Genomic DNA, 72,089 nt, shown 5'->3' with positions numbered 1-72,089 from the left:
CAAGCCCCACGGGGAAAAGACCAAATCCCGAAGTGCAGCAAACACTTTTAAGCCATCTAACCGGGGCGGTCGATGTCTTGAATAAACAGATCCATACAGTAGAGGAATCCATTGTGAGTTCCACATCTGGGACAAGCAATGTACTACCTTCTAATGAAAACTCAGCACACTTAACCCAGGGGGAGGAAGATGACATCCTAGTAAATGGATGCATACAAGAGGGTGAGGATGAAATACAGATTATTGGGTGTAATTCATCCACCCAACCTCACAAAAAAAACCAGAGGAAATCAAAATCTAGATCAACAGAAATACAGAAAGTCCAAAAGGAACCGGCCCCAGTGATAGTCCATCGACCTCCTGAAATAGTTAAAAAAAACACAGAGAAATCAACCTAGTAAAAAATACAACCAGAACCTTCACTAAATCACACCAAACATAAAAGTACTAGTGAAGGGGATAGTAACGCCCACTCGCAATCTGAAATGCAGAAATTAACAGCACTAGTGGAGAGACTAGATTCTTATATAAGACTAAGGTTAGATCAGCCTAATACAAGAGTGACCAGCATAGAAAATATCCTTTCGGCCAAATCAAACATAACAAATCCTTTTCCAATCCTAGACAAAAATGTAAGCACTGCTCCAAACGCCCAGGGGACGACCCAATGGAAGACTAGGAACAAATCAGTCGGTCCTTGCAGTAACTATTCCATCGACCGCTAAAGCTCAGGTTAGCGGAAGTATGTCAAATCCGTTAACACATGTCCATGTGGACCTAAACTCCCCTGGAGATGAAAGAAAGGGATACAAATTACCAACTTCCCAACAGCAGTACCCTAGTCGACCATCTAATGTTCCCCCTCTTCTCAATGAACACAGGGATACAGATTCACACTTACACCTTCTCCCAGAAGCCACCCCTTATGTTATTATCCTTGGAAACGTTCCTCCCCTTTATCATCCCAAAGGAGGAATCTTGGGCAGCCCTAAGGAACAAATCGTTGCACTGGTTGGGTAACAGAACAGCGCTACACACTCATTTATTTAAGGATTTTAGAATGAGTAGATGAGTCAAATGGGTGAGGGAGAGGGAGAAAGGCTTAATGGGTGACTGTGTGGTTATTACATTTAGAACCCCCCACCTTGTAAAGGAAATATTGAACTTGGAAAGAAATCATTTTCCAACCATGGCGGGGATAACATTACTCCCACTAGGTTACTTCTACCCCCCACAAAGTGTGAAGTATAATCCCGCCCACTCACGAAACTGCTATACCCTGCAGAGACCATACCTGGTAATTCCAATTTATAACAGATTCAGTGCTTTGTCAGGGTTGGATGACAATGAATGACTGAGACCAATGACAACAGCTAATCCAGCGATAAACATAAGGAACATAATTTTGCCACATAATACATTATCTATTAGGGTTATTCCAGTTCCCTCACCCCAAGTTATTCCCAGGGTGCATGTCCTAAGTAAACCAACAACGAAAGGAGTGGTGCTGAATCCGTGTGGGGAGATTAAAATAGATCAAATTGCCCTAGTCCCTATACCAAAGCTAGATCAAATCAGCACGGAGTTTAAACCCCCCCCTAATGTAAAGACCAAAAGTCCAGTTTTGAACGCAATTTTCTGGAACGTGGCTGGGCTGCAAAGTAAAAATTGATAATAACCATTGGAGATCACAAGCAATATCTCATAATATTATTGGTCTGCAGGAAACGTGGCTCTGCACTCCAGTTCACCTGATAGGCTATAAAACCTACTTTTCAAAGGCAGTTCCATCACCTGCTGGTAGAGCTAAGGGAGGTTTAATAACATACATATCGAACACCCTCCCAGCGGATAATATAGAAGCAATATGCCTGGAAGATAACTATCAGGTACTTGTAATAGTCTGGAATAAGGCGTCCATTTTTATTTTTGTTAATTTTTTATAATTATTTGAACCCATCTGATTTAATGGATGTTTTAAGTAGAATCTTGATTTTAATACAGGAATTATGTGTGAAGTACATTAACAAGTCGGTCACACTACTGTGGGGCGGTGATTTCAACTTGTCACTATGTAAAGGAAACGGCACCAAAAACTGCGGAATACAGGACGAGGGAGACAACAATGTAACACACTTTGTTCACACGATCATAGGAGACAGGATGAATGAATTAATAGTCGCTTTGGACTTGGGATTTGCAAACGAGCTAGTTACCCCTCCAGTCCCTTTTAATACAACATTTAACGGGAGAGGCACAAATACAATAATCGACTATATATTGACTTCCAATACTACTACATCAAAAATATGTAAATTTGAAACTATTGGGAATGCAACCAGCGATCACTGTCCCATAAGCGTCTCAATAAACATCCCTATTGTAGGGGCTGTGAAAGCTTACTGGACCAATCTGGAACAGCATTCATTGCAGCTAGACAGACTTAACGGGTTTTCATTAAAGCGGGTTAAAGTAGATCAAGATCTAGTAATGGGCACTGTAATAAAGACAGCTCTATCTTCTGTGTACACTTGCCTTGACCCTACTGCCTCCCCCGAGCAAACTCTGTCTAGCTATGGCATTATAACCAAAACAATCAGCGATGAATTATTTTGTAGGATGAAACGGAAGGGCCCCTCTAGCAAGGGCTGGTTTAATACTGAATGCACAAAATCATATACACAATTAAAATTAGCCCTAAACAAGGTAATAAGGGATACAAATGAAATTGTGGAACTAAGAAAATCTTATAGACTAGCCTTAAGAAATCGTATACTCCAGATAAAAGAAACTCTATGGAAGCAATTACATGACAGTTGCCTGAGGAAAGATAGTACTGTGTTCTGGAGAATAGTAAAAACCCCATTTTTATGTGATGATACTAACTCCCCGAAATTAGAGGTGGCGGTAGACGCCAATAACTGGGTAGAGCACTTCTCTATCATTTTTAAGAAGGAAAACAGTGACATCAAAATGGGAACACCAGAAGGCAAGCAAAAAAGTAGCTATCTCATCCCCCTAAACTTCACGCTAAGTGAAGTTATCTCAGCTCTAAAACTATCAAAGTCCGGTAAAGCACCAGGACCCGACGGGGTCCCGGTCGACTTTTTCAAACATAGTTTAGACTTATGGTCTCCTATTATAGTGAGAGTTTTGGAGGCCGCTACCACTATAGGACTAGTTGACTCATGGTCTACGTAAATTCTGGTACCGATTTTTAAAAAAGGGGACCGCCAAAGTCCAACCTGTTACCGCCCCATATCGCTGCTCGATTCCATTGGCAAAACGGCTGGGCGGATAATTTTAGATCGCTTGCAGACTTGGGCGTCCGAAAATAGCATAATATCAGACTTACAGTATGGTTTTCGAGAAGGTATGGGTACCGTAGACCAAGCCCTGAACCTTGCATTACTAATTGGGAAGTATGTTTCAGCAAAAAGTGGATCCTTGCATTTAGTATATGAAGAACTGAGCACAGCCTTTGACTGCGTCAGCCATTCAAAAATGTGGGCGATAATTCTGGAAATGGGAGTAGACCGAACGGTGGTAAACCTCCACCACGAGCTCTATACAGATGCATCGGCCAGAGTTAGATATGGCGTAGAGGGACAACTTACCAACCCTTTTAGAATAGAGCGGGGGTCAGACAAGGGTGTGCTCTGGCCCTCTTTCTCTTTACACTGTATATCAATGGGTTCGAGAAGGAGATGATCAAAGGCAGCCAAGACTTATCAATACGGCGTCGCCCAATACCAGCATTACTATATGCTGACGACGCCGTCATTCTGGCAAGAACCCCAGTCCAGCTGCAGAACTCATTAAATAGCTATTGTAATTTTATGGGCTCTTTGAACCTTAAAATCAACATAAAAAAGACCTTCACGATGCACATTGGCTCGAAAGCAAAAAAAACAAAGGGCATATTTGTCAATAAGTCTAGACTAGAGTCCACACTATCCTATCCATATTTAGGGATCCTGATAGATAACAAGCTAAACTGGACAAAGGCTATCCAGCAAGGAAACTAGCTTATCTAAGGACTACGACAGCACTGGTGTCATTCGCACATAAACTAGGAAAGAGACCTCCTGAAGAACTAATAAAAATATACCAAGCAAAATACACCAGTGTTGTCAGTTATGGCTCAGGTCTATGGGGCCATCTCAACACTGACGCACAACAGAGAGTAGAGAACTCGTTCCTTAGATACCTTCTATCTGTACCCAAAAGCACACAACATATGGATGCCACTTAGAAGTAGGGATGGACCACATCTCAGACATTGTAAAAATCCAGCCGATAATGCTGTGGCGGCGCATTTGGACCACCGAACAGTGTGCCCTAACACGTTCCCTCATTGAGGAATGCATGTCTCTTGACAATATGCAAAGGAAAAGATGGATAGTATACATAAGGTCTTTTTTTGAAGACCTGGGCCTTTTGAGATATTATACACACCCACATACTATCTCTCAAATATCAAAGCAAGAGCTAAAAAAGATCTGTCTCCTTCACTTGGGCGATCTCAGACTAACCCAAGAAGTAGGAAAAAGCTCGGTACAACATCTACTGATGATTCAGACCACTTTCCAGGTTCAACTATATTTACAATATAATTTGAATCAATTCGAAATGTTCTTGCTCACAAGGTTTAGATTAGATATTTTTCATCGGTTAATATCATTCCCAAACACAAATGATTGGTCCAGGAATTTAGACCCATGCCCATGTGATTTAAATTGTCCACAATCCACCATCCATACACTTTTATTCTGCAAGTTTTATGATTCATCACGCAGACGATGGATTATCCCAATACTGAAGATAATTGGGCTCCGTGTCTGTCGCCCGGCATACCTAGCACTACAAATGTTAGAGAATGAATTATATGCCACATCTATTGCTTGTTTCCTAAAATTCTGTGTAAATCACCGCCCTAATCTTGATATCAATTAATTGTTAATTTATTCTCATTTTTCTTTCGTTAGTCAAATCATGTAAATATTGAGTTTTCTTTCTTTTTTAAAAGTTTTAATATGTAAATTGATTGATGTGTTCTTTTATGGTGTTCTATGATTACCGAATAAAGATGATTTTGACTTTGACAATGGGCCCCAGGGGGAGACCAAACCATATATTAGGAAAGTGGTATAAGAACCGCAACTTGACAAGACACAGGGCCTAGAGCACGTAGAATAACTGGGACACCAAGGGACCATCCAAGGAAGTAACACAGTGGACCCACAGGGGACGCGTGCAGTGTGAGAACACAGCCGCAAGCTCGGTACAATCCCATGGGAAAGTTGCGGTTGAAGTTTTAAAGATTAGGGACACTATGGAGATGACTTGGAGCAAACCCTTTTAGACGTAGAAGGTTCTAAGGCCAGCATCCATGTGAGCACTGGAGTACTCATATTACCTACCCCAGGGAAGCCGTGTGCATAGGTGTCAAATGGTGTCGGAAATCGTCCCTGTTTTCAATGGCGAGTTGCTACAAAGTGCTGCTGCAGTGGAAAGAAAAAGTATCCGGTGTGATACAAGCCTGGATCAGAGATGGGAAGAACCTGAAAACAGAGGGGACAGAGGCTGGGTCACTTCGGGGTGACCAGGGGCACAGTAGACCAATGCCCACCATTGTCGGGTGTTTCAGGTGTGATGAGGTGAAGCTTGACTCCGCAGCCACGGAGAGCAGGAGACATCGATGACAACCAGAGTCCACAGGTGAGCTGTCCCACGAGGGATGTCGAGTACTGGAGGGTAGGTGTCCAGATCGGAGGCCAACAAGCCTTGGCTGCAGCAACCCATCCGGTGAGAGTTAAAAGGCTTCCCTTCTGTGTGGATAAGCATGATCCTGGTGGGCCCCCAAGCAATAGAGAGTCAGGGCATGTCTGTAGCAAGCAGATAAGCCCATTGAAAGTTACAATACCCGTCTCAGGGACCCGCAAATCGACGGACAAGGGATCGCGAAGGGACCTTGAGAGGAATCACTAAATACCAGCCCACTGGTCACATGGAGTGAAGGCCAGTAAACGTCGGTGGAATCACTGCTCAGGGTCTAAACAACAAGTAGATCAAAGAACAGCCTAAGGGGTCACCAAAAAGCATATGCTGCTGCAAATGTGAACGGTGTCCAGGGATTTGGGAGCACGGTCTCCACAAGGGCTTTGAATCTCAGGTTTGCTGAGAGCACGGATAGGCCTCTGTGAAGCTTGGAAACCCACCTCCTGTGTTGCAAAGACTTCAGAGTCCTTCAGGAGCTGCATAGTTGCAAACCGGACAGATGCGTCTTTGGTGCCTGCCTTGCAGTGGAGAAACTCCTGTAGTCCAAGGGAGATTCTACAGTCATCCATCGAAGTGTAGATAGTTGAAGTTCTGGGATTCTGTAGCAGAGTTTCCTCCAGGTAAATCTAAAGTCCTGTTGTCAGGGGTTCCTACTATATACCAAGAGAAGGGGTGGGACAAGCTCTGGAGACCCACCTATGGGAGGGTCAGGACAGAAGGGTGGTTACACTCATGTCCTTTGTCCAGTTTCACACCAGAGCAGGGTCTGAGCGCCCCTGCAACCGATTTGAGTTGGACTATGCACAGGGACACCAAATGTGTTCCCAGTGCAGACATCAAAGCACACTTGGAGTGCACCCACCTAACCTCAATACACTAAAGCCTCTCTTGGAGGTATTCACACCTCCCTGTGACAGGAAAACTATTGCCCAGCCTCCCCTGCTGGAGTTTTGTCCAGCAGCAGGAGGGCAGATGGTTGTCTGTGGGTGTCAGCATCCATCTTGTGATGCCAGGGTTCTGTTAAGCTGGTATCAGGCGTACCGGTGTAGTCTCATATCTCCCTCTAGGAGGGTGGAATCATACTGCTACCACCAGTACTGGTAGGGAGGTATAATTCTAAGATGTTTGACACCAAATATGACATGTTTCCTTGCAGCCAGTTCAAAGTTAGCATTTACCTCAAGGTTATAATGCACTTAAGAGTATATGGTTTGGCTCCATCACAGAACAACCCCGGAGAATGGATTCCGAAGGCTGCAGAGGGGCCCTGCTCATGCATGGGCACCCTCTCACATAAAACCCAGAACCCTGCCTTCAGTATTGAAAAGGCCTGCCATGGGGATGACTAATAGGTATACATGTGCAGTAATAAGGTAGATATAGTGAACCTAAATCTAAGTAAGGGATGCATGCACCACCTTAAAACCGGTTGCAGTAGTAGACCTGTGGTATCAATTTGAGTGCCCTCTCAGGGGTGGTACAATACATGCTGCAGACCCTAGGAGGCCCTTGGTGTACCCAGGCCCTGAGTATAGTATACCATATACTAGGGACTTATAAGGACAACTCAGAATCCAATTTGGAGTGTTCCTAAAGTAAATGCAATCAGTTTAAAGGAGAAAGCAGCTAGGCTGGGGTTTTGAATAGCAGGATCCCAGCCAGACTAAGTTGAAAACAGTGAAACATCAGCAAAAATTGGGGGTAACTATTAGAAGCAGATCTTACTCTCCTACAGCCACCCCCCAAATGTAAGAACATTAAACTAACCTTGACCAGTTGAGTCTTCATGTTCTAAGTGGAAATATCCGGAAGGTCCATCTGCATTGGCATGGTTACTCCCAGGTCTATGTTACACTGTATAGTCCATCCCCTGTAGGGAAAAGGACCACCTCAAAGGTTTTGGGGTTTCACCCTTCATCTGTTTCAGGTATGGTCTGTCTGAACAATGAAGTGAGTGCCAAACAAGTATGGCCTCAGCTTCTTCAGAGCCGGAACCACAGCAAAGGCCTCCCTCTCAATGGCTGACCAACGTGTCTCTCTGGGGTCAGCCTTCTGATAATAAAAGCTACTGGCTGATCCTGACCTTCTTCATTCAATTGTGATAACACAGCCCCTACCCCCAACTCAGATGCATCTGTTTGGACAATGAACTCTTTGGAGTACTGTTAGAACTTTGCAGAATGGGAGCAGAGCACATGGCCTGCTTCAGGTCATCAAATGCCTTTTGACAGGTAACTGTTCACTGAACTTTCTTTGGCAGTCTTGTGAGAAAGTGGCTCTATATATACTGGACCAAAGTAAGGTACAGTGTGTACAGAGACCACAAACCCCAGAGGTATAACAGAGGTTAAAGTCAGGGCTGACCTTACTTTCAAAAGTGGTAGCTTGGTCGAGCAGTAAGGCAGTACCAGAGGACAGTGTAAAGCATTTGTTGTACACACTCAGTCAGCAAAATGTTTCACACACTCAAGGACTGAACTCCGGGCCAATTGTTTGTATATCAAAAGATATATCGTTTTATTTTTAGAACCAACAGGTATCAAAATATACTTTTCTAAATTATGAGTGATTATGAGTACTTTGCAGAAAGGTAATAACTTTGTAAACACAATAGGTACAGGGGTTGCAGTAGGCAACACAATTCTAAACACAATTTAACATTGATCTCAATGGGTTTTTCTACAAAAATGCAGTTAATGATTTTGTAGATTACTTTTGCATTCCAGGACTGGATCCTAGATTCAGTCCTGGGGTGTAAGATGAAAACAGTTTAGTAAAAGCGTTTTGGTTATTGCAATGCTTTTTAAGGAATATAAAGGTATTTCTAAAGTTCACACTTAGAAACTTTTCAGTGAAAATCTAGCAATGTTATCCAATGGGAGAAAATTCAGGTTTCAGGTAAAGTACGTTCTTGTTACTTTTGTAATCTGGTACTGGGCTCCTAGGTCCAGCACTGGGATCTCTACCTAAGACAGGCAAGTAATTACATTTCAGTAGTTGGTATGATTTTAAAAACATTTTTTTTCCCAAAAACCTTTATTGAGGAACAAAATCATGGCAGACACAGTACACCGTGCAAATCCACATCTCTCATAAGCAAAATGCAGTTCAGGTCAGTCATTTAGTTACAGATACATTATATTTACAGCAACTTGGTAAACCAGGAATATTGAAACACAGCTCCTCTGTACCAGGGGCACATCCCCCTAAGGGGAGCACACATGAAATGGCAGCATCAGTGGGAATACTAAAACAGCGGGGGCGCTAATGGAAAAGGGGGGGGGGGCAGTCACTGACCAGCGCTGGCGGCCGCCATGGACCCAGGGCCGGAGGGGAGCGCAGGAGAGGCAGCGCCGCTGGGGTGGGATTGGGAGAGGAGATAGGCGAACAGTGGGCCCCAAATGTCGACAGGTCGAGATCTGGCAGGCATTAAGTCCCAGAACTCCGATAGGAGAGTCTGGCACCAAGAGGCATCCTCCAACCAACTCTCGGCTTTAGGAGCAGGCCGACGACCCCAACACATGGCCACTCTGCTTCTAGCAAGGACCAGCAGCATCGAGATCAGACACCGAGAGGCGTCAGGTCAAAATTTAACAAAGCTGAGAAGGCACAGGGGTGGATCGGGGTGCACTGCAGCGCCGGTGATGTCAGAAATGGTGGAACACACCGCCCGCCAGAACTCAGAGACCTTAGGGCAGAGCCATGCTAATTGGGCGAAGTCCATGGCAAGAGCAGCACAACGCACACAATTATCCCCAGGAGTAAGCCCGAGCCGGTGGAGCTGCACCGGGGTGCGGTACAATCTATGCAAGTACTTGAAATGGATCAGGCGGAGACGGTCCTTCTATTTATTTATTTATTTATTTAAAACATTTGTATAGCGCAGCTGTCACCTTGCAGGTATCCTGGCGCTGTAAAATAACTCCTATGGTGGAAGGCAGTGGGAGCAACAGAGAGAGGTAACCAGAGTTTAACATTTAGGGAAAAGCCAGGTTTTGATCCGCTTTCTGAAAGGAAGAAGTTCAGTTATTTGGCGAATGTCGAGGGGCAGGCTGTTCCAAAGTTTTGCGGCTGCAACTCTAAAGGATCTTCCCCCGGTCCTGACCTTGTTGAATCTTGGTACTGTGACAAGGCGGGCTGTGGAGGAACGGAGGGCTCTGGTTGGGATGTACCAGGTGAACATGGCTTGCAGGGAGCTGGGCCCGACTCAGTGCAGTGCCTTAAAAACAAGACAAAGTGATTTAAAAGCCACTCGCTGTTTCATAGGGAGCCAGTGCAGCTCGGCCAAGGCCGCTGTGGCCGAAGATCTCCTATTCCAGCCAAGGGCCAGTTTGGCAGCGGCCGTTTGAACTCTTTGGAGACGGTCTAGCAGTACAGCTGGGGCCTCGAGCAGCATCGCATTGCAATAGTCAAGGCGACTAAGAATGGTACACCTGACTATTAACGCCCGGGCCTGTGAGGGGAGAAGTGGCATGATCTTGCGTAGGGAGCGCAGTAGGGCCGAGCAGGTGGACACTGTTTTCTCAACCTGAGTCTCCATGCTAAGTTTGTTGTCCATCATGACACCAAGGTTGCGGATGGTGGTGACCGGCTGTGGCTTTTCCGGGGCTTCCGGGGGCCAAAATTCGGCTGGGAACAGGCGGGGGATCCGACTTCTGGCACAGAACAGAACCTCAGTTTTGGAGGAGTTAAATTGCAGGGAGTTTTTGTGCAGCCAACCCGCTGTATCTCTCAGACAGTCGTAAAACGATTCCAGAGGGATCGATTCTTCACCCTCCCAAGAGAGGATGAGCTGAGTGTCATCAGCGTATTTTATGGCTTTTAGCCGATGGGATTTTATTAACGTGATCAGAGGTGTGAGGTAAACGTTAAATAAAATAGGGCTGATGGACGAGCCTTGAGGCACCTCATGGGATACTGGGGAGAAGGCAGATTGAAACGGGGAAAGGGAAACAGCCTGCTTCCCGTCCCGTAGGAAGGAGTGAAAGCAGAGCAGGGCAGTGCCGTCAACCCCGGCCTCCCTTAGTCTCCTCAGCAGAATCACGTGATTGACCGTATCAAATGCGGCACACAGGTCCAGCAGGATCAGGGCTACTGCCTGGCCCCTGTCTGCACGCATACAGAGATCCTCCATGGCAGTGAGTAACAGTTTTTTCGTTTGATTACAGTAGTAAAGCCAGTCAGCCTCCGAAATAGCAATACCGAGGTCCACACTCCATGCCTCCCAAGCACGATCGGAGGAAATGGGGGCTGACACTAGGGAAAGAGCGTACAGTTTGGTGACTAACTTGTGCGGCGACGGGGAAGTATATATGAAGTCCAAAGCTGGAATGGTAGGCGGGGGCTGAGGTAACGTGGGGTGCCACTTCCGGCAAGTGGCGTGCAGCTTATAAAATAGAAGCATGTCCTGCAACCCCGAGGAGTCTGGGAGAGAGTAAAAGGAGTTCTCTGGGTAAAGATCCGCCACGTCATTAAACCCAATCACAACGCGTGTCGGGACATGCTGGAAGACTGAAGTGAGGGGAAGTCTGGGTGGTTTACAATTGGCATGGAGTTGCCAGAGACTAGAGGAAAACCAGAAAGCCGACGCAGGCAAGACCAGTCCAAACCAAGCATCTCGACCGTGTCAACCTCAGACCGAGGGCGCAAAGCAGGCACAAACAGGGCAGTGGACAAGGGCCAAGGAGAAGCCACATTGGTCTCAACTGTGACTTGGGGCTGATAGGGGGTGGGGTGAATCCAAAAGTGCAGGAAACTGGCCTTGGCGCATAAGGCATAGATCCTGAAATCAGGCACGTCCATCCTGCCAGCAGACATAGGGAGAGTGAAGATATCATGAGCCACTCGAGGTTGTTTACCCGCCCAAACAAGCAAGATGACAAGAGAGCGCATTTTGCGAAAGAAATGAGAAGTGAGGGGGATGGTGATGTTTAGGAAGAGATAAAGGAATTTAGGAAGGACCACCATTTTGGGTATTGTGATGCAGCGCGCCAGAGATAGCGGCAGACAGCTTCATAATGGGATCCTGGATTCAAGCCAGTCCACCACCCGCTCGAAGTTTGACCTCCACAGTTCGTCCAAATCCCTACTTAACCAGATGCCCAAGGAGCGCGTGGGGCCGGATGCCCACACAAATGGAAAATCAGGTGGGAATGACACAGTGGCATCAGTCAAGGGAAATAGAACAGACTTGCTCCAGTTCACCTGGTTGCCGAAGAGCCTGCCAAAACGTATAATTTCCCGGACCAGGGGGCTCAGGTTTTCCTGAGGATGGCGGACATATAGGGTGACATAGTCCGTGTACATTGAGACGAGTAGGGAGCGGGCCGAGAATCCAATACCCCTGTGAGTATGGTGCTGCCAAACCCTGGTGGCCAGGGGCTCCATCACGATGGTAAAAAGCATGGGCGATAACGGGCACCCCTGGTGTGTTCCACGGGCAATACTGATGGGGTTGGAAACCTGACCATTAATGCAGAGATGTGCCGATGGATTGGTGTAGAAAGCCTGGCACCACGACCAGACCACAGACAACAGGACCGCCCTCAAGTACGCCACCCGCAAGCACTACCAGCTGATCCGCCTCCCCCCGTTCAGATCCGAAGCCACCGAAGTCATCTGCGGCGTACCACAAGGATCATCACTCAGCCCAACCCTCTTCAACGTCTACATGAGCCCCCTCGCTGCCATCGCACGCCAACACAACCTCAACATCATCTCCTACGCTGACGATACCCAGCTGATCCTCTCCCTCACCAACGACCCCGACACCGCCTGAGCCAGTCTACACGAGGGGATGAAAGACGTCGCCGAGTGGATGAAGAACAGCCGCCTGAAACTGAACTCAGACAAGACGGAAGTCCTCATCCTGGGATCATCGCCCTCCGCCTGGGACGATTCCTGGTGGCCCCCTGCCCTGGGCACCACTCCCAAACCAACAGACCACGCACGCAACCTCGGCTTCGTCCTGGACTCCTCCCTCTCGATGACCAGACAAGTCAACGCCGTCTCCTCTTCATGCTTCAACACCCTGCGCATGCTCTGCAAGATCTTCCGATGGATCCCCACCGAAACCAGGAAGACCGTCACCCAGGCACTCGTCACCAGCCGACTGGACTACGGGAACACCCTCTACGCCGGAACCACAGCCAAACTTCAAAAAAGACTCCAACGCATCCAGAACGCCTCCGCACGACTCATCCTGGACATCCCACGACACAACCACATCTCCGGCCACCTGAAAGACCTGCACTGGCTCCCCATCAGCAAGAGAATCACGTTCCGGGTCCTCACCCACGCACACAAGGCTCTCCACGACCTGGGCCCAAAGTACCTCAACGACCGCCTGACCTTCTACACGCCCACCCGCCAACTACGATCGACCAGCCACGCCCTCGCCCCCGTACCACGCATCCGCCGAGCCACCACTGGAGGAAGATCCTTCTCCTACCTGGCAGCCAAGACTTGGAACTCCCTCCCCATCCACCTTCGGCTGACCCAGGACCACCTCTCCTTCAGGAAGCAGCTCAAGACCTGGCTTTTCGAGCAGTGATGGACCCCTCCCCCCCAGCGCCTTGAGACCCTCCCGGGTGAGTAGCGCGCTATACAAATGCCTTGATTGATTGATTGATTGATTGATAGAGGAGTTTAACCTTATGCAGAAAGATGTCACTGAAACCCGTACGCGGTAGGATGTAAAATAAGAAGGGCCACTCCAGCGTATCGAACGCCTTAGTAGCGTCGAGTAGGGCAGCCACTGTCGGCAGATTTGGATTAATTTGTTGCAAGACTGAGAAAATGGTATGAAGGTTATGTGAGGTTGCCCTACCAGGAATGAAACCAGATTGATCGGGGAGAGCAATGGTGGGCATTAGTAGAAGAAGACGGGAGGTGATCAATTTAGCAAAGATCTTGTTTATCTATGTTTATAAGGGAAAGAGGGCGGTAGGAGTCGCGGCATTCGGCAGGCTTGTCAGGTTTGAGAAGCAAGGTTATCAGCGCCTCACGCAAAGATGGCGGGAATAGACGGGTGTCAAAAGACTCATTGTACATGGCCGCTAGATGCAGTTCCAGGATGTCAGTGAAAGTTTTGTAGAAAGAGGCTGGCAGGGTAGCCAGGCCAGGGACCTTGTCACCAGGAAGTCTACTGCTATTGCCAGTATTTCTTCATCAAGGAATTTTCGATGATAGTCCTTGAGCCAGACGAGGGCAATGGACTCAATGTATTGATCAAACTCCTACCGTGGCAAAGGAGTACCGGTGGAGTAGAGATGTGAATAAAAATCGAGGAAACAGGACTTTATATCCTCCGGGGTGGTTGTCCTATACGGGCCGCCATCACTGAGGGCCGTTATATAGGAGGCAGCTCATGGTGGGCAAAGAAGGTTAGCTAGAGTGTGCCCCGGGCAGTCCCCCTACCCGATGCGCCACGCCCGACCCTCTCTGCCCAGAAAGGAAAGCTCACGGCCAGCTTCATCCGAGAATTCGGTATGCTTTTGGCATAGCAGCGCCAACGTCTCAGGAATATGGCCTGTGTTTATCTCGAAATAGTTGGTGATCGCAGTATGAATGTCTGCACAGAACACAGAGTTCGGAAGGGCATTGGGCGGAAGACCCCAAGTGAAGGCCTGTCGCGGGAGTGAGGAGGTCTAAGATGAATCTGGACCAGCGCATGATCAGAGAAGGTGCGAGCCATGTACACTGCATCAGTGAGCCAGGACAAGACATCTGGCAAGGTCAGCCAGAGATCAATTTGCGACCAACAACCCCTCACGCCAGTGACACAGGTGCCTTCATGAGCATCAGGACGGAGGTGGCGCCAGGCACCATAGAGAGCATTGTCAGTTAGAATAGACATAAGAGCTGCTGCTGCACGCGGATGGGACGTGTAAGAGCCCAAGCGATCCAGGGTAGCTGAAAGAGTAACATTAAAATCCCCACCCCAACCCACCGCCACAGGGCCACAGGAGGAGATGAGGTGCCAAGTGTGATTGAAAAATTCCGGGTCATCGGAGTTGGGCCCGTAAACCACGGTGATTGTGACAGGCTGGGCCAATAGTAAACCATGTAGGATCGCATATCTGCCCTCCGGATCAAGGAGTACCCGGGAGGTCTGCCAAGGAAGGCCCCGGCGCAGCAGAATTGAGACACCCCTGGCATACGATGAGTAAGTTGAAGAGTGGGATTCCCCCCAATAGCGAAATTGGAGTCTGGAGACGTATCCGGGCAACAGGTGCGTCTCCTGTAAAAGGCATATATCCACTTTGTGGCGCTGTAGGTGTGAATGTATTAGTCAGGCCTTGTGGTGATCATTCAGTCCCCAGACATTCCAAGTCCAGCAGACAATGTCAGCAATAAGGGGGCAGGTCCGGGTGCGGCCCTTTGCCGCACCGATAGCAATCTATACAGACTAGCATGGCGCACACATGGAGCAAGGGAGTCAGAGAGCAGCAGGGTACTGCACGGGTAGGGAGCAGCACAGGCAGATAGTAACAGCTCTCGATGGAATACCATACACAGGGCAATGCGGGAGAGGCACGCAAGAGTCTGACTGGCAGGTGAGGCTCAGAGGGCAGAGCACTCCGGCATGCGGCGAGAGCGCCCCACAGTCCAGTCCAAAGGGCGGCGCAGCCCATAGAGGGACGGAAGGACCAATGAGTTTAAACAGGGCAGATCGGAGATAACAGTGCTGTGTAAAAATACAAACAAGGCAGATTGCAGACTGAAATTGGCTTGCAATGAAGCTATGCAGGAAGCACAATGCAGTGTCAAGAACCATGCAGCATAAGCAAATAATGAGGATAGTGGTGGAATCGAGTCAATAAGAGGTGTGGAGCACAGTGCAGTGTCGTGATCATAACTTGTGAGAACAAAACATAGCAAACATAATGCGGCAAAGTGAAGCCACTGACCCGAATAAGAAACAACAAACCCCAAGAGGGCCCCCCATCCGTCTCAACCCGACAAACCCAGACAAAGAAATCCCACCAACCCCACATCCACTCCAACCCCCCAATTAGGCTGAGCAACCCACCCACCCCACCCCAGGAACCCACAACTGTGGAAAGGGAGTAACATCATGCAGAGAGGGAATCATCCCATGAGGGCAGGGCAGGGCTTGGCAGACACCCCCGATATGGAGCAGGGTGGCCAAGCTAAAATCAGTTTAGGAATCCCTCAGAAAAGGAGTAGGTAATGAAACAGTAGGAGCTGCACAATCAATCATTGTCACTGAGGCGGTCAGCAGCTTCCAGCTGAGATTTTGGCGGGGGGGAGCGGCCTCCTTGTCCATTTACTTAGCAAAAGTCAGGGCAGCTCCCAGATCAGAAAAGACAAGTGCCTTGGTGCCCTGACGGACTCTCAATTTAGCAGGATAGGCTAGGGAGTATGAAACTTCATGCTTCTGCAGGATGCCCTTGGCATTGAGGAATTCTTTTCGGGTGGCCTGGACAATGAGGGTATAGTCTGGGTAAAAGGAAAGTGTGTTACCTTGGTGATTGATGGCGCACCTATCCCGTGCAGCACGAAGAATAGCATCCCAGTCCCGATAGTTCAAAATGTTGTCAATGATGGGGCGGGGAGAGAGCCCGGGACGTGGACCCAGAGACCGGTGCGCCCGCTCGACGATAAACACCGGGGAGAGGACGTCGCCGAAGAGCTCCCTGACCATCTGTTCCACAAAGTCCTACATCCTGGAAATGTTGGTGGACTCCGGAAGTTCTGTGATGCGGAGGTTGCTCCAGCGGGAGCGAGCCTCCAAAGACTCTTTTTTTTCCCAGATTACTGCTAGGATTTTGTCCATCTTCAGTAGCTTCTGACAGTCCTGGGTGGCCGCATCTTCAGCGTCCAATACCCTGGACTCGACATGGAGTAACCGATTGTTGTGGGAGTCAATGCGGGCCTTAACCATGTCCAGGCGGGCAGAGAGTTGGTCCAAGTCACGCTAGTTTTAACATCCAGCATAATTGCCTTGAGGTCATCCTCATGATTCTGCGGGCGTCCATGGTGGCAGCAGAGCCGGCACCTTCCGATCCGGAAATGCCCTTCCTATCGGACCGTCAGAGTTCGAATGCAATCTTGGGTTGCTTAGGATCTGTTTTCCCCATGATGGGGGGGCCAGTAGGAAAGCGATAGACCCACACGGGGCAAAAGGCAATCAAACCAGATCCGCAGTCCCCAATCGCCGGACGCCGACAGTTTGTAGCTTTTGAGGGGCAGACAGAGTTCCCGCATGCAGGGCCGCTGGACCCAGTGGAAAAACCTCCTCCTGAGCAATGGAGGCAGCAGAGGGCCCACAGGAAGAAGATGGCAGGGGGACCAGCAGAGTCGCGCAGCAGCAGGTGGATGGGAGAGGCAAGCGGAAAAATCAGCAAGCAATAAACGTGCAATCCACAGGTAGAGCTGCAGACCAGAGCAGTCACAAAGGAGGAGGACGCAGACAGGCATACCACCAACGCAACTGAGGGTGGGGTCCAGAAGGCCTTTCCGCCTGCTTCAGTCCGCCATCCCAGGCCCTAGCGTCCAGCAATCAGGTATGGCGCCCAGCGTACCACAGTTCCCAAGGAGCCAACTCAAGCCAGGAAGGACTCATCAGATGACAAAGCAGGAGGGCCCCAGGGGATACAGGTCCCCCCCTGGAGCACAGATGTGCCCAGCAGCGTCAAGGTAGGTGCACCAAAATGGGTCTCACACCTGCGGATGCCAAGGGGGTAGTGCTGAAGCAGTGGTTGAGCAAACACGAGGGGGCCACAGTGCCTGGACCGGGGCACCAACAAGGGAGCTCCACCAATGCGGCCCTGGCAGCAGCATTGCACAGATAATGTAGGTGTGGAGGCAGGGACTCCAGGCCCCTGCGGTGCCCTCCCGGGCAGGAGAAAACAGAAAGGAGGGCAGTGGCTGGGCCCAGACACGGCAGTAGAGTGATCCCGGGACCTCAGTGCACCAGGCCCCGGCAATGGTGATGCAGACCCCATTTTTAAACTTGCCTGATTTGCACAGACCCAGTTCTACTCTTGCCGCATCACCCACCGCAGCCAATTAGGTGCTGCTGGGGGGTTTCAGCCGCCATCTTGGGTGAGGTCCTGGGTTGGCGGACCAGTTGTTCGGCACTCCCGCCCTCACCGCTACAAAAGCTGCGCTCTTGCACACATGCACAGATTAAGGTAACGATCACTCCTGAGGCGGAAGCCGGGAGTATAGCACAGCGCCAAGACTTCATTGTAAATATTGCTGCTCCCACCTTTTTAATATTGCTTTTTAAAGTTGCCTGATTTGCACAGACCCAGCTCTACTCTTGCCGCATCACCCACCCCAGCCAATTAGGTGCTGCCGGGGGGTTTCAGCCGCCATCTTGGGTGAGGTCCTGGGTTGGCGGACCAGTTGTTCGGCACTCCCGCCCTCACCTCTACAAAATGGCTACACTATCTCGGGCGCGTAGCGGACGAGAGCAGTGGAAGGCAAGGCCGTCTGCGCCCGTACGTGCCCCGTCGGATCACTTATTCCACTGAGGACCTCATTAAACACAACATAGGTCACGCTCGTCTTCCCCATTTGCAGATGGGCAAATAAGCAGGGAATCTTTGTGGACCGAACCTCCTTTCATGGAAATCATTGGGCCGGCCTACTCTTCTAGACCAAATACCCCCAAGCAGGCCGACCCCAGTCTCCATCTCTTAGTCATTTTTTACCTCAATACCCGCTCCCTTGTGAAACATCAGCTTGATATCTTTCTCCTGTTGGCCACAGACAGCCCCAACATTCTTTTACTGATGGAGACTTGGCTGACAGCCGATTCTGCCCCTGAAATACTGGCAGCACTCCCCCCAGACTACTACATTCTTCATGCCGACCGCCCACCCGGCAAACTCGGAGGTTGGGTGGCAGCCATCATTCGCTCTAATCTTAAAGTAAATGTCCTGACCTGTCTTAACCTCCCGGACTCGGAGAACTTGGTGCTAAAACTTGATTTCCTCCACGACACCACTGCCTGTGTACTCGTATACAGACCACCTAATTACATACCGTCTTTTCCCCTCGCTTTAAGCAAACAGATTGCAAACTTGGCTATTGATTATGCCAGGGTTCTTCTCATTGGTGACCTCAACTACTAGTTCAACGATCCCCTCGAAAGCCCTCACTCTAGTGAACTCACTGACCTCCTCACCAGTCTAAGCTTCACTCAGCAGGTCGCCTTACCCACTCACCATAAAGGACACATCTTAGACCAAGTCTGGACCAATTCCCCGCTGCTCACACCCCCCGCCACATCTCCTTGCCTATGGTCCGACCACTATTTACTTAAATTTACACTGGCCCATTCAACCACCAAGAAAGCCACTACGGCTGCAGGTAGCTTGGCAAGGAAATGGAATGCCTTCGATAAAACGGAATTCCTTCAGACAATAACTAATACTATCCCGTCCCCCCACCCTGATATCAATACTCATGAAGCTAACCTCTCCGGCTGGATGCGCGCAGCAGGCGACATACATGCCCCCCTCAGGAAAGTCAAACTGGCGCGCCGTGCAGACGCCCAGAGATGGATTTCGACGGAGCTGAAATCTAAGAAATTGTCCCTACGCCAAATTAAGCGACAATGGCACCAGAACTACGCTCCAGATATAAAGCTCAGGTTTACCACTGCCCGGAATGAATATATGAAGGCTATCCTCTCCGCCAAAGCTGCCCATTTCTCCTCATGCATCCTTAACTCTAACAACAGATCGAAAGACATATTTTCCATTCTGAATGAGCTGACTAGCTTAGATAGAGTCTGCCTTAGGACCAACCCCCACCCAAACCCTTTATGAATCGCTCAACAACTATTTTATTGAGAAAATCTTGTCCATTAAAGCCAGTATTCCGAAACTCCCCAACACGATCGTTCTCGCCACGCTCAATAACAACCGTACCATCAACAACTTCCCCCCTATCACTTCAGAGACATTTCAAGAGCTCCTTGCTAAAGTTAAATCCGGTGCCCCCAAAGACAGCTGTTCTCCTCACATACTAAAATTTTGCTTCTCCGCTCTCCCAGATCCGGCCTGCACTTTCCTGAATCACTCCTTATCATCTGGCCAAGTCCCCTCAGTGTTCAAGGAAGCGACAGTTGTGCCGCTTCTGAAGAAACCTGGGGCTGACCCCACATGCATGTCAAACTACCACCCCATATCCCTACTTCCCTACCTAGCAAAGGTGATGGAGGCACATGTAGCCAGATGTTTATCAAACTTTCTGGAGGAGTCCAACTATCTCGAGCCCCATCAGGCAGACTTTCGGCCTGCGCACTCCATGGAAGCTGTCGTACTCACCGTACTGGACACGCTTCGCAACTGTGCTGATAATAATTCCCCCAGGCCCTGGTGCTCCTGGATCTCTCGGCCGCGTTCGACACGGTCGATCACACCATCTTGATCGACCGTGTCGGCCAGGCTGGTACCCACGGCACAGCGGCCAGTTGGCTAAGACCCTTCCTGGAGAACAGATCCCAGGCCGTTCGCCTTGGTAATCTGGTAGCCCCTAAACAGAGAATTACCTGCGGCGTCCCACAGGGCTCCTCCCTGTCCCCCATCTGTTCAACATCTACATCTTCCCCTTGATTCAGTCCCTCCGAGACAGGAAGGTGACGGTCTTCAACTATGCAGATGAATTACAACTGCTCTTTACGATCGATAACACAGAGAGCTCAATTACCAGCTTTCAGTCTAACATGAGGTTCATCCAATCTTGGATGGACCAAAACCATCTTAAACTAAACCCTGGTAAGACTGAGTTGATACTCACAGGGGACAGTCAGAAGCACTGGGGCCCACATTACTGGCCTTCAGAGATGGGCTCAGCACCTTCTCCCTCACCTTCGGCAAAAACACTTGGGGTCACACTAAACAGCGACCTCTCGTTGAAATCACAAGTGGGCTTTGTGGTCTCCAAGTGTTTTTTCCAACTCAGGAAAATAAGAAAGGTATGCCGCCTCCTTACACCAGAGGCCCTTACCCAGGTGGTGATAGCCACCATTCTATCTCACCTGGACTACGCCAATTCTCTGTACCTTGGCATGCCTCTCTACCTACTGAAGCGACTGCAGATGGTTCAGAACTATGCAGCCAGACTGATTTTAAACCAACCCAGATGGCAACCGGCCACTCCTCTACTGAGGAAATTACACTGGCTTCCCATGCTTCAATGCTGCATCTTCAAAACAGGCTGTATTATTTTCAAATCCTTGCATTGCAAAAGCCCCAAATTCATAGACAACTTGATAGTCAGGCACATCCCTACCCGCAATTTACGTTCAGTCCACCTCTCACTCCTCCATACTCCTTCCTTCAGACGGAAGCGCACAGGAGGCTATAGATTTGCCACACTCGCTCCCCATCTCTGGAATTCCTTCCCCCTTGATATCTGAGCCTGTCTGGACCTCATGCAATTCAGAAGAGCACTTAAAATCTGGCTCTATAAGCTACCTTACAACTAAAGTCCCTCTCGAGCTATGCACTTTGCCTTCCTCTACAGCGCCATGAAACCAAATCTGTGTAAGTGCGCTCTATAAATAATTTTTAACATTAACATAAAAATTAACGGCAAAATGGGAGGGGAGTGCGCCCGCCCAACAGGGGCCGAATCGGCCGAGAGTCACCAATGCCTCGACAGCGGAGCCACCCAGATGATGCAGATGCAGATGCGGGGGCGGACACTCCAGGCCCCCGCGGCGTCCTCCCGGGCAGAACAAATGGAGGCAGGCAGCAGGGCTCAGACACGACAGCAATCCCGGGCCCTCAGCACACCAGGGCCAGGCGGTGGTAGTGTGGCCCGCAGGCGGGGCCCGCACAATGAGAGAGGAGGAGAAGAGGAGTGCGCCGACCAAACAGGGGCCAGGCCGGCAGGGAGGCATGGGGGACCCGATGCTCACCTCACCAGACCCAGGTGCTAGCGCCAGCAGCGGCCGGTGGAACTAGAGGTGCCACTGCATCGGCACCCACCCCGCAGCACTGTGGGCCAGGTGGAACAGCCCGGGGTCCCCCTACCCCGCCGGCAGAACCAGAGAGGCCACGCAACTCACACGAAAGCAGGAGACGTCTCCACAAGAGCAGGCCACGCCGCGGGCAGCAGCAGGCGGCAGAGAGGAGGCCGAGCCTCGAGGCCTTTTGAACCAGGCCGGGCAACCGCACTGGAAGGCCGCTCTCCGCCTAGAAGTTGAGCTGGAGGGTGCCGAGCCGTCTAACAGCGCCTCATTTCGTGGGAATCACAGGAGCAGCATGGATGTGCAGATCAGGTAGGGATTCATTCAGGATGATGCCGGATTGTCGAGCTTGGCCGGCAGAGCACACTCAGAGTGCGGCCATCTGGCAGCCGGTGAAGCCATGCCCCCCCCCCCTAGTTGGTATGATTTTTAAGGAATATTTCAAGTTTTCAAAAATGGAGACTTAGAAGAAATTTCATAGAAAAGCAGACAATGGATTCCTATGGAGAAAATTCAGATTACTAGCAAACCCGACTAGGATTACTTTTGCAGTTCAGTACTGGGCTACATCGTACATTAGGGGCTTCTCTCCTGATCACAGGTGAGTACTTCGGAATTCGGTATTCGGCTGATTTTATAGGAATATTTTAGAGTTTCAAAACTTCACACAAGATTTTTTGAGTCAAACCAGTCAATGTTATCCTATAGCAGGAAAGTGAGTTATCGGTTTCCAGGTGAGTACTCGATCAGTGAAGTTAAGGTTCTGGGCGTAGACTCAAGGGTCCCCCAGGGTCAGGTAGGTATAGTTGGAACACCCTCAGCGGTACAGGGGCAGCTGGGTGCAGAGGTGGTTAGGCCCAATGTTATGCAATGAGAGGCAGGGGGCCTTCGGTATTTGGCTGCTGTCTAGCAGGCCACGCGGCTATGGGAGCTGGGCTCCTGGTCACTTGCTCAGGGCGAATGGGGAGGTAGGACAGGACACAGGGTGCACGGCCAGAGGCACTCGGGCAGCTGGTTGGAGGGTGCTTTTGAGCCTTCAGATCTCAATGTTATTCAATGGGAAAGGTGAAAAGGGAACAAAGGCTGCACACTCGGGGACAGTGATTCTTCAGGTGTGACCACCACTTTGAGAGGTAAGTAGGGATCTGTGAGCAAAGGTAGGTACCTCAAAGGAAGGCACAGGGGGCCGCAGGGTGCCGGGTGCAGGGGTGTCTTTGGGCATTGGGAAATCTTACCCTCGGCTGGTCGCGGTTGGAAGGGGTACCTGGTTCTGAGGCTGCAGGAGTCATCTGGTTCATCGAGGAGGGTCTTTGGGCACTGGACTTTGGGTCCCAGTCACCGGGGGGATGTCCTCATTGTTTTGGATCACTCAGGCACGGGCCAGGCTCGGCGGGTGCAGAGTGGGTTGATCTGGTTCTTCCTGGCTGGCACCAGGGGTATGGTTGGTAAAGCAGAGCCTCTGCTTATGCGAGTCCCAGTCTTCAGGAGAGTCAAGGCAGGCAGGTCCTCCGGGGGTCCCAAGGTTGCTGTCCACAGGAGTCACTGGGATTAAGCAGGAGCAGGTTCCAGGATCGACAGGCCGGTAGGGCTGGGGCCAAGTCAGTGGGTGTCATCCTGTTTTTAGAAGCTGCACGGCGGGTGTTCTTTTTCTTGTTCTTCTTTTTTCTTTTCTTATCGGGATCTGAGGAAGGAATGTTCAGGGAGCCCCTAAATACTGAATTTAGGGGTGTTACAGGTAGGGTAAGGGCAGGGACCAATAGGTCCTTGTCCTGGGGTGGGTGCACCCCCTAGTCTGCTCCTCTCTGGTGGAAATGGGGCAGGAGCCTAGCTGAGATTGGGCAGGGCTCCCCATCCTCAAGATGTCCGGAGCCCGGGATCGTGCTTCACCTCGCCTCTCCCACCTGAGGGGTGGGGTTGGCACAGGCTGGCACACCCCCCTTCCTGATGTAGAGTTTCACGCCAGTCTTCCCACCAGAGTGGGGGTCAGAACCGGTGGGGCCAGTTGTGGGTACAGCAAATGGTCTGGAGAAGCTCACAGAGGTGGCAGGCCTTTGAAGCTTTCCCCTGCCCATCCTGGGGGAGGAGGTTTAGCACCTCGCCCAGGATGTGCATTGTTGCAGGCCCAGGAGAGCGGGGGGCTCTCCATCCAGGGTTCCAGCAACATGTCTGCTCTGTGGCAGCCAAGGAAGCCTCTCAGTCCAGATGTGGATTGTAGGTTAAGTTTCAGGGGGCGTCTCTAAGATGCCCTCTGGTGCATTTTCAATTAAATCCCACACTGGTATCAGTGCGGGTTTAATGTGCCGAGAAGTTTGATACCAAACTTCTAAGTCTTCAGTGATGCCATGATGGTGCTGTGGAGTTCATATTCTTGACTTTATAGCACCATATACTCTTAATGGCAGCATTGCACTTACAGTGCCCAGGAATGGCCCTGTGTACTGTAGGGGCACAGGGCTCATGCACCTGTGCCCACACCACTGGCATAGGGTACCCAGCTAGAGGGGTGACTGGGGTATGCCAGGGCAGTGGGTCTTGTGGGCATGGCACACAGGGATGTGTGCCATGTCGACTCTTTGTTTAGTTCTGTACTTAGACACTCAGCCTGCAAAGGTAGTGTGTGGGTGTCATGGTAAAGGGACCCAAAGGGTGGCACAAAAAGTGCTGCAGCCCTTAGGTGTCTTCTCTGGTCACCATGCCCTGGGTACCAAGGGTACCATTTATAGGGGCTGACAGGTGGCCAGAGATGCCAATTGGGTTTTAGTTTTAACACAGATTTAGGGAATTAACGCAGGCCCTGAATACCTGGTTGGGAGGAGCCCGGGGCATACTCAGTCAAAGCACATCAGCAGTTCAGCAAAAAGTGGGGGCATACCAATGCAAGAATGATGGCACTTTCTCACAATTCTTTTAGAGGTTAAGACATTCAAAGGGGTCACTATGGATCCATAACCTTTAACAAATCTCCTTTAGTACCCAGTCAGGCCCAAGAAAGCTCTGACCTGAGTCTGGGTGGTAGGAGCAACCCAGTCCATTATGGTCTGGAATTGGCTTTGCAGTGGCTGAACCTGGCCACCACCTACCAGGTGGCCCAGGTATAAAACTTGGCTCTGTACTATCTGGCACTTGGTGGCCTTGATAGTGAGGTCTGCTTTCTGCAGGGCCTCCAAAACATTTCTGAGGTGGACCAGGTGATCCTCTCAGGTGGAGCTAAAGACAGCAATATCATCAAGATATGCTGCACTATAGTCTTCCAGGCCTATAAGGACTTTGTTCACCAACCTTTGAAAAGTGGCAGGTGCATTCTTCAAACCAAAGGCTATCACCACAAATTGGTAGTGCCCACTAGGGGTAGAAAATGCTGTTTTTGACTTTGCATCATCAGGTAGTCTGATCTGCCAGTAGCCAGCTGTCAAGTCAAATGTGCTCCGAAACTTGGCTGAGCTCAGTGACTGCATTGAGACCCCTGTAGTCAACACAAAACCTAATTTCTCTCTTGCTGTCTTTGGTGTGAGGTTTGGGGACTAAGACTACGGGACTAGCCCAGGACTATCCGAGGGTTCAATAACTCCCAATTCCAACATCTTCTGGACTTCAGTCCTGATACAGTCCCTGACATGGTCAGGTTGCCTATACATCTTATTTTTAACAGGTAGATTGTCCCCAGTGTCCACTTCATGAGTGCACCAAGTAGTCTGACTTGGAGTCAGTGAAAACATATGTTTATACTGTTGTAGAACTTTTCTGCAATCATTTTGTTGCTGGTCAGTGAGGCTGCCTGCCAAGGCTACACCATCTACTGAACCATCATCAGGGTTCTGTGAAAGCAGGTCAGGGAATATATCACTCTCTTCCTCCTGTCTCTCATCATTAGCCATGAGCAAGCCCATTTCTGCCCTGTCAACATATGGTTTGAGCATGTTGACATGGAGCACCCTATGGAGGCTCCGTGGAGTTCCTAGGTCCACCAGATAGGTAACCTCTCCCTTCTGCTCAATTATGGTATGAGGGCCACTCCACTTGTCTTGGAGGGCTACTGGGGCCACAGGCTCCAAAACACATACTTTCTGCCCTGGCTGATAAACAGTCAGTACAGCCTTTTGGTCATGACAGGCCTTCTGTAATTCCTGGCTAGCCTCAAGGTTTTTAGTTACCTTCTTCATGTACTCAGCCATCCTGGAGTGGAGACCAAGTACATAGTCCACAATATCCTGTTTAGGGGGTTTGAGAGGTAACTTCCATCCCTCCTTCACTAGACAAAATGGATTCCTAACTGGATGTATAAACAGAAGCTCAAAGGGGCTGTAATCATCCCCCTTCTGTGGAACCTATCTGTAGGCAAAGAGAGTATGTCCCATCTGCGCCTAAGCTTTTATGGGAGACCTTTAATCATGCCCTTTGAGGTTTTGTTGAACCTTTCAAATAATCAATTGCATTGTAGGCGATAAGGGGTAATACATTTGTTACTCCACACTTCTTCCACGTAGCAGTTAAGTAACTAAACATGAAGTTTGCACCTCTGTCTGAACTCTGAAACTACCTCCTTAGGAACACCCACTCTGGAAAAGATTCCCAGGATGGCCCTTGCCACCACAGGAGCTGTGGTGGTCCTAAGTGGGATTGCCTCTGGTTACCAAGTGGCATGGTCCACCACCACCACTAGTGTATATCTGTGCCCAGATGCAGTTTGAGGATCCATGGGACCAACAATGTCAATCCCAACCCTCTCAAAGGGAACCCCCACCACAGGTAATGGCATCAGGGGGGGGCCTTTGTTGTACCACCTGCCTTACCACTGGCTTGACAGGTGACACAGAAGTGACAAAACTCCTTTTTGTCTTCAGACATGTGAGGCCAATGAAAGTGAGAAACAATTCTGTCCCAAGTCTTGCTTTGGCCTCAGTGACCTGCTAATGGGATATCATGTGCTAATGTCAATAGGAAGCCCCTAAACTTCAGAAGTATAACTGCACCAGGCTTGGGGTCTCTACTCTCAGAGTAACAGAGTCCATCATCCCAGTAAATCCTATAGGACCCATTAGCACTCCCAGCAGCCTCAGCAACAGCTTGTTGTCTGAGGGGTTCAAGAGAAGGGCGGCTCAGCTGCTCCTGGCTCAGATCTGCCCTGAAAGGGCCCCCTGTCCCCAAGAACTCAACCTGATCAGGCTCAAGCTCCTCTGAGAGAGTTCCTTCTTCAGGACTGAGATCATCTCCCTCAAGAGACTGATCTGGACTCTTAGTCAGGGGGAGAGACGCTGGCTTACCCTTACTGCTATTTTTCTTGGAATGTACCTGGTCTATTTTTGCAGGTACCAGGACCTTTTCAGTGGATTACATTTTTGCCTGTGACCTAGTCATAGCAAACACATCTGCAGAGATGCCCAGCATTCCTGCATGAATACTGAGCTCCACTTCAGCCCAAGCTAAAGTTTCCAAATCATTGCCCAACAAGAATTCAACAGGGAGGTCTGCACTTGCAACAGCCTTCTTAGTGCCAGTTACCCCTCCCCAGGTGAAATTAACAACTGCCAAGGAATGATCGTTCCTGACATTGCTTGGATTGGCCACTTGGTACATCTCCCCAAGTATGATTTGCTCAGGAGCTCCAAGATCTTTTGTCACCATGGTGACACTTCCTCCTGTGTCCCTAAATGCCAAGGCCTCTTTTCCATTTATCAAAGGCTGCTGTCTGTATTTTCCCAGGTTACTGGGGATTACTAATAAGGAGCCCATATCCAGGCCTCCATCACAGATCAGTACAGAAGGCATTTGAACTCTGACTAGGGAGGAATCCATGTCAGATCCAATGGTTAACCCTACTACACCATTATTCAGAGTACCACCACTTGGGGCTGAACTAGGGGGAACAGTTGCCGTAGGGGCAGTGGAGGTGGAGGTTGAGTCCCTGGACTTGTTACATTCACTTGTCTAATGGTTCTTCTGTTTACAGATTTGACACCATGGCTTCTTCTTGCCTTTTCCCTTGTTGGATTGTGACTCCTCACCAGTAAAAGATATTTGGGGCTCTTGAGAAGATTTCTGGTCTTTACCCTTTCCAGACCCTTGCCTGAGGGTTTTGAATCTTGCTTCTTTGAGTCACCACCTTGGTTCTGAACTTTGTGCCTCACCCTGGTTTTGACCCATTTGTCTGCCTACTGACCCAATTCTTGTGGAGAGGTCAGATCAGAGTCCACCAAGTACTGACGCAACAACTGATTTTGAAAATTATTAAGGATCTACTCCCTTATAATTAAATTGTGCAATCCTTTAAAATCTCACACTTTACTGCCAAGTAACCAGCCTTTCAGAGCCTTAGTATCACAATCTACAAAGTCAACCCAGTCTTGAGTCTGTGCCTTTTGGGTGTCGCTGAACTTAATCCTGTTTTGTTCAGAGGTGAAGCCAAAACCATTATTCAGAGCACTCTTCAGGACTTTGTAATTATGAGCATCCTCTTCTCTAACTGTGAGGAGCTTGTCTCTACCTTTGTCTGCAAAGGAGAGCCACAAGATTGCTGCCCACTGCTCCCGAGGGACCCTCTGTACTTTACAGGCCCTCTCAAGTGCAGTTATCCATTTGTGGATGTCATCCCCACTCTGCTAGGGAGGGACAATCTTGTTCAGGTTCCTATGGTCATGAGTATATACTCAACCTCTAGGTTCACTGTTGCTGCCACCATGTGGATCTAGCCCCCACTTTTGTGAAGCTTTCTGAAGCTCCAGGGATTCCCTGTCTAAGGCTAACTGTTCTCTCTTGAGTTTAACCTTAGCTTTTTGAAACCCAAGCAGACTACACTTTCTCTCATATGAGGTCTCTCTCCTGTGAGAAGCTAAGGTCCTATAAGAGACAGATTCCTTTCTGTCCCACAAGGTGAATTATAATATGGAACCCACTCTAGATAAAATCTATCCCTCCTTACTGAGGAAATTATATCTCCAGTGGAGACATGGATCTCTCCCCATCAGAACTTTCACAACCAAATGGAGTCACGATCCAAGTGGCACCTGTCCAGCATGCAGAAATTCGGAAGAAAGTGAGCTCCACATCCTTTTTTTCTGTCCAGCTTACCATGGGATTCGCAGGCACTGGATTCTCCCCTTATGTAGGAATCTGGGATTCAAGAAGTGTTTGCATGCTTTTAGAGTCTTAAAAACTGATTTGTCAGACCATATCGTGTTCGCTATGGCCAAGTACTTGGGCGCCCTCTGGTCCATCAGAAGAAAATGCCTCAAAACATAGACTTGAGCACGGATATGCTTCTAGTACATATGGTCTTCTTTCTAGCAATGTTTTTATGAATTTTAAAAATCACTGTATAAATCATTTAAATGAACTGTTTTATAAAATTGTCTTTTATGGTAAACTTTTACCGAAATAAAGATTTTTGAACTTGATTTAGTGAGCCTATTGTTGTATGTACATAATCTATACCTATGGAGCTATACTTACTGATAGCCCCTATACCAATTATCAATTATTAGTCAGTTGGCAGTGAGGAAAGTTCAATCATTTATTAACAAAGTACTCCACGCAGGGGAGCCTCCCCATGGCCCCAACCACGAGGTCCGCAGAGAAGACTGCTGGCTTACATTCAAAACAGGGCATATATACCTTTTCATTACACACGTGAAACACTATAATAGGAAAAGTACCAGCCGGCCCTCGAGATCCAAGGAAAGACCATATATGGCACACACAATTGGTAACATTATTAGACACGGCTATTGTGAGTGTAGGTCAGTAGAGGTGACTCCCTTTTGTCTTGGTGCTAGGGAGGGTAAGAACGGCGCCTCCAGGAATGCGCTTATCGTGTTAGCAGCCAGATGCGATCTTGGTTCTCAGGACAGAAAGGAGAACACCCCACGTTCAGCTGTCTACCATAACTCATTATATTCGTTCAGAGAATAACACGTGATCTTCACTACAGCGTGAACAACAACATATTAAGATGGCGCTGGTCTTGCGAGGGCCTAGCCTATGTACAAGAACGATCAATACATTTCTTTAAGGAAAATATTTGCAAGATATAGTCCGCTAATTCAAAGGTAAATGCTTATTGATACATCATGCTAATACAAAATATATTGATAATACAAACTTAGTATACTTTACACATGAGTACAGAGAAATCAGATTTTTATCCTTCAGGTCCACCCTTTGTAGCCTGATGTATCCAATAAGTACTAAACTTCTCATCCTTCAAAAATTCCCTCATCGATCTGCATCAGGTTATTTGTTTCCTTTTGAACTAATTGGGCCTTGTGTTTTGTGGGTTAAGGGGTTTTATTAGTTGACGCAAGTCTAGAGGCAATGCAAGAATAACAGGCGGGTCCACACTGTATTCAAAGACAGCAGGTAAACAAGACTGCAGCTATCCCTGCCAATATCATCAGGATTTTCCATCCCCATGTAGAAAACAGGTTCCAGAACCAACCAGTCATGGACCAAGTGCCCGTATCTGCATGTATTTCTGACGCCAAACGGTGCATCTTCTGAATAGCTAAATGAACGGAAGGGGCGGAGTCAGGAATATATACACAACAGGAGCTGCAGATCACGCGGCATGCTCCTCCTCAATCAGCTAGGATAAAGTCCAAAACCATCCGATTCTGGAGCGAAACGAGCCTCGTGGCTTGAAGCTCTACGGTTATATTAGTCAATATGCCTGCTGTAATATTGATCACCCTTTCCACTACTCTTGACAAGCGTCGAACTTCTTTACTGGTTATGATGGGTCCCTAAATTGGGAATACCCCTTTTACAATGTCAACAAAATGTTGCTCAGGAGTATCAGTTTGATCAGTGTCAGCAGTGTCTATCATTCTAGGTAACCTACGCAAGGAAAGACTTTGTTTTTTCCAATCAATGATGTTTATGATAATCAGAGGGAGCTATGTATACTGGAGGGTACAAGAAGGATAAATAACAACGCCCAGACCATCCTCGAGGGAGCCAAGTATATGCGGATCCTCCATACACAAAATATACATTAGGACGAGTGAGCAAGGGGGGCTGCTATAAGTCGACTTCCTATAAGTGTAATTACATACACTCCTTCCTACCTGGATATGACCAGTTCCTTGAACACAAAAGGGTGAAGTGTGATTCAATATTGGTATTGAGAGTGCCTCATCATTGGTGACATTCCGTTCCCTTAACTGTCGAAAGTACTGAGTATGGTTGAATTCTTCAAAATCCATTATTTCCTTTCTTAACCAGATGGAATTTGCTCTTTCGGTATACACATTCATGCAGGCTTCCGGGTCCAGGGACCCCTGGCCCCTATTCCTTTTGGATCAAATCCTTGATGCACTTCTATATACGCTAGGATCATGTTATAGTCTTTCTCGGAATACGGTTTCGGGTCCATCACATAATGCATGTACATTACAGACAACAATTTGAACCAAGATTCGCAACTTCCCAAATATGATAAAGGTAAAGAAATAAACTGGTCCTGCCGATGTATAACAGAAGGTAAAAGACCACAAACCCCACAATTAGAAGTGTTGTTAGCATTATGAGTTTGATGCAACATTTCAAAAGAAAATGTTTACTATATGTCTGGCGATGCCTTTCTTTGTGTGGGGCCATTGTAAAAAATACATGCTCAGGTGATGGGGTGGTAGTCCCTATAAATTTATGCGCTGGATACTGAAATTCTAAATATACAAATACACTCATCAAAATAATCAATAAAACCGCTATACTGACTACAAAGCCTATTTTCACACGTGTCGTTCAGCTGGAAAAGATAGGTACATAACCAATTTGATGACGGAGTACCAAAGGGTGCTCCTCTTCGGGAACGAAACGAGCAAAGGGATACATACTCGCTAAAAGTTCAATACTAATCTCGTGCTGTGCAGTCCGATCTGCCAGAGGGTTCTTCTTCCCTGTGTCCGTCTTAGAGCCTAACAGGCAGGCTCCTATCGTTCATCAAAAAGAATCTAAAGCAATCCTGGCGTTGGAGTTATTTTTTTTTTCACAATATAACCCTTGATGATATTTACAACCTGGGCCTTGATGATGCAATATTGTCCTTCTTTCTGAACAGAGCACAATCAAAATGTTCCAAGCTCACACCAAGTTCAGTCCAGTGTCTCGATCAATACCTCAGATGGCTTATAAAGTTCTTACAATTCAAACTCTTTCCTACCTCCTAACACCTTCATCGGAAGTATTGCGTTGTCTTCTGGGCCGCAAACGACCAGGTTCCTCTTGGTCAGAAAACAAAACAGGCAGTGGAGCATTCCCTACCACAGGAATTGAACATGCTTCTGGCTTAGCACCCAACTCTGCTGGTGCTATTCCTGGAGCTTTTGAAATTTTCACAACTCCCTCCTCTTGCCCTTCACCAACTTCTAGGGCGTCAGAGAAAGGAACAAAGCGTATTGCCCACTCTCCCTTCTGAGTCAGGATATCTCCACCTTGCTGCTAGTCATACAGAAGTGGAAGAGGCAGCCTTTTTGTTTGCAACACATGCGTCCAATGTCGCTTTCTGTCCACCTTTACTGCTGTTCGAATTGCCAAGAGGACTAGATAAGTCTTGGTTCAGTGGGGTTCCAAGATAGACTTCCACTGATAGTTTTGGATCGGCACCCAGTCATTGGGTTCCAGACGATGTCCAGGACCCTCTGGAGGCGGCTGCAGTACTGCCGACCCCTGTTGATGAATGGAACGCAAATCTTTAGTCAAAGCATACAAATAATATGTCATCATAGGGTACTCAATATCGCGAAGGATTTTGTTCTAGGGACACCCCATACATTAGCTGGTCGTCCAAAAATAACTTCATAAGGGGAGAATCCAGCTCGAGAGTGTGGTGTACCTCGTACAGACATTAATGCAAAGGGAAGTGCATCGGGACACTTTAACCGGGTTTCCTCTTGTATTTTAGCCATTTTCATTTTCAAAATTCCATTATATTTCTCAACTAATCCTGCTGACTAGGGATGTCGGGCTGCATGAAATTTCTGTGTGATATGTAATCCATTAAAAACATGTTTCACTTTTCTGCATTGAAATGTTTTCCGTTATCTGACCAAATCACTCGAGGAATTCCGTATCTAGGGAAATACTCCTTGATCAAAGCTTTGGCTGTCACTAGAGATGTATTTTCTTTGGTGGGGTAAGCCTCCACCCATTTGCTAAAAGCACACACTGCCACTAAGACATACTTCAAATTGTTAATCTCGTTCTAAGTGAATATAACCCAATTTGGAGCACTTCCAAAGGTAAGGAGGGTGGAGCAAAGCTTCATGTAAGCACAGATTCTCTACCTCCTGGATCATGTTGTAAACAAACCATACAATATTTAACCAAATGTGCTGCTTTTTTGGTAATACTGGGGTTGTTCCATACAGGGTCTAACAGAGCACAAATTCCTTTTGCCCCAATGTGAGCCGTCCCATGGGCCATAGTAACTGCAGCGTAAACTAATGCATTTGGTAATAACATCTCTGTTTGTCTGTCAGATCAACCCAACAATTATTCTCATCCAGTTTCCCTATTTCCTTTTCCCAGTGCTCTAGTTCTGCGGGAGTTGCTTCTTTCTCTATGGCCCAGACACTTTCCATTGTATTATCAAACAGTTCTGTTTCTGTTACCCACCTAGCTGACGTTGTCACAAACATAGAAGACATTTTGAATCTCGCAGTTTCCATCGCGACCTGATCTGCAAAGGCATTCCCTCCACCTACTTTATCCACCACTGCTCTGTGCACACTACATTTAATTACTGCCACCCTTTTGGGCAAGGTGAGGGCCGACAGCAATCGTAATATTAAATCACCATGCTGTATTCTCTGACAATGAGATGCAAGGAACCCTCTTTCTGCCCAGAGGCGGCCAAAACTATGCGCGACCCCAAAGGCGTATTGACTATCTGTGTAAATATTTACTTCCAATCCTTCACTTAGTTCACAGGCTCGAAGCAACGCTATTAACTCAGCTGCTTGTGCTGATAAATAGAGCACTCGTGCAGTTTCATCTATACTACAGTGGGTAGTGATTGCATATGCAGCTGTGGTGGGGCCATCTGGTAACTTGAAACACAAGCCATCCACATACAATTCTCCTTAAGGGTCGGATAGAGGAGAATCTGTGAGGTCTATCCATCCCTTCGTTTCCTCTTCTGTCCGAAATATACACTCATGTACATCATTGCTTTGTGCACTCGAAGGGAGGGATAGTAACGTAGCTGGATTCAAGGAAGCACATTGTTTTATAGTTATATGTGGGGCAAACAGGGTTAATTCATATCCAGTTAATCGCACACTATTCAGATGCTGCGTTTTGGTTTTGTTTAACAATGTGTCCACAGCATGTGGTACCATGACTGTGAGATCAGTATTTAAAACGATCCCCTCTGACTGTCGCATGGCAACCGCTACAGCAGCTGTTGCCCGCAGACAGCTAGGGAGGGCTCTGGCGACATTATCCAATACCGCCAACAAATATGCACGAGGCCTTTGCTTACCACCAAATCCTTATGTCAACACAGAAAGCTAACAACCGTCCACCTCGTGCACATAAAGTACAAAAGGTTTTCAGTAGTCAGGAGTACCCAAGACGGGTGCAGAACAAAGCGTAGATTTCAAAGCATCAAAAGAAGCCTGACATTCATCCGTCCAGGGTAAGGGTTCATGTACCTCTTTAGTAATCAGGTATAGGAGAGGTTTAGTGAGCAAAGAGAAATTAGGGATCCACTGGCGACAATAAGAGGTTATGCCATGAAATGCATGAACATCACATTGGGTACAAGGTATAGACATATTAGCAATAGTAGCCACTTGATCAGGGGTTAGTCTTCTCCCCTCTTTCGACAGTAGATGACCAAGATAAGTCACCTCCTGTTGACAATATTGAAATTTAGAAAGTGATACCTTATTACCATTAGCAGCCAAATGAGAAAGTAATTTAACGGTAGCCTCCTTGCAACCTTCTTCAGTGTCTGAGGCCACCAATAAATCATGTACATATTGAAGAAGTATGTTGCCTGCAGGGAGAGTCAATTCGTCCAGAATAGCTTTAAGAGCTTGACTATATATACTTGGGCTTTCGGTGTAGCCTTGAGGAGCACGCCAAAATCTAAAGCTGCAGCCAGATAACGAGAAGCCAAAAATATGTCGGCTCTCAGGGTGTATTGGAATGCTAAAGAAAGCATTCTTTAGGTCAATAACTGAGAAATATTTTGCAGTGGGAGGAATCATAGTCAAAATGGTGGTAATGTCCGAAACCACCGGGTACTGAGGGTCCACAATCTTATTAACCTCCCGTAAATCAATCACAAAGCGATAGGCATCAATGTGATCACTATCCCCATCGAGAGGGGCTTTCTTCAAAATCGGCAATATGGGGCTGTTACAAATATTTGCTGCCATTTCTTCAACCACTCCTTTGTCTATGAGATCCTGTATAATGCCCAGTAAAGCCTGTTCACCAGCTGGTGAAATCTTATACTGTGGAATACGGGGCAAACGAGCATTGGGTTTTTAATGTAATAGAAACTGGCGGGATTTTCAACAATCCAACATCAGCGTCCCCTATAGCCCACAAAGTGGGAAGGATACTTGCCAACTTGGGAGGAAGAGGGTCATTTTTAGCAAAACACTGTTTAGTACACTTTTCAGGTGATCGAATCGTTAAATACACACCATCAGGGGAACAATAAATTTGGGCATTCAACTTTTTTAACAAATCTAAACCCCCAAAATTTTCCCCACAATTTGATGTCAACAAAAACGGAGAATCCACAGTCACAGGGCCAATTGTTATTGGGATAGGATCAGAAATGGGGCTTACCACAGGGATTCCAGAGAATCCCACTGAAACTTTATTATGGCCAGACAGAGTAGCACCCGGGACCAGTGAATGAGCAATAGAACTATTCAATCGCTCCCGTATCCACTAGAAAATTCTCAGAAGTTCCCATCAATCGCCCTTTCAGATAAGGTCCTTGCTGATCAACGGGTACTAACACCAGGCCCCTTCTCTGTCTTTGGCTGTCGTATACATATCCATACCCACCATCATCTTCGAACATACAATTCTCATTATAGTACTGCCTGCTTTGCGGGTTATCAAAGTAATTCTTACCCGTCCCGCCACTGGGCAGTGTCCTTAAGATACATACTACTCTGATCCGTACCTCCTCGACCTCGTCCTCTCACCCTCTCTGTTCCATTCAGAGATAATAATAGAGGACATTGAGCAAGTCAGTGCCCCTCCTGTTTACAATATTAACACTGGTTTATTCCCAGGACGACGGATGGGCCTCCACCTCGACTCGGACCCACCCCTCTTCGGAACGATCCTCTACCACCCCTTCCAGCTCCACGTTTTGAGATCTTTAGCCTTTTTCTCTGTTCTATCCTTACTCTCATTTTCCCTATGCTCGTAATACTGGGCCATACTTAATATAATCGAGGGAGTGGAAGTGGTCCAAGGGCTCTCAACTGCCTGTAAATGGGCCGAAACCTCCGGGAGCAGATTCGTAACAAAGCGATTCATAAATAATCTTACCCCGCCTTCCACCAACAAATTCTGTCTGCAAAATCAATGAATACCCCCTCGAACCTGGTGAAAAAGTCCGAAACGCGTTCATCTTTCTTCTGCTTGCATGCTGTTAATTTATCCCAATCTACCTTTCGGGGTTAAAGAGTGCATATAAGTAATTATTTGTCCTGGTAATGCCAGGATTTCTGCCCTAGGCTTGTCCCCAGGTTTCCGTTCCTTGTACCAATCTTTAAACTGGTCCCAAGGTCCCACTAACTCGGCGACATGATCGGTGTCATGTACTTGCCGCCACACATCAACAGGGACTAATAATTCAAAGAATAATTCAATATCTGCTAAAGTCATCATGGCTGATCCTGCAGCCTCAGTGAGCTCTTTGTAATACGCAATCGGATTCTTTCGGGGGTCAGGAAGGTGTGTCTTTAACGAAAGAACCTCACTCCGCTTCCATGGGGTATATACCCATTGCTCCTGGAACCGTGACTCTACCCGAGACCTTGTTACTTGATTATTATCATCCCTCACCTCCGGAATCTCAGAGTGATAAATAGGGTGCACTTCTCTCATAGGATGTTGGGAATCGAACAATGGGGATTTTGAGTGCAATCGATCTCGATATTGTATCAAGGCGGTCACCTTTTTATACACATCTTCCAATCCCATCTCATACCTATACGCGCTAACTAAGATATCGAATATTACCTGGGGTGCGCGCCCATCAGGAAAACTAGATTCCCACCGGGAAATTAGGCAAGTTGCCATATGTTCTAATGCTAACTGTTGCATGATTGGTTCGTAATCTCTAAGCGTGCTCAACACGTCAGGAATGGTGTAAATAGGATTCAACATCCATTTGGATGCCTGGTTCATTATTCTCACCCGTTCTTCCTGTCCGGCAGAGGATCTAGTAAACAATCTCCGAGGCTCTACATTTCCGGTCTCTAAAGTAGGGGTGGCACCTTGGGGTGTGGAAGTCGCAGTCAAGGACCGTGGAGCCAAAATGCTAGTTTGTGGGGGCATTATTATCGGGGAAAATTCAGGTACAGTAGTTGTTGCGGGCAGCAAAGTACGCAATTCCGCCACTGGAGGAGGTAATCTAAACGTAGCTGCCACCGAAGCAGGGGCAGCTGAAACAGCGGGCCAACAGGGGCTGCAGGGGTAGCCGGAGGTGGCACAGGGACAGCAGGATATACGCGTTGTGGAGCATAAGGAGGTGGGGTTGTATATCCAAAAGCTCCTCCATTTCATCCTCAGGTTCTGTACGAGAGGCATAACTCTTATCTACCTTTAATCTGAACTGCGGATTTGAGGCCTCAATGCCTTTCTCTACCTGTTCTCTGTCATGCGTGACAGCCTTCTGTATAATGGTTTGTCCTTGTTTAATTTTGCACAATTTCTCCTTGCACATGCACCTTCGTTTTGCTTCCTTTTGCCACATTCCTAAAGAATCAAATATGGCTTGTCTACTTCTTTTAACAAACAAACGGTCTTGTAAAAATTGAATTTTCTTTTCATCAAAGGACCCAGTTAGCGGCTACTGTAATTCTACATTTTCTTTAGTATAGCGGTGCCACAAAGTATTAAACAAAATAGGGGAAATACCATGCTTCACATACATGTCATGACTTGAGCTGCCCTCCTTTGGGGCGGGTTGACTTTCCCTCAATCGTTCTTCTCATCGGCGGCATCCGCATCCAAAAACATAATTTACTAAAACACGGCATCGTTCTTATTTCAAAAACTCTATCTCGATCACAAAACAATCAAACTGACATGGCCATGTCTCACACATTCACTCGTTCATCACTAAATTCCCCTTTTTCTTGCGTGATCTCCATACATCCATTCATCAAATCAAATCGACATGTCTTCCAAAATAAACAGGGCCCGTTGACCCTCGTTATGGAGAACTGGCCAAAGCATTTTCCAAGCCACAAAATATACTCAAAACAGGCAGTTCAGAAACTACCCAGGAACCGTCAGGCAGGTTTTAGCCAATGACCGGCCTACGGACCATCCTCCGACCTTCCTGGTTCACCCTCAAAGCTATTCCGGCTAAGCCCGCTTCCATAGCATCGCTTCGGATATGCTAAGAAGACTACCCAGGTCCAGCCGCAGGCCTTGCCGAGGACAGTCCGGCCGGGTGTACACCGCAAGTGCTACACCTAGGCGTCCGAGCAAGTTCCTACAATTCAGCAAATAGCTTGAGGAGCATCCACCTGTGCAGCCTTTTTGCCGCCACGTCGGATCTCCAAGTTCTCTGTGGTCCTCCTGACCACAAATTCCAAATATAGTTAACTGTCACCAAAGGTTTTACACAAGGTTACCATCCAAAATCAACAAACAAATCCACTCACCTGGTACACGCAGGTCTGATTGCAGATTTCCGCACTGCCAACTCCTGTGACGCATACATGGTCACCTTTCCCCGAGTTACACCCGTAGGACTCCGGTGAGGGGCCAATAGCAGCTGGGGGTCCTCTGGTCACGGGAGCAGAGCAACCCAAAAAATCTCCGGTCAGTCCACCCCCGTGAACAAGACCAACCCCCTCAATGTCCTCTTGAAATCCGTTTACGGGAGCACGACTCCTGCACGGAGTCCCGGCGGAGTCGCCAACTGTTGTATGTAAATAATCTATACCTATGGAGCTATACTTACTGATAGCCCCTATACCAATTATCAATTATTAGTCAGTTGGCAGTGAGGAAAGTTCTATCGCTTATTAACAAAGTACTCCACGCAAAGGAGCCTCCCCATGGCCTCCAACCTTGAGGTCCGCAGAGAAGACTGCTGGCTTACATTCAAAACAGGGCATATATACCTTTTCATTACACACATGAAACACTATAATAGGAAAAGTACCAGCCGGCCCTCGAGATCCAAGGAAAGACCATATAAGGCACACATAATTGGTAACACTATTAGACACAGCTATTGTGAGTGTATGTCAGTAGAGGTGACTCCCTTTCGTCTTGGTGCTAGGGAGGGTAAGAACGGCGCCTCCAGGAATGCGCTTATCATGTTAGCAGCCAGATGCGACCTTGGTTCTCAGGACAGAAAGGAGAACACCACACGTTCAGCTGTGTACCATAACTCATTATATTCGTTCAGAGAATAACACGTGATCTTCACTACAGCGTGAACAACAACATATCAAGACGGCGCTGGTCTTGCGAGGGCCTAGCCTATGTACAAGAACAATCAATACATTTCTTTAAGGATATTAATTGCAAGATATAGTCTTCTAATTCGAAGGTAAATGCTTATTGATACATCATGCTAATACGAAATATATTGATAATACAAACTTAGTATACTTTACACATGAGTACAGAGAAATCGGATTTTTATCCTTCACTATATCTAAGTAAGGGGTGCATGCACCACCTTACACAGGTTGCAGAAGCAAACCTGTGGTGTCAATTTGAAAGGCCTCTCATGGGTTGCAGAATATATGCTGCAGCCCCTGGGAGGCCCCTGGGGTACCTATGCCCTGGGTATATAGTATACTATATACTACCTATAAGGGTACCCCAGAATCTAATCTGAAGTGTACCTAAAGTACATGCAATCAGTTTAAAGGAGAAAGCAGCTAGACTGGGGTCCTGAATAGCAGGATCCGAGCAAGACTACGTTGAAAACAGTGAAACATCAGCAAAAAGTGGGGGTAACTATAAGAAGCAGATCCTATTCTCCTACAGAGTATAGTCCGGACAGAAAACAGCAAAGTACACTAAAGATTCATCCGACTATTGACAAACACGACATGAAGTACTCAGTGTCGTCAATTGATTCCATTTAGCTAAGAGTGATAGCAAGGGTATTGTTCCATAGTGGAACTTAAGAAAAAGGGACTTTGCAGTTAACAGGTTTGTAAGATCCCAAGAAAGGCTCCCACAGGGAATTAGAAATGAGACATGAGAGAGACCCCTCAGTCACATTCTGGAATTCACTAAAATACACGTAATCCCAATATGCTTCCTTAAGTGCAATCATACACAAATGAATTGTATCAGCTGAGGAGGACCAATATTCCCCCAATCTGATTTGTAACAGCCACCTACGGACATATGAAACACACATACATTTTCCAAATCTGTCCAATGTTTCCACCACGTCCAGCGCTCCACAATAATCTTGCAGATCTTAGGAATACTTCAACCTCCTCCAGTAAAGCAGTGGCCTAAATTAGGGCTTATGTGTTATTACGTTTAGACCAAAGCCTCTTCTAAGGGGTATTAGTGTGGTATTCTTTGGGAGATTTGTTAGGGCTCTCAATAAAAAAAATTCTACTACACCTAATTTAGTTACGTTTACGATGCCCCACATTTCAACCCCATAGAGGGCCCTTCCCACAGCTTTGGCTTTATATAACTTAAGTGCAGGAGAAATAGTCCTACTCCTAGAGGCTCTATATCGTCTCATTATTGCAGCAGAATGGTGAGTTAAATTTAGGCTGCGCTTCGTGACCTAAGGGCGCATGACTTAGAGTTATTCATGCTGAAGCCCAGAAAGTCAATTCCACTACTCCTTTCTAGGGGGGAACCCTCCAGCATTACTGAACCCTTGAAGGATTTAATAGGCCTAATGGTCATAAATGTCAGTTTCAAATATTTATTAAAAGACCACTTTCAGTACAGAAAACTTCAAATCTATTAACCAAATGCTGCGGGCCCTTAGGGTTTTAGAAATCTGGAGTGACCTATCTGCAAATAACGAAAGAGTGACTTTACGTACATCCAATGAGTGGGCTTCGTTTAATCCATCTTCCACGTAAGCTTTCACATTGTTGTTTTACAAGGAATATAGGGTTGGCACAAGGATAAAGCCTTATTGGACTCCATTCTTAATTTCCATCCATTTGGTGCAACTCCCCTCACTGGCCCCATCTCACTTGAGCATAGGTTTCCTAATGAAGATGTACCAAAATGTCGACAATGAGAGCCGACCGCCCACAATTTAACTCTAGAAATGAGGTTAAATGCAGACTTTGAGTCAACAAAGACCAAATAAAGATGTGACTTCTGCATAATGACAATTTTCCAATAAACTAATAAAAACCTAAAAATCTCGTCAATAGTCCTAACACCTCTTCTAAAACCAGCCTGCAGTGGGGAAAGGACCTGGTAGTCCTCTATCCAGGAGTCCAATTTACTAAGTACTTGTAAGGAAAATACTTTTTGGGCAACATCTATCAGTCTAATGGGTCTATAAATTAGTGGGGAGTCTCATGAACCTCTTTTATGTATGGGCACAATTTGAGCGGCCTTCCAGCTTGCTGGGATACTTGCTCCTTCCAGAATTTGGTTTGTCAGTGTCCTGCCACTTCTCGCTAATTGTACCAACACTGCAGGAGCTAAGAATGTCCCAATCCTCTGCCCGTGCCTCAATTACAAGTGCCTGGATAGAAACGGCAACTGCTGAAGAAGGCACCGGGAGAAGGTGGCGGGGAACAAACATAGGAAGAGAAAAAGTGACCAGGTGAACCGTTCCGTCTAGGTTCTCCCTCTCAATTTGCAGAAGGAACCTCGAAAGTAGAACAGGTAGCCTTGATAGAAAAGAGAAATGAGGGTAGTTTTAAATAGTGTGTGCCAAGAACAAGTCACCATTCATACATCAATAATATCCATCCATGAACAAAGAGACACATCTTTCTTACCCCTTTTCATGATGTTCCAAGTCCCCAAATAGTAGCAACACCACCTCTGTTCCAATGTATTCACATGGGTGATTTCTACATGTATAAATACATTGGAAATCCCCAAAAGAATGTCCAGAAGGGTTAAACTCAAAGCTACCTTCTATACGGGGAAAAATGCCATGAAAGGCAAAAAAAACGTTTTCCTAAACCTATGCCTTTTTTGTTTTTTGGTCTCCCGGTACTTCGTGAATGCACCCGAACACACAACGAAAACGATAACTACAAAAGGAAAGCTCAACTGAATGCAGAAGCGAAAACCGAAAAGTCACCAAGATACTACCCGTGACTCCCTCTTGCTACCGCGTCCCGCACAAAAGTACAAATACAAAAAACCCAGGTCTAAACAGGGAATCCAGAATATAGGAGAAAGGTCCCAATAGCTTCTTATGTTTTGTCCTGCCCCCACACAAAGGTCTGATTTACCCCCTACTGGAAGTCTGGAGCAAGGACTGAGCTGAAAGGGGTCCTTGTGCACTTCAGAAGGCTCTTTTGAAGTCACCCCCTAAATCATAGGCACTAGGAAGTATATGAATTAGAGCTCTAGCCCTATCAAATGTACGCAACTGCACCTGGAAGATTATTTGCTGAATTAAAGGCTGCTGTGCTAAAGGATTGTTACTCTGCTGTGCCTGACTATTCTAAGGAACTTCTTCCCTGCTTAGTTGAGCTACCCTGCTGCCTGCTGATCTCTACTCTGAGCCTTTGACCAAGTGCTAAGTCCCAGAGTGACTCCAAGGGCATGCTGGCTTGCCCCCTGTTCTCCCCCAGGTCTCAGGAACATCAAATACCTCATGACCAGTTCAAAGTCCAGCACTGCACTGTCTTGCAAAAGCAAGCACTCTGTTTTGTGCCACTGCTGAGGAGTGAGCACAGTGCTAATCTGAGCCTTTCACACCATTCCACTTGGGTGAGCCCTCCGTGCTACATTCCTGCTTGAAGATAAGCACTCTTGATTTGTGATCTGTGAGCATTTACCAGAACTGCGCTTTCCGCCGTTAGGAGCAGGTATCTGCTGGTTGAGTCGTTGCCAGTGCAGTGCTCTGGATTTGTGATCTATGAGCATTTACAAGACCCGTGCGCTGCCTGTGAGGATTTCTCGGGGAGCAGTACATCTGCTGATTGAGTCTCCAGCAGCTGGAATCAGCCACCAAAGGTACTGGGGGTGTAGGGTTACATTGAGTTCCATTTTTCAAACTTGTCATTGAAGCATTCTAACACAGGAGAGTTACAGTAAAGGCTCTAAAAATGGAGCCCAGTTGAATTAAAAGTACCGCTTTGATATGTAACTTTGCAAAACTCATATCTCTGAATCTGCAGATTGGATTTTTGATTTTACAAATATAAACATTCCTTATTTTTTTTAAAGCTGTGTGGAGTCTTTTTGTTGGTGTTTTCATTGTGTTACTGTATGTGCATAAGTTGCACAAATACTTTACACATTGCTTCTTATGATAAGCCTGCCTGCTCTGCATCACGCTACCAGACGGTGAGCACAGATTATCCCAGGTGTGTATCTAGTTTACCATGACTAGAGTGGTGGAATCTGCCTGGTTTAGTTGCATACCCTAGCCCACCAGAAGACCCATTTCTAACATGAACTCTATACATATTTGAACTATTATTGGGCGTTGGACTGAGCTTGGTAGATTTAGATTACTAATGTATAGAAAAGACTAACTGAGATTGTTTTCCTAGCACTAAATTCTCTTGAAAGATTTAGATTACTAATGTATAGAAAAGACCAACTGAGATTGTTTTCCGAGCATCATATTCTCATGTTATTATTTTGAATTTAAACCCCCGAGTTGCTTGTTTATTTAATTCTTGTTCACCTTAATTTCTTCCAGAGTCTATGCTTACCCGTTGTTGTTTTGTATCTTTACAGAATGGTCTTAAGAGTGATCTATTTGAACTTGATTGCTAATTTGTAATAAACACTTTGAACTTAGCTACCAATTGCTGGTCGTCATTGTGTAGCCACATGGGTTGCACTGTTGATAATTGTGTAGATTGGACATTGATATGCTAACTCTCTTTCCCCTCAGTGTGAAAAATCGGAAGATCAAGATAGAAAGTAAGTAAGAATAAAGAGATCCAGAGTGCATGAGTTGTAGGCCCAGAAACGCTGGATCAGGTACCAGGGGCACTGGGGCAAAGAGACAAATCATTACATAAATTAAACATATACCTGTGCATTGCTTTTTAAGTATAATGCTTATATTGCGCCTGTCACTTTATAATTTCATTTGGCAACGTCTGGCAAGTTCATTGCAAAGTAATCCATGAATTAAATTGCATGCAATGAATTTAGAAATCGGAAAGGGCTGTAAGGGAAAGCTGCATTATATTGAAACAGATACGCCTGGAGCTGCTTGCAGTTCGTTTGCCTTTGGAAAGACAATACCCTTTCAGTCTCCCGTGGTGGCCTTCATTGAAGCGTGTTCGAGTGAGACTTGACCCATTATTAAAATAGGTATTTGCTTGGCTTGAAACAATAGAAGGTCGCATACAAAGGAAAGCAATCCGAGGGGGCTGGTACTTAGCCAGAACTGGAGAGAAATGTGACACTGACAGAGACCTTAATAGCTGTCAGTGGTAAGACCGTGAAACGCAACACTAGTGTTGTTTAACGTCAACAGCATTTCAGGCAGGAGCTTTCCATTCGCTCTTATATGAACTTCACACAACAAAACTCTTCTACACGCAATGAACAAAAATATTCTGTAAAATCAAATCGAGTGTTAGATTTGGGGCTGGTTGCTGGCATATTATTCTTATGTTTCACGTCATTGGGTTAGTTTGCTGTTGAACATGTATTAATAATGTTGCGAACGTCCTGTCCGTGATGTAGCAGAGTATGTCCCCATCAGTGCTTAAAATGGAAAAAAATAAGTGCAGGTACTCACCAAAAGGAGCAGTGGGCCGAGTTTAGTACGGGGCTAAGGGGGAACAAGAGGCGGGGTTAGCTTTTTGACCGTGCCCTGGTTGTATGCACAAAATCTGCATGCATTTTATCAACCGCCTAAGGATCACATGCTGCTTCAGCCTGTCTTAAATCGAACCGGTGGCCTACAGCCCACTGAGCCATCTGTCCAGTACTGGTATTCTTTTGTAACATGCACACGTCACTTTCCTCTTGTAACATACTGTTTGCTACCACTTACATTTTGTTTGCTTTAGATACTTGCGCAAGTGCCACCATTGCCTCATGTAACGTTTGTTCTTGTGCTGGAGTGTCTGCCATTTATTGCAGTACTATACCTCTGCTTGTACTTTGTATACTTTTGTAACCTGCACACATATCACTTTTTCCTCCTGTAATGTTCCGTTTGCTACCTCTTGTATTTTGTTTGCTCACAATTGTCACTTTTGCCTCATGTAACTTAACGTTTGCTTTTGTAATTTGTTCACTTGTAATTTTCTCCTCATGTATCATTACTGTTCCTATTGTAAAGCGCTCTGACACCTTCGGGTAAAGTCAGCCCTATATAAAAACGCATAAAATAAATAAACAAGTCTCTCCTGGAACATTTGTAAACCGGAGTTGGGACCAGAGCTGACAACGTCTGTACTGGGGAACCAGGTGCCAATCTCCACATTTTTGATTGGTCTTAAGGTCTGTCCAAGGTCGATGAAATAGGAATCAGCGAGTGTGGAAGTGGAAGTGTGCAAGAAAGCAATTCAGATGCGTGGCGACTGTAAAAGCCTTCCCAGATCTATCTTATTGCTCAACACAACACAATCGAACAATTATAATGCCCTAATACCGGTCCATTGCATATCCAAAAACATTTGGGGACCATATCAGGCATACCTAGTGTGGAAGGCAGCAGCTGAAGGGGAACTAACACGTTTCAATGAAACAGTAATTGGATAGGGTACATCCAAAGGCAACATTGCACATGCAGTAGAATTTGCCATGAAGAGCACCCTCAATGTTAGCAAATGAACATGCAGCATGATGCGGAGTACACACATAGGCACTTGACGAGCTGCCACATTAGGGGCCGAGGCAAGACTCATGTGGTTGTAAATTCTCTATAAAATTTGGTTTAAATGTGATTTGACTTTTAGATTTCATGACGTATTCCTGCAGCCGATGTAAAATGATAAATGTGTATTGGTTTACTGGTTGTTATATATCTACATAAAAGTATAAATAATGTTTTTAAAAAACTCTGCATGGCCATTGGACAGTCAATCAGTCTCTTCTACACATCAGTCAGCTCCTCCTGTAATGTATCGTTTGCTAACTCTTGTATTTTGTTTGCTCACAATTGTCGCTTTTGCCTCATGTAACTTAACATTTGCTTTTGTAATTTGTTCACTTGTAATTTTCTCCTCATGTATCATTACTGGTCCTATTGTGAAGCACTCTGACACCTTCGGGTAAAGTCCGCGCTATATACAAACGCATAAAATAAATAAACAAGTCTCTCCTGGAACATTTTTAAACCGGAGTTAGGGCCAGAGCTGACAACGTCTGTACTGGGGAACCAGGTGCCAATCTCCACATTTTTGATTGGTCTTCAGGTCGGTCCAAGGTCGATAAAATAGGAATCAGCGAGTGTGGAAGTGGAAGTGTGCAAGAAAGCAATTCAGATGCGTGGCGACTTTAAAAGCCTTCCCATATGTTCTTTAGTAATGTCCTGAATAGTGCCTCCCACCGCCACCCATTAGATGTTACAGCCCCCTCTTAGCGCCCACTGTGAAAGATCTTTGGATAAGCAAATGACTCAGCCGACACACCCCTGCTCTGATTTACAAAGCAGCTCACGCTCGGTCCTGGTGACGAGCTCCATTAATTGATTCCGTGCAGTGCTTGAAAGGTGCTGCCGTAGTATAACTTGAGGGATAAAGGGAGCGCGCTGCCTCGGTTAAAGTCATATCCCCATGAGTACCGGTAGTCTCTTTCTTCTAGAAAAAAGTGCCGGTACTCAAGGGGAGAAAATGAAGAAGTGCTGGTACTCTGTACCGGTGAGTACCGGCCCATTTAAAGCACTGGTCCCCATAGATAAAAAATGGGTAAAACCCTTTGAAAGATTTGGTCTAGAGGGGCGTAACTGTGGCAATACGTAGTAACTGGTGCTCATGTAAAGATCTCCGATACTTTTGGGTCGAGTTCGCATGATATAAAACCGCAAAAAAAGCCTCTGAGATGCGGTGAGTCGCCACTCTTCAGTCTGTCCCCTTTCAATCCAAGGCTACGGTATCTGTGAGATATGGGAGTCTCGGTAGCTAAATACTACATTCTACAAGGGGTGCCATAGCATGTTTAATTACTCCACCGCAGGCCCCATCTTTGGAGCAGAAACGTTCCCCTCAGTTTCCTTCACTTGGTGACAGTTTTTTTGGTACTTGTTTTAATTGTTGGTACAATAACACTAACATTATTTAACAGAGTCGGGTCAGACAAAAAAGAACCTTTCAAAATATTGAAAGTTGAGTTTTACATCTTTAAAATTACATTCAATTACAATGTGCTTTCATTTACACTTTACTTAGAAAACAATACTGAAGTTATGTCCCATTAGCTCTCTTTACAATCACCTTCTTGATGCATTTTAGCGTAGTATGAAAATATAAACACAACTGTGGAGCAGTGAATCCAGACGACAATAAACAGCAAGTAGAGCAATACTGAACCAAAAATGCAGATTGCAACTGTTTATGTGCATATACTTGTACGGTTCATTGCTGAAGAAAGTTTTAAGGGGAAAATATAATTTCAAAAAATGTCATTACAGAAAACTCCCCTGAAGGAACGGATAAAATAAAACAACATTTTGTTATCATTAAACAAGTAAACAGCGGGGTGCGATGGGGCAATAAAATGAATGCTTATTGTAAAGTTAGTTGTTAGGGTCAGAAATGGGGCGGGCAAGACTTGGGGGTATTTTAAGAGTAATAATACTGGTGTTAGTTTTTTATGGTTTATCCTCCATAATGGCGGTCTTTGCTGATGTAGGGGTCACCTTGTGGTCACGCTGCCCATTGGAGCATACAGCTCTCTTTAGGTACTGTACTAATCCACTTGACTTTTTCTGAGGGAGTAGAACCTACAGCATGTACCACTGATCTGTTTCACTGCAGCTGTAAACCAGTGGTAACCCACCTGGCCATTGACTTACAGATAACACACTACTCTCTGCAGTAGGTATATAATTTACATAATTATTTATCCCTAGATCTGAGAAAGCACAATACACATAGGGGCATATTCACAAGGAATTATCGTGGAATATAACTGCACTTCATCACAGTCAAAGTCGTGATAAATTTACCCCACCATTCAAAAGCAGGTGCTAACAGCCCACAGCACCACTTTTCCCGCGATAGCAGCTGTAAAAAACTTCGCCACAGAGGACTCCGGCAACTATCGCTAATGAGATGCAGAGTAGACGTTCCTGTGCAAAAACCCATGACAACACCACACCTCAATATTCACAACGACCAGACAGATCGGGGACAAGAACACAAACACGCGATAAGGCGTGTTAGCACCAGGAATTTTACACCTGCTCTGACCTGGTGTAAAGTTGCGCGGCAGTCTGCACAAGAAAAGGAAACCCTGCACAGGGCATCATCGGAAGGGCAACAGATGCCATGGAGTAACTGAACATGCAGCAGGGACACCCAAGAGGGCAACAACACCCACCTGGCACACCCGCCCCCCCCGCCCGGACCACCACAGGGGCAGCACAGACCATTACAGCGGCCCCCCCAGGAAACACACCTGTCTCACAGACCCAACACCTGACAATGTCACTGTCCACTATAGCCTGAAAGGGACAACCATCCTACGCATCCTGGCCATCATTTCCTAACAGGCCTACGGCACCAACACAGTGGACAACCAACATCCCACCCCACACCAAGCTGCTGGCTGTGCACCACCTGTTGGCCCCATGCACACCTCAAACAACACCCGCCAGAGTCTGCGGAGTCTCACAGCCAGCCACATCCAAGTCCCCCAAACCTGTCTTGGACATCACCATTATCCTGGCAACCCAGTCCCTGTACGGCCAACACAATGCGCAGGACCCGCTGGTGACCGAGCAAGGACCATAAGTCATAGCCGGATGCACGCATGTGTAGGGGGAAAATCCACTGCACACATTTCCCACCTGTGCCCCCTGGTGACACAGCACACAATCAGTGCAACAGGAAAAACACATCACACATTAATGTGCAGGCAAAATCTGAACACCATGGGACCCTCAACAATGTTGCCTCTAAATACACAGCCAGTGTGGATGATCCCTTTACCCTCCAACAGTCCAACAGCAACAAGCCGTCCCAAGATCGCAGAAAGGGAAATGAACTGCCCCTTGTCAAATTCCCAATTAACACCCCACTCATCTCAACTCCACAATCATGCAATCCTCAACTCTGGCAATGCACACGTCACAAAATCACAACCAACATGCACAACATGCCCACACACCAGACATGACAGAAAAACTCACAATGGTAGACTGGGCAAGGAGTGAACATGAGCCATCAACAGCATGGCACCTCAGCCATACAATATTCGAATGTGGGAGAGGTGTCAACCAGGCATGTGTGAAGGATGCATTTGAAACATGATTGTAAGAGTACACAATGCCAAGAGTGGCGGCATAGTGCTGAACCAACCGCAGTATGCAGAACACACCCATATACACAGTGACATACACTCTGGTGAATGGAGTGTAGTGGACATTGGATGCATCCATGTCACACCAGCCAGTGGGGGTCCTCACGGAAATGTTGCCTGTTACGCCCCACCCATAAGCGTGAGCAGAGTGGGATGGGCCGACGTACCCCAGGCCTGCGTAGGGGTGTGAAGGAAAAGCACGTAGGGCTGGGCGTTGTCCTCTTCCGGAAAGCCCAATGTCTCTGCGAGAGTGGCGCCTACCAAACCGCTACGAGGCCGAAGCCGTCCTCGTAAGTGGAGTTGCTTGAGATCCAGTGCGCCTGACATACCCCGGCCTGCTGGACCACGAACCCGCCAGGCCCAACCCTATGCAGCCAGGCCACACTGATCAGCATCCAACACAGGCATGTGTCATGAAGGGCCCACCACATGCCAGTGTAACCTCCAAGCCCGAGACTCCCTCCAATCAGTGAGGCATAGTGCCATATGCTATTCTTGCGACACAACTTGCCACAAACCCTGTCCACCGCCATCCGGCAAGCCGTGCTGCTACAAACCCTGTCCAACACTATCCGGCGAGATGTGGATGAGGGACCAGGACAATCCTGCAGACCAGTAGGTCTCACATCCAGGACCTAGTCGCGAATCACAATTGGCTGAGTCCACAACAGTGTTGTGGTGTGGAGAAGAAGGAATAGGAGGAAGATGTGGCTCAGTCCAGACGAAAGGTGGGTCACAGTCATGAAGGTGACCGAACACCTTGTGCCACTGAACCTGAACTACGCAGGCTGGTGGGCCCACCAACCTATGCCGTCGACACTCTGTGAATGGCCTGTGCGTCGCCGTGCATCTTGGCGAAGAGAAAAGGATCATCGCTACGGAGGTGTTCGTACACTTCCGACAACTGCCCTGGTGTCACTAGCCCTGTGCATCAAGAGGCAAAGACACGTGGCTGTGGGCACTGCTAACCGCTGCATACGGCCTACACTACGGTCCAGTAGGTCACAGAGTCATGATTCAGCAATGGCGGAGTCCATATCAGTGTATCAGCATCATCACAGTCTGCATCCCCACTCAGCCCCGGTGCCACTAAGTCTGTTCCCCAACATTCATGCACACTCTCTGGTTGAACAGTGGTGACGTCTAAGCCTATGAACCAGGGGGCAATTCTCACCCCCATGTAGTTGATACGTAATTGGTGGTGGCAACGGGCTGTCGCATTCCACTCCTCCATTTGCTGCTTACGGATAAAATCAAACCTTTTGGCGTCTTGACTTGGAGGACACCTTCCACTGTCCCCTGAAACACTCCCAAACATACACCTCGGACAATGATGGTTACCGGTTCAGGTCGCATGGCCCATCTGATTGCATCACATGTCACCATCCCGTGGCTTGGTGCCTCTGCCGGCCGCAGTGCATCCGGGGCCACTAACTCTGTGCTGGTCAAGTCTGGGACCCCTTATCTGTAGACATAGACTGGGCCCTGAGGCGTGGGCCTTGGGCTCATTAATGCCATGACTCTGTGGCATTGTGCTGTACGCAGCCTCCGGGCCCGCATGCGTCCCACCAGGGCTCACAAACCAAGGTGAGTCCAGACCAGCTCGGACAACGCATCACCGCAGGAGGCACACGCCACCACCGCAAGGACCACCTCCAAACACCATCTGCCAGAGTTGAAGCGGTGGTCCTGACAGGCTTCACAGTTGCTCAGGCCTGTCTTGGCTGCCATCATCGCCTGTTACCCTGCTCAGCACTCCAGGTGACAGTGAATCTGCACCGCAGGCCATTGTCTGTAGCTGATTGTGTTTTGTGCTGTGGAGTGGTTGCGTAAGTATGTCACCTCAAACATTGTGGGGGCCCTGATACAATAATGGTGAAGATGATGCAGGTCTGACACACCCCACTGCATCTGCATCAGGAACATATCGTGGGGACACAATCCGAGACTCTTTCTGCACATGAGCACGCTCATTTCTAGTGTCCACAGCCCAGTGCACTGCGACTCACTGACACTTCTGTTTGCATGTTGGCTGTACTCTGGACTTTATCTGGATCACCCCATGTTGCTCATCAGTTGACTCTGTATTGCATGTGTTTTCTGTTTGCGTTGCACTGGTGTCCAATGTCCAAGTGGTTGCCAACACCAGACATTCCTTGTGGAATGGCTTACACTCACCTCACACACATCCAGCACTGGCGTCACTGTACATGTGGCCCTGCCAGTAAAGGGGCCGGGCGTACATGCCTGTAGCCAGTTCAACATGATCTCTGCGTGTGTCTCTCTGGTCCTGTAGTATGCATGTGGTCCCTGGGCCCTACGACTTTACATTGTGTGGTGTACCACGGATGCAGACATGTCACCGGAGGCAGCGGTTTGGGGCCTGGACATTTAGCTTTGTTGTTGCCCGCTCCATTCGTGAGGGCAGTGGCCAGGGCCGTCGTACGCACAGCCAACATGTGTGTGTGAATGCTAATTGCACGCCCCTGGGCGTGGTTCTGTGCTATGCATGTGCATCTGCATGTGTCTCTATGGCAGCGTGGGTCTCCTTAGTGGGGTGTGGGTGGGCCCTGTAGGGTGAAAGATCCCTACGTATGTGTCCTGGTTTGCAATCCATGGGCTCGTTCTGCTCCGACACCTGTTGGGCCATCTCCTTTTGGCATGCTGACACATGCATTGGGGTGCTCTGTGTGGGTGGGTTTAGTGTCATGAGCCAGCTGTTTCTGCAGGTGCTTCTAGATATGTGGTCTGTTGCAGGCTCAGTGTTCTCCACTCTGTCTCCTGGCTGTCCGGGTCCTGATGGGGGGGATGAGTGCGATGTCCATGGGCTGTTGTAGGGCATCGGTGTCAACAGTGTGGTGGTCCTCTCCGGCATCACTGATGTGTTGTATTATGTGCTCTGCTGCAGGTGTTGTGTGCCCCTCTGCGATCTGAAAGGGAGGTGCGTCTTGCTTTTGTGTTGGAATATATGTAGGCACATTGTGCTAGTTTGCATGCAGACTGTATGATGGTGTACATTGTGTCTGTTTGGGGGTGCTGGATTCCTCTGCTTGTGGGTCAGTTGCTGGTAGTGCTTTGTCACCTCTGTGATGCTGGTCATGTTTTCCTGCGATCTGCACCCCGTCTTCCTCTCCCTCTTCTCCTTGGTCTTCCCCGGCCCCGTTGTTCCTTGCTGGTAATCTGTGGGAGTTGTGGGGTTCGAGTTGGGCTCTAAGCTGGGTCAGGCTGCATCCATGTTGTTGCATGCTTTGGCTTGTCTCTGGTTTGTTTTTCCCAGGGTTTTTATGGTACATTGTCCCGCAAGACGCATGGGATTTGCAGGCCTGTGGCCGGTTTTCGCTTCTTTTTGTACTACGGTTGGCCTTATCACATTTGTTTTGCGTTTGAGTATAGCATTTTTGCGGCCTGGCGTTGATTTTCACGTGGACATTTGCTGCATTGTCTGGTGTCTATTGCATGCTACCACTGTGTTGTGAATTCCACGTTGCCACGGGGTTATATATCTGCGATGGGCAGCGATGTTGAAAGTTGCATTACAGTACTCTTGCAGTAGTTATCACGCCTTCTTGTGAATATACCCCATTATCTCTGCAGTAGCTATATTAATCCAGAGATATATCTGTCAGGGATTTAAACCTACGAACTGCACCGATATCTGTACCATTGGTGCATAAACCCACTGAGGGATCTCAAGCGCGTTTTAGCTTTTAACACGGACAGCCTATACGACTTATCAGTGGAGGTTTTCTCAAATTGTATCCAAAGCCCATATCACAAGTGGACAATGGCGTTCCAAACCCTGTGTAACCTCATCTGTGCAGGTTTTTAAAGTACAATTAATGCGTAGCTTAGGCGCCTAGCAATTATCTGGTGCTTGAAATTCCACACAACTGCAAATTTCCCTTCTCGGTTTTGTCAGGTTAAAAACTAGCTAAAATGAATAAGGGGAAAAATGGCTGGAAATTAATAGGATTTACGTAATTCGGAGCACATTATACCTTATTTTCGGGATTTAACTCAAAAGAGGGTGTATTTATTGGATGGTATAATTAGCTCACAACTCTGTGTCTGTAGTTAATAATTTTCATACTTCTTTGTGCACCGCTTGTGATAGCAGCCTATGTGTAAGCGAGCACAGTAATGGATGTATTTCAGAAATATCAAACTTTCAGGCTTCTGTCAAAGTGTGCGTTGTTCTTTTCTTTTTGTGATTATTATTTTACCTTTTTGATTCTTGTTAGTTCTTGTGTTCAAAATTTGGACCCATTTTTTCTACATTCCACTCTGTCAGCTTTATTCACCACTTGATTTGTTTCTTTTTATTCATTTCTGTGCTTTTTCTTGTCTGCTCCTCTTCCAAAGCTCTTCCTCTTCTACCCTTTATTTTATCTTTCCCTTCTACTCTTTATTTTATAAACCCTTTTACTCTCTTTTAAACTTACTTTTATGCATTTTTATCCTTTTTCTCTAACCTTATATGTCCCTTTCCTTCCAACTTTTCTAGCATGATATTTTTTCTATAGTTTCTTTTCATCTCTATTTCTCACGGTATTTAATATTGCAATTTTCCTTCTGTTGTCTTTTGCACCCTTCTCTTCTTTTTGTTTCTGTTAATAGATATCCAGTCGAGGTCCGTGCAGGTAACAGCGGTGGGGCCGGGTTGGGGGGATTTCGAGGGCCGATGCAGATTGGAAATTAAATAAATATTTGGATTTCCCTCTGCATCGTCTGTCAGAACCTCCCCTTACCTGGCCCCACCGCCCCACCGCTGTTACCTGCACAGACCGCTGCTTAGATATCCCTCTTTTTCTTTTGCAATGTTTTTCCTCTCTGTTTTAGTTCTTACGTGCTTTTTAGGTAAGCTCATGACCTGTGATATGCTTGTGCATAGAATTTAGTATAGACATAACTCTTATCAATAGAAAATACAAATAAGTAATTTATACTCTAATTACAAAATTTAGATGGCCAAGGCATAGAATCAGTTCTGTTTTGAGACTAAGTCTAATGCCAATAAATGACAGATCCACATTAATAGTAGTTAAGTCAAAACCATTAGGGCTTCTTCAAAATTAGGATCATTACAAAAGGCAAAAAGTCATTAGATAAATCATGTTTCATTTCATTTGTATCTTTATTTCGGCTAACCTAGCCATCAAAGATTTACAAGTTAAAAAACATACATTTTAAAAAAACATTTCACAACAATCAATAGATATTAAAAACAATTTTACACAATTAATTACTCCTATCAATTTTATCTTTTAAATTTTTTTAAATATAAGTCCTTTATACACAAATTACGCTCCCTTCCTTATTAAAGCTTTAGTCCCTTTTTCCTTCGAATGCAATAAACGGAGTGTAAAAATCTGCTAGCACTGAATACTATTGTTTGCATTGTATCAGTTTTGATTATTCTAAGTGCACAATGGTTTGATCCACCTCATTCTTGCCAGCTTGTAGGCAGGACAGAAGAAGAGAATATGCATGTCGTCTTCCTTCAGGTTCCCCTCACACATAACACAAATATCATTGACAATAACATTTTCACGATTGTTTTTCCTAGACCAACATGCCACATTTGAATTGGTCATGAGATTGTCATATCTTAGCTTCATAAACAAAGTTTTGGCAAGTGTTGGCTCTATATCATCAAGAAAAACCTCGAATAAGGGAAGGTCCTTAGAGCTTAAGAAATTACAAACTAAGGACCCACCACTATTTCCATTAGTCAATGAATCCCATATGAAACCCCAAAATGCCTTTTTTACCAGGGTTTTTTAGTTTGGAGGAAACTTTTCTGGATTCTCCCATAAGTGGACCAAACCTATATTACTAAGCCATACTTTGATGTGTCTAAGCCATAGATTGGATTTCGACACACCCAAGCGCTGGATTTCTTTCAGCCCATCCCTATAGTCACACAGTTCTGGTGTTTGCTAAAGTCTGACCCAGAACATTAAAGGCCGGACAATAGTGTAATGATCTGTCCTTTTAAAATTCATGTCCAACTGAAGCGGCACCAAGGGGGTGCCTTTCGGTGCCCTTACCAAACTACGCATAAAATTATTATCCATAGTTGAAAAAACCTCTTTTGACATGGGACCCCAAATCTCAGCGCCATAAAGCGCTGCTGGCTGGACTTTGAATTTAAATAATTCAACTGCAGGTGTTACTGCTTTACTGGTGCTTAGACTATGTTTATTAAGGATTGGCTTGGAATTCTGCGCAAATATTATCTTGCTTTTCTCAATTTGAGGCCTCCATGTAAAATTACAATCCAAGGAGACCCCCAAGTAAGAGAAGTGATCAACGAATTCCAGTTTTTGGCCATGTAGTGTAAGTATTCCTTTATCAGGTTTAATTGGATTTAGGGCCATGCACTTTGTTTTTGCAGCATTAATTTCCAATCCTTTATTGGTACAATATTCGCTGAAGGAACATAAAAGTGCCTGTAAACCTTTTTTAGTCTGTGAGATCAAAATGGTATCATCCACAAAGAGTAATGCGGGAACCCTTTTGCCATTTAATTTAGGTGAATCATTCTGGCATCCCTCTAGGTACCTTGGAATATCATTTACGAAGAGGTAAAACAAAATGGGGGCCAAAACACAACCTTGGCGAATGCCGCGTTCGATCGGAATATTTTCTGTTAGTTCCCCATTTGGGCCCCACCTTACTTTAGCGTAGTTCCCAGCATGAAGCTCAATTATTTGAACCAACAAACAGCTAGGCAACCCTAACTGATGTAGTGATCTCCAAAGCAGCTCACGTGGCACTAAATCAAACGCCGCCCTTAAATCTACAAAGGCGACGTATAAGTGACCCTTTTTAATACGGACATATTTCCAATATAGGCAGAATCTAAAAACTTGGTCGATGGTGCTCACTTTACTTCTGAACCCTGCTTGAAGGTTTGTGAGGACCGTATTCTCTTCTTGCCACTCATTTACTCGAGATAAAATATGTCTTGAGTACATTTTTTGGAGAACGTCCATCAGGCTAATAGGCCGGTAGTTTGATGGCACCGACCGGTCTCCCTTTTTAAAAATTAAAACTATTTCAGCCCCCCGCCAACTATCGGGGAAATCTAGACTGAGGGAGAGTGTGTTGCATAAATTATTTATATACGGAACCCATACCAAAAGGTCATGCTTATACAAGTCCCCCGGTATTTTGTCTAAGCCTGGCGCTTTTCCCCGTTTCACAGCATTAATTGCCACCTCTGTTTCCTTGATTGAAAACTCTAGCTTTGTCCCGGGATGCTTTTGCCATGGTTTTTCATCACTGGTGTTATTTGGATTCCCTTCATACTTTTTATATAAGGTCGTGAAATGATTCACCCAAGTAAGTTCATCCAGATATACATCCTTAGCAACCCTCCCCACGCGAGTTCCATTGGCAACCAAGCTCCAGAATCCTACAGTATCTCTAGTTTTTGCGGCAACCAACATATCTGCCCAACTAATCTCTTACCACTCCTTCTTTGCAATTAACTGTGCCTGCTTATAGGATTCTCTTGCTGCTTTTACTTCAGATGGACCTTTGTTTTTTTATTGCCAACAAGAGATTCAACTTTGATTCCCTACATGACTTCCCATACCAAGATTTGCTATGGGACTGATTAAATGAATTTTGTGCCTTTTATTTTGGCATTTTAGTCACTAAAGTTTTTATTTTTTGAAAAAGCTCATTATGAAGGGACATAAAATCCGGGCAGTTATTTGTCTCGGACTGAGACTCAATGAAAGTTCCAATGGAACTCCCAAATTGGGAATACATTTCTTTAAGAATTTCCCCATGGTCTAAAATTCGCGACCACTTGAGTGCTCGTCTGTTATTGCTTACCAGCACATCATCTCACAGCCCCTAGATTAGATGTATTTTTATTCACTTGCCCAACAAACAAATGCTCCTCTATTGCCAAGTTCAATGGATAATGATCACTCGCAGTCCTGGTCCCCACTTCCAAATCAACCATATACTGCCAGAGGGAAAATGAGACAATTACAAAATCTAGGTTGCTTTTGCTGTTATATCTGAAAAAGGTGGGTTTTTTCTTAATATCCAAAGGAAGGCGCCCATTACAGGCCCTTAAGCCATGCTCAGCTGTTATCCTCAGAAGTTGAACTGCCAGTACTGAACAATTGGCAGGTTTCACATTATCTAATGAGGGTATGTTATTAGCCTGATCTTCTTCCTCGAATACTTCACTCAATCCTGTAACAGGTTCGTAATTACAATTTAGGTCTCCTGCTATAATGGCCGCCTCTTTGCCAATTATTTTGTTTAGTAGGGAATCCAACTTAGCTATGGTAGGTGACTCCTTAGTTGAGGCTCCTGGTCGATTATATATATTAATAAGATATACCAGCTTCCCATGACTAGTAGTAATTTTCAGAGCTAGAATGTCAGGCGTGCCAGTATCTATTATGTCGACCCGGATCCTTAAGGTTACCTTGACCCAAATGATTAATCCACCTGACGGTCTCCCTCGTGGGGAGGGGACAGCTTCAATTCCAAATGACTTAAATCCTACCCTATATGGTGTATCAACTAACCATGTTTCTTGAAGGAGACAGAAATCATTAGAATCTATGTATTTTGCCCATTCTGTATCCCTCAGGTTCTTGGCCACACCAGCAATATTTCATGAAACTAAATTCAGGGTTTTACCTTTACTACCAATTGCTAGTGATGACTCAGGGCATGAAGACCTCTCCTTTAGGGCTACTAACCCTGTAAATTGTTCATCTGGGGAGAACGCATTATCGTTGATGTTATTAATATTATTGTTGTTATATGCAGTCCCCCCGTCTATAGGAGCATTGTCTAAGGTCAATGACCTAGTTGATAGTGGAACATACTCCTTTACCAATTCTGCTTGACCAGCTACTGATAATAATACTTCTCCATTGGTCCCCACACTTGAATCCCTTGAGTCGGTGCTGCCCATGGTGGTCGATAGTCAGTCTACTGACTCTAGGCAACTGAACCTATTGTATGTGGGTGCCCCCATCCATTGTCTTGGGGTGGCTGACCTTGGGTTAGCTGACCTAGGGTTAACTAGCCCCCAGCCACTGTACTCACGCTGTGACATTTGATCAAACCTGGGCCAATCTCCCCCCCCTTCTGGTCTAATTCTGGGTGGGTAAAAAAAAAAAGAGTCCGCGTTTCAATGGGAGATGTCTCCCCGAATGAGTTCCATGTGCAAATATGATGAACAGTACGTGAGTCCTCAAACGTGACAACCATGCAGTCACCAGGTATAGATTTCTTTGTCGAACCTATCCATGGTACTCTGCGAACCATTAGAATGCGACTCTTAATCCAGTTTGGTAGTGGCCTTTTTTCGTTTAACCATTGGGAAACCTTATTTTTAAGTGAAGAAAAGGTTTCCACATGAGGATTACTTAGCTCAGGGACCCCTGTCATTACAACTACATATGGGCTGGCATCTGGTGGAAGGTTAATATAACCTCCTTTAGGTTTCCTCTCTATTTGAGATCCAGTACGTTGCTGATTTGTCTTTATACTACTACCAACATAGTTGGTATTTCTTTTAGCTGATTGGACAGTGTTCTGGGCCGAAGTTTCTTTTGCTACAGCATTAGCAATTGCTGGAGTGATCTTATTTGCTATAGACTTGTTGCTAGAGGTGTTTTTATTACAACTAGTGGTACTCTTCTGACCTGGGGGTGCCGGGGGTTGGTTACTACTAGCTACTGTGATTGGCATTAAAACTTGAGGAGCTGGTACAATGTTGTTACGCAAGGAACCCACCACACCAAGACTTGTCAATGTTAGGATACTTTTATCTAACCCAATCAATTGATTTTCCATGGACATTATCCTAGTTTCGAGCAGACGTAGCAATTTTTTTATAAGTACCCAGATGTTTTTTAACAGGGACTCACTATCTTTAGGAACACAATCTACCCCCAATTCACCCAGGTTACCAGAGGCAGATTCACGGGAGACAAATATATCTCGTTGATTATCTTGTGCCTCTACATCAACAATACTTATGGTATCTCCTGGTACGCACTCTGATCCTTGGGATACCACCTTGTCCCCATTGTCTACTAGATTGGAACTTTCCCTTTCTCTCTCGTTCATTGCTACTTTACTATTTCCCCTACTGCCCTTTACTTTACTAGTTATAAACTTTTTCCTTGCTTGTGCAGTAGTATTAGGGCATTTCCTTTTATGGACTGCACCCTCCCTCCTACCTCGGAGTTGCCTTTGGGTAGTCTCATCCCCACTGTTTTCATGATCAACAATTCCCACAGTACATGACCAAGCTTCAACTAATATACTGGTATTTGTGATATCGGCTGCATGTTCAAGTGTCACTTGGGTACTAAGCATAACATGTGCATTTCGGTCTATTTCCTCGTGGACTTCAACCTGTACTGTAATGGGAGTAGGACCATTTGTCGTTCTGGAGTTTTGGCTGATGCAATATTACCTAAAGAAGATTTTTTACTCATTTCAGGGTCTTGGGACATCCCCCTTGCAGCTGCTAAATCCAGAGATACTCTCTGTTCCATTAAACTTATTCCCATATCAATTATTGAATTGGACCTAATAATAAAATCATCCAAAGTACCTGTTAACTGCTTTACCCCTTTCGCAGTTTTACTTCTACTCTCCCTTCCAGCCATAGTCGCGATTGCTCACACCGTGTACCCCGCAAATCAATACAACATTATAAATTGCAAAAAATTAATTGAGACTAAATATTTATATATAATATCAAACTTAAAAGGGAATTGCGCCAGCCCAGCCTTGTTCAGCCGTAGACGGCCGTAGGCGGCCCGCCCTTTGCCCGGGCTTAGCCCGGCTAGTCCCGCGATGCGTTAGGGGGGCGTGTAAATTATACAAAAGTAGGCGGGGACGGCACAGGAAGAGGCACCAGCTGCAGGTCATTCAGGAATGCTGGTCCTCGCAGTCCCGGCGTCCCGCCAGGCACACGATTCCGCTGTCACCTCTGCTCTTTCCGATGCTGTGGGCGGAACAAAGAGCATAAACAAAGGGTCCGGTGTGGAAACAGGCAAGAAATGTCAAAAAGCTACTGCGAGCAGCGGTGGTGTTGTTATCACAGCGCGACAGGAGTCAGCACTGACAACCGCACGCAGCTCACAGCTAATGATGGTGCCGCACTCCAATGGTGAATTCCCCTGCTACTGCAGCGGCAGTGGCTTCCTCTGCTGCAGCTGCGATCTTGTAATCCTCCAGCGCTCGACTCCGCACTCAGCGCTCACACCCGTTTGGGAGCCCGTAGCCTGTTCTCCAGCCCCTCCTCCTCACGATCGGCAATCAGCAGTCAGCTGCACCGAGAACCTCGTGTAGCCTCAGGGGCGCTTACGGGGATGGCATAAATAACAGTCCGATTCCGGACAGAGACCTGAGACCTGGGACCGGGTGACCGGGTGTGCTGGATTCTGTTTACCCGCTTGCCTAGATGCCGGTCCGCAGTTGCGGTGGGGGCTGTGGGGGCTTTGGTTCAATCGCCCGCACTCTGCATTTTTCCGTGTGAGTCTTCCGTGCGGGTGCAGGATCAACCCGTTATGCTGCGTACCCTGCTTCGTGCTCCGAACGCCAAACGCCGAGCTTGCCAAAACTGCATTCAATGAGCAAGCATGAAGTTTTTCTACTTTGCAGTGGCACTTAAAACTCACCGATGTTGCTTTCTCGCTGGCGTCTGTCCGCCCGATGTTTCTGAAGTTTTAAATCCTCTACTTTACAGTTCAGGCACCATAAGAATCACACAGCTTTTTCCTGGCCGTTTTTCTCGTCATTTCTCTCGCCGTCTGTTGAGGTTCCGTGACAATTGTAAGTGGTGTTTTCGACTCGCACGAATATGGTCGAGTCTGGTATCTATGAACCGCAAATGACGAGTTTAGTAAGTGTGCGCAGTTTCGCTGTGCTAACTTAAACCGTTTGTTTGTTATGTGGGTTTTTGGTCTGTACCCACGGGTTCCATCTTAGATACGGCATCCATTTTGTCTCTTGCCCTCAAGTAGCCAGCGAACGGACGATGTCCGCTTCGCGACCCTGGGACTCCCAAGATATTTGCGGAAGACACATGTCCTTTGTAAGTGTCTTTATGACGAGGGGGATGATACTGTAAGACAGATGGCCCCGCTCAAGGCCCATCTCGCCGTGCCGGTTTATTGTCTCAGCCGTGCATCTCATTAGGCACGTCCCTTTGATGCCTGTATCTCGTGTTTCCCGATACCTTCCCTTTTACACCCTTTCCGATCTCCCCACTGTCTCCGTCTTCCTCTGCACCTGTCTTTGTTCCTATTTCGATCTGTTTTACTGCCGATTGGAATGCACTAATGTTGGGAAGATGGGTTTTTACAGTTGGGAACCGCCAAATGTTTCCGCACTTATGTTCCGGACCTTATGTGTATCAAAGTGACCAAAGCGACCCCTCTGGGGGATAATGGTGGGAACCGGGTCGTAAACCTTTGTGTACCATGTTGTCCTATGGGTAAAAACTGTATAAAAGGAGCGATCCACAGAACCAATTTGAAGCAGTCTCCCCAAGTTGCACGAGTTGTACTTGTCGTGATATCTGTGTTCCCTGCAGCAAATAAACCTTGAATCTTTGACGCCGAAGGAAGTGTCCCGTGTCTCTGTCATTTGTACGCCGGAGCAGGTTACCCACGAAGGTTTCAGGTGTTGTGCCCTGGCACCGCTGGGTCTTAAAGAACCCAGTCCTTCAGTTGGCGCCCAACGTGGGGCTGCATCAGTGGTACCGGTCCAAGCCCGACGATCGTGAGGAACTTCGTGTGAAATCTCCGAGGGAAGGTGCACTCCGCTTCATCGATCCTGTTGTCGAAATAAGTGGCCCGAAGACTTTTCCCGCGAAGATTCCCGCCTCCTGACGGCTGCGACGGACTGCTGCCCTGACTGTAGACCTGTTTTGGCGCCTGGCGTAGACCTTGGTAGAGCGAGACGATTGACGGGCCTTCCTGGAGACGCCATCGATCTTTGAGTTAAGTATTTGTGGGTCGCTCCCAGAGTTCTTGGTTGTGGTTACTTAGTGGTTGCATGGTTCCATTGCATTTGTAGTTCTTGGTACTTTGTTGTGTTGTTTGACGACTGCAGCCGCCAAAAACCGAGGGTTTTTGTTCTTTGCTGGGACTTGGTAAATCCCGTAACCCTTGAAGTTTGTGAAACTCGGCTAGTGTGCAAGATGCCTGGTCGTGGTACTTTGTTTAGTTGTTTCAGACCTTGTGGTACGGATTCCCGACTGGAGGACTCGTGTCCGATACCTCCGGTTGGAACTCCCACTTATGAATTATACAGCAAACATGGGCTAGGCCCGATTACTTTTAATGATTACTGGATTAAATATACAAAGAAAGATGGTGACCTTCGCTGGCCACCACATGGTAGCTTCGAGGCCCCGATCTTAGATAATCTAGAGGTTAAATTGTTCGCGAAAAAGTCAAGGCCGGCCATGTTTGATGCCTTTCGGTTGTGGCGTAAAGAAGCCCGACAGAAAGAAATCAGACAGACTAAACGAAATCAGAGAGATAGTGCTGGTACCATTGTAAAGAAAGCAGAGCAGTTTCAGCATGATAAGGAGGTTAGGGAAAAGGAAGTGTTTGACAGATTACAGCGTATGACTATAGATAAGTGCTATCCTGCTTTGCCTACGGAGTCGGAAAAGAAGGATGAGGCAGTTGAGGATCCTTTAATGTCCTATCTTATGAAATCGCCACCTCCGTACGTACAGGGTACCACAGCCCCTGTGATTCCCCCTGTACCTGTTCCTGCACCTATTCTTCCTCCGCCTGTTCCTCAACCTGCACCCGTTCTTCCGACTGTTCCTGCTCCTTCGTCTGTTGCTATTCCTACTGCTCCTCCGCTTCCACATACTCCTGCTCACGCTACTGCTCCTGCTCTGTTAACCCCTGCTGTTGCTTCTGTTTCTACTCCTTCACTTGTTAGTCCTGTGTCCTATACTTCTCCCTCTACTCGTAGTCGTAATTCTCCTCTTGCGGCTAGCTTCTTTCATTCGCTCGGACCTGTTCTTGGGTCCGCTGGTTCCGATGGTCCTCAGAGACGTAGTCAGCTTCCAGGTAATAGGGAACGTGCTTCGCTATATAATATGGCGATGGGTTGGATGACGCATCCCCTTAGACATCCACCCCGTGTTGTACTCGACACATTTTGTCAGTTCAATATACCAACCCAGAGATTTGTGTTCGAGGAAATGTGCAAGGTCCTTCGCGATCAGATATCAGCCGACGCACCTGACGAGGTGCTGACCGCGTTGTCTGATTTACAGCTTCAGTTTTCGGCTGGACTGATAGTGGATACTAACGTCCGACGAGCCGTTGAACGGTTGCTATCTTTTCGTCCCACTCCTATACCTCAAGCCTTGTTTGTTGAGGATATTGAAAGACAGCCAGACGAGTCTGGTCAGTTCCCTATGCGAGAAGTTCCACCGGTTTGGATACCACCTAATCCTAATGCCGCTCCTCCGACGACAGTGGGGCATTTCCAGAGAATATGGATACATCTCCCATGGAAACGCTCAGAAGTGTTACAGGTGAAGCAATCTTTGCCTGACCCTCGCAAAAATCCTACAGGGTATTACAAAGAATTATCGCAGCTCGTAGATGCTACGGTAATGAATCTTGCCGATATCGATATGTTGTTCGGCAATGTCGTACCGCAACCGGTATGGGCTAAGATTCGCCATGAAAACCATCCAAATGAATTAGGTGGTGCCTGGGCTGCCATTGTAGCGGCAGATGCCGGACAAACGGCTGCTGCTAAACCCGACCAGCTGATTGTTGACCTTCCTCAAAGAATTATAACATTAATGAAAACTCTTATGCCAGCTATGAGGGTAAATTGGGACAAATTGTCAGCTTGTAAGCAAAAGAAGGACGAGAGTGTTTCCGACTTCTTTACGAGGTTCGAGGAGGCATTCATTGACCATAGTGGTCAGGATATGAGCACTGAGGGTGGTCAAAGGTTGTTCGTGGATAAATTTGTTTCGAACTTGCTGCCCGATTTGAGCAATAAATTGAGGAATTCAGAAAGTGCATGGGCCGTTTCTACTTCAGCTCAGATATTGGCTACGGCACAATATTATGAGAACAGAGAGAAAGAAGAGAATGACCGTGCTGATAAAAAGACGAAAGAGCTAAAAACTAAGGTGTTGTTGCAACAAGCATATCCTCCGCGTTCAAATCAGAATGCATCCCAACAGAATAGATCGCAGTCGCAATCGAATCGATCGCAGCCGCGTAATGACTCCTCCTCCCAAAGATCCTCGTTGGGGTACAATCAATGTGCTTATTGTAGACAAGAGGGTCACATTAAATTCAATTGTCCTGTTCTAAACGAACGTAATAGTGGTAACTCATCTAGAGGAGGTCGTGGTGGTTCGCAGCAGGCACCACGTGGTAGAGGTCGTGGTGCTCAGAACGATCGTTCAGATAACTCATCAAATTCCGATAATTGTTTCGATCAACGTGGATCGTCGCAAGGACGATCTGCGCAGTACAATGTAGACGATTATTACGTCGATCAGGGAACTGACGACAGTAATTACTAGGACAGCCATAGACAAGGAGAGGGAGTGGTATCAGTTCCGGTTGATCAGAGAGGGCCTTACGTCGCAGTTGCTACATCGGGCGTCGTTGAGCCTTTTCTGTTGGACACTGGTGCAGCGAAAAGTTCCATTAAGCATTTGAAACTCCCTGGCGCACCTTTGTCTGGCTTAACAAATGTTTCCGTTGGATTCTCTGGCGCCCCTGTTAGCAATCCAGTTTCCTGCCCATTGCCCCTTACCATTGGGCCTCGTGAGCTCGAAGCTCCGTTGATTTTAACCACGGGTTGTGGTGAAAATCTTTTGGGCCTGGATTTGCTCAGACGTTTGTATGCAACTTTGTATTGTTCTCCTGCGGGTGTAAAACTTACGTTAGGAGAGAGGGTTGTCTCTCCCATGTACTTGTCTCTCGACAAGCTCCCACCGGAATTGTGTTCTCTTCCTGCGTCTTTGTGGGCAACAGGTCCCAACGACGTGGGCCTGCTTGACATCTCCCCTTATGTTGTTCAGTTGAAATCTAATATACGATTGCCACGTATTCCCCAATATCGTATTTCCCTTGATGGTGAACGAGCACTGTTAGCGATCATTTATGATCTGATCGAGAAAGACGTCATTGAAGAGACTCGGGGAAACGTGTGCAACAGTCCTGTACTGCCTATTCTCAAACGTACTGATCCTTCAAAACCGCCTGTTTATCGTTTTGTTATCGATTTACGGGAGGTGAATAAAATTGTGGTTCCTCAATTTCCTGTTGTGCCTGACATCACGGCGCTACTGACTCTGATTCCAGCTTCTGCATCGTGGTTTTCGGTGATTGACTTGAAAAATGCGTTTTTCAGCATCCCGATTGCAGAGGAGAGCAGGGACCTTTTCGGTTTCTCTCTTGGTGGACGCAGCTTCCGGTTCAAACGCGCTCCTCAGGGCTACTGTGAAAGTCCATCAATTTACAGTCAAGCCTTGAAGGGTCAACTGGATGCGTTTAGGTTGCCGGCTGGTGCGGCCTTAATCCAATACGTCGACGACTTATTGGTGGCTGCTGATACTCAGGACATTTGCAAAATTGCTACGGTGTCGTTGCTGCAACATCTCTGTGAGTTGAATCATAAGGTGTCCCCTTCTAAACTCCAATATTGTTGTCAAGAAGTAACCTATCTAGGTCACTTATTGTCAAAGGAGGGAAGGAGGTTGACCCCAGAGAGAATTGCAGCAATTGCACGCATGGCTGTGCCAACAACCCAAAGAGATGTGCGTGCCTTTCTAGGTATCACGTCGTACTGCAGGCAATGGATTCCTAATTTTTCATTGCTAGCGAAGCCATTAGTGGCTCTTACGTGCAAGGATGTTTCGACTCCTTTACCATGGACGGAAGAATGTCAGAAAAGTTTTTCTGAACTGCGTGATTCATTATGTTCGGCTCCTGTGTTGGGTACTCCCGACTACAGCAAGCCGTTTACATTATATGTTCACGAGAGGGAAGGTTGTGCTTTGAGTGTCTTAACGCAACCTTTTGGTGGTAAGCAACGTCCATGTGCATATTTTTCCTCGACCTTGGACCCGGTAGCTAGAGCATTGCCGAGTTGTTTGAGAGCAACAGCGGCAGCCGCGGTCTCTATCCGACAATCAGCAGGATTGGTCATGGATAATATGCTTACGGTGATGGTTCCGCATGCAGTCGATACTCTTTTGAATCGCACGAAAACCCAGCACTTGACGAGTGCGAGGTTGTCTGGTTACGAGTTGACGCTGTTGGCAAGCCACATTCAAATAAAACGTTGTAATGTTCTGAACCCGGCAACTTTGTTACCAATTAGCACAGAGTCAGATGTAGTAGCAGAACATGATTGTTACTTGAGGACTGAAGAAGAAACAAAAGGTCGAGTGGACCTTAAAAACACCCCATTGGAAGATCCGGATGGTACACTGTATGTGGATGGGTCATGCTTTAAGTTGCCGAATGGCGATGTGACTACTGCTTATGCTGTTGTAACGTTGAATACTGTTGTTGAGACTGCAAGATTAAATCAGAATTCTGCCCAAGCTGCAGAGCTGATTGCTCTTACTAGAGCGTGTGTGTTAGCGAAAGGGAAACGTGTGAATGTGTTTACCGACAGCCAATATGCATTTGGCGTCGCACATAGTTTTGGACGATTGTGGAGAGAGAGAGGTTTCTTGACGTCGCATGGTACGAAGATTCAGCATGGCCAGCTTGTGAATGATCTTTTGGATGCACTGACGTTGCCTAAACAAGTAGCGATTGTTAAATGTAGTGCGCATCGTAAGGTGACGGATGATGTTGGTCGTGGTAATGCGTTTGCGGATGAGACTGCTAAGGAGACTGCCCGGAACCTTAGCACTCGAATGTATGTGACGAGTTCGGTTAGGTGGCCTACAGAATCGAGCATGTGTGAGGACACTATTGAGAGTGTAAAGGCAATTCAGAATGAGGCCACCGAGGCTGAAAAGACGAAGTGGAAAGAAAGTACGGGAAAGTTGGATGCGAATGGTTGTTGGATTGATTTGTCTGATCAGAAAAGATGGATGTTACCGGATGCGTATGTGCTGGCTGTTGTGACAATGGCGCATGGGTTAGCACATATTAGCACGAAAGGTATTTGCAAATTGCTGTCCCCTGTGTGGAAGAATGATGGTATTACGAAATGCGCTGAACGATTGGTGAAGAATTGTATGGTGTGTATGATGTACAATCCTGGCAAGGGAACCCCAACTCCTCCTGGCAGTTTTGCTCCCCCTTCATGTCCCTTTGAGGTGATTCAATTGGACTTCATCCATATGGAGCGATGCAATAACCTGAAATACGTTTTAGTTGTGGTTTGCGCATTCTCCCGATGGATCGAGGCCTATCCTCTCAAAGACAATACTGCTTTGTCTACTGCGAATATCCTACTGAAGGAATATTTTCCTCGGTATGGAATGCCTAGAGTCGTGTGGTCAGATAACGGAAGTGAGTTTGTGGGTAGTGTGATGAAGAGTGTGTGTAAGGGCCTTGGAATTAATCAGAAATTCCACAGCGCCAATCATCCCCAGTCAGCTGGTTTGGTTGAAGGGTATAACGGCACCCTTAAACTAAAGCTAGCGAAGATTCAGGCTACGACTGGTCTTTCGTGGCCTGACGCTTTACCCTTAGCATTACTGTCAACTAGGGCGACTGTACACTCCCGAGTAGGGCTCAGTCCCTATGAAATAGTGTTCGGTCGTCCTGCAAATGTGTGGGGGGTTCCTAGGCCAGGTATTTTTCGTGATCTTGAGTACCCAATGTTGATCGATTATCTCCATGACTTGACTGCTAAACTGAGGTTAATTCACCAACAGGTTCACGAAGCATTGCCGACGCAGACGGAGGGTCCAGGCCACCAGCTCCAGCCCGGAGATTGGGTGGTGACGCGGAACTTTTCGCGCAAGAACAACTTGGACCCGAGGTTTACCGGACCCTACCAGGTCCTCCTTGCCACGAGAACTGCAGTTCGTCTTGAGGGGCGGAAGAATTGGGTGCACGCCACCCACACGAAGAAAGTCCCCATCCCGTTGCCAGCAGACTCGTGGGTGAGGAAAGGCATTGCATCAACTGAAACCGAAGGATTGCCGGCGTTTGTACCTTTTAGCGACGCACAACCTGTCGGAGAATCCTCAGTGCAGCAGAGAGACATTGTCGAACAATTGTCAGCAAAGGACTCAAGACCAAAACATTCAGCTGATCAACAGGACGCTGTCCCTTCAACGGATCCTTTGTTTGACGAACAGACACGTCCTGGGAAAACCCGATACTTTTTGCGATCTAGCACTAAAGACTAATAAAAGATCCTGCTTTGCTGTATTGACAACTGCATTATCCCGTTTTCCGTGATCAGTTTTGAACATTCATACCATTGTAATTATTTTGTACATATTCATTGAGCTTCGTTCCTTACACTTTTTGCTTCCACAGCTGAGAGACATTGTTTTTACAAATACACTTGTGAAATAAAGGCCGTAGGGCCGCGCGCGTACTTCCTTCTGGATAGTAGGTCTTGACGCTAGGTTAAAGGCCGTCGGTTCCTGGGAACTCCTAGGGATTGACTATTGCTACACAGAACGAAGTGCGTCAAGAAACGTTGCGGACGGTCGTAGGGAATGGCATTCTCGAAGCTGAACGATTTGGAAGGAGCTCAGGCTCATAGATTCAAGCTGCAGCAACTCAGTCGTACTAAATGTTTTGTATTCCAATTATTCGTATTGTTTTTGACTGCTTCTGCATTATTGGCGGGTGGGGTGTATTACACGATGTCTTACTTCTTACCTTCTGCTACACCTACTCCTACTCCTGACTCTAAACTTACCTCCACTGTTTCTCCTCATTCCTTTCATATCTTACCCGAACACGAACAGGCTAGACGTGTAGAATTCCGCAACAATTCCTTTATTCAGCTCCTTCATCAGCATCTGTTAGTGGTTAACACTACTAATTGTTGGGTGTGTGGGTTGATGCCACATACTACGGATAAGGGAATTCCATATCTGGTGTTACCGTATAGCTCCCAAGGGTCTGCTCGAGCATTTCAGACAATGTTTCGAAGTGCACTGGGTTTCCACCCCATTCGAGAACCACGTTCTCCCTACTCTGGTCCTACCTCGTATCAAAAACCTTTGTCGATAGCAATAGAGGATCTAGATAGCGATATCTATGATCCCTCGCTTATTCCCGAAGAAGAGGTACAAGCCTATAGGGTCCTAAGTAGAGGCGAATATAGTGTGTTCACCAGTGAAAAGCAGCTTAAAAGCTCGCCTCCGATATGGGTCGTACCCCACATTGGTAATTTTTGCCTCATAGGTCATGGCCGAAGATCGCAAGCCCGACTTGGAGCAAGTGCTTGCACTGAAAATTACATTCTGCCGATGTTCTCGTCCCCTGTCTTTCTGGCTGCCAAGGGTACATACTTTATCTGTCATGATCGTGCATACGCATGGTTGCCCGCTGACTTCATGGGCTCATGCTTCATTGCAAATCTGTTGCCTCCGACGTTCACTGCAGATGCCGATTATCATAAGACTAGAGTTGTGCGAGGCGTAATTAGCGAAGAGGATACTGCCGGTCAAGAGGCAGGAGACTTTTTCAAGGGTTTCCTCCCGTTTTGGGGACCTATGGTTAATAGTAGGAACCTGAGACAGTTGACTCGAGTGGTAGAATCGACAGCTAATATTACTGCCAGTGCCCTTGGTAATATCACCACTGAACTTCAGGCGGATAGACTTATGACGTTACAAAACCGTATGGTTTTAGATGTCATCTTAGCAGATCGAGGTGGGGTATGTAAGGTGATCCATTCGAGCTGCTGCATTTTCATTCCAGATAACGCTCCAACTGTCTATCAAGCCATCTCGAGGTTGCATAAGATCTCCGAATACATACACGTGGATGTAGGGGATTGGACGCTACTTGGATGGTTTTGGGGCCTGATGTCGACTTGGGGTTGGAAGATTCTGATGATCATCGGAGTTGTTGTGGTGTTCCTGTTCACGTGTTGCCTTTGTGTGCAGTGCGGTCCTGCCTTATGTGGCCTCTGTGCTACAACGTGTATGAGACAGCCACCTGTTACCAAGGGGACTCGGTTGGACAGAGCTATGCTACAGCAACATCTCGATGGTCTGATGAATATCGAATAGGATTCTGACTAGTGCTTGCCTACATGAGGGCAAAAGGAGCGTCTGAGGTTCCGTGACAATTGTAAGTGGTGTTTTCGACTCGCACGAATATGGTCGAGTCTGGTATCTATGAACCGCAAATGACGAGTTTAGTAAGTGTGCGCAGTTTCGCTGTGCTAACTTAAACCGTTCGTTTGTTATGTGGGTTTTTGGTCTGTACCCACGGGTTCCATCTTAGATACGGCATCCATTTTGTCTCTTGCCCTCAAGTAGCCAGCGAACGGACGATGTCCGCTTCGCGACCCTGGGACTCCCAAGATATTTGCGGAAGACACATGTCCTTTGTAAGTGTCTTTATGACGAGGGGGATGATACTGTAAGACAGATGGCCCCGCTCAAGGCCCATCTCGCCGTGCCGGTTTATTGTCTCAGCCGTGCATCTCATTAGGCACGTCCCTTTGATGCCTGTATCTCGTGTTTCCCGATACCTTCCCTTTTACACCCTTTCCGATCTCCCCACTGTCTCCGTCTTCCTCTGCACCTGTCTTTGTTCCTATTTCGATCTGTTTTACTGCCGATTGGAATGCACTAATGTTGGGAAGATGGGTTTTTACAGTTGGGAACCGCCAAATGTTTCCGCACTTATGTTCCGGACCTTATGTGTATCAAAGTGACCAAAGCGACCCCTCTGGGGGATAATGGTGGGAACCGGGTCGTAAACCTTTGTGTACCATGTTGTCCTATGGGTAAAAACTGTATAAAAGGAGCGATCCACAGAACCAATTTGAAGCAGTCTCCCCAAGTTGCACGAGTTGTACTTGTCGTGATATCTGTGTTCCCTGCAGCAAATAAACCTTGAATCTTTGACGCCGAAGGAAGTGTCCCGTGTCTCTGTCATTTGTACGCCGGAGCAGGTTACCCACGAAGGTTTCAGGTGTTGTGCCCTGGCACCGCTGGGTCTTAAAGAACCCAGTCCTTCACTGTCCCCGTTGTCGGAGCCTCCACTGCCGATAAACCGTTCTGCTCCTCAGGCTCACCCAATCAATCATGTGGAATCGGCCATTATAGTTCAACAATATAAATCAAAATGAAAATGTGCAAGAAGATTAACATAAGGACAATAATTAAAGCAAATGATCAGCCACAACCAAAATCTAGTTTAGAAGAGGATTGACAACCAATTTTCCTCAAAAGCAATGGGAAAGAGATAAGTCTTAACCCCTTCCATGCTGATGACGGCCCCTGGCCGTCATGGCGAACACTGCT

Source organism: Lissotriton vulgaris, chromosome 6 (assembly GCF_964263255.1).
Source record: "Lissotriton vulgaris chromosome 6, aLisVul1.2, whole genome shotgun sequence".
Taxonomy (NCBI): Eukaryota; Metazoa; Chordata; class Amphibia; order Caudata; family Salamandridae; genus Lissotriton; species Lissotriton vulgaris.
This window is presented reverse-complemented; position numbering follows the sequence as displayed.